Source organism: Hibiscus syriacus, unplaced genomic scaffold (assembly GCF_006381635.1).
Source record: "Hibiscus syriacus cultivar Baekdansim isolate YM2019G1 unplaced genomic scaffold, ASM638163v2 tig00112888_pilon, whole genome shotgun sequence".
Lineage (NCBI taxonomy): Eukaryota > Viridiplantae > Streptophyta > Magnoliopsida > Malvales > Malvaceae > Hibiscus > Hibiscus syriacus.
In genome coordinates this window covers 512,839-584,927 of record NW_024063415.1, presented here as the reverse complement: position 1 = coordinate 584,927, position 72,089 = coordinate 512,839, and the positions used below count along the sequence as shown (strand labels likewise).

General features: G+C 31.9%; 1 protein-coding gene and 1 pseudogene across 1 annotated transcript; one reads left to right on the top strand and one right to left on the bottom strand.

Moving 5' to 3' along the window:
• The first annotated feature begins 20,928 nt into the window (after nucleotides 1-20,928).
• Nucleotides 20,929-52,043, top strand: LOC120184384 (annotated as a pseudogene).
• Nucleotides 52,044-57,945: 5,902 nt separating this feature from the next.
• On the bottom strand, nucleotides 57,946-59,936 carry LOC120184367 (60S ribosomal protein L7-2-like). The gene is made up of 7 exons (XM_039188856.1): nucleotides 59,860-59,936; nucleotides 59,483-59,661; nucleotides 59,286-59,383; nucleotides 59,148-59,205; nucleotides 58,596-58,675; nucleotides 58,403-58,505; nucleotides 57,946-58,335 (listed from the first exon to the last, which is right to left on the bottom strand). Exons 2-7 carry the CDS (start codon nucleotides 59,657-59,659, stop codon nucleotides 58,120-58,122), a joined length of 732 nt encoding a protein of 243 aa, XP_039044787.1. The 5' UTR covers nucleotides 59,660-59,661; nucleotides 59,860-59,936; the 3' UTR covers nucleotides 57,946-58,119.
• Nucleotides 59,937-72,089: the final 12,153 nt, after the last annotated feature.

Below are 72,089 nucleotides of genomic sequence, written 5' to 3'. Positions count from 1 at the left end.
ACACAAAAATTTTCCAAAAATTTTAAATTTTCGAAATTAAAAAAAAAATTATTGTTGTTTTTCAAATCATTGTGTTTTGATTAAATTATGTTATTGTTATGAAAACTATACATATATTGTTTCTCAAAACCATATTTTTTTAAAAGTTTTTCAAAAACTTTGCCCATTAGGATTGATTTAGAGAACCTTGAAATATTGAGGACTCAATTGAGTTTTGGGATTAATTGAATTGCATACATTTGTTTTTAAAATTGCAGGTTATCCAATCTATTCCGATTTCCTTCACCATGTCTAATCCTAAACGTGCTAGGTCTTCATCTAGTCGTTCACACCGACAACCAAATCCACCTCCAAATCCTCCACCTATTCCAATTTCTAATCCTAATCCTATTGATCCTAATTTGACTATCCAAAATTCGTGTTTCAATCATCCTGGTCCTAGAAATCATCGTTTTTGGTATTATCAATATTTTGACTCTTACAAAATCCGGGAAGAACGTATTCTTTCTCGTCAAGCTATGTTAGCTATCAATTTTAAATATCTTCCTCTTTTACAAGAGTGGAAATTTGATAAACTCTTTGACCTTGAACCCATCGTTTACCATCAACTTGTTCGTATTTTCTATTCTAATGCCATTTGTGTTAAAGACCAAACTGAAATCGAAACCATAGGAATTCGTTCCTACCTTCTAGGACAATTCTTATATATTGACTCGTCTTACATAGCCAATACATTCAGATTAGATAATGAAGGGATTTCAAATGAAAAACAGGTTTTAGGATCTCGTTATAAAAGAAGGGATAATGCAAGTGTCCTAGACCTTCATGAACGTTTTCTTCATCTAATGATTTCTTGGTGGTTTCGACCATCTGGAGGTCGTTATTCTACTCTTAGAGCCTTAGATCTTTGGTGGTTACATTGTTTCGAAAACAATATTAAAATCAACCTACCTCAGATTATTTTTGCTGAAATTGTTGAAACCGTAAATATTGTTCCTAATAAAAAACTTTGTTCATCTCTTGTTTACAGTTGTATTTTGAGTAATCTGTTTTCCAAAGCTGGGCTTAGAGTCGGTCTAGATGCCGTTTTTCCTCTTAAGAAACAAATTAACCTTCTTTCCTTAACGAGAGCGGGATGGATTAAGGATAAGGAAACCGGGGAATGGGTTCGAACTTCTGCAACTACTCCGGGAGCTAGTTCTTCACAAGCTCCACCCGAAGCTGACGAAGATCTCGAGCTTGAGCAACTAATGCGAGACATCGATGAAGCTGAAGCTGAACCTGAGCAGGCCGAGGAGCAGCCCGAAGAGCAAGCACAACAATCGACTCAAATGCCTCCATATTTTCAATCTTTTATGGAGACATTTGATTACCGATATGCGACCATGGATTCACGCTTTATTTCTATAGAGTCCCATTTATCCACAATGGGAGCTCAACAATTAGAAATTCTTCAGGAAATGCGTGCAAATAATGAAGCAACCAACGCACGTATTAATGACCTTACTAACGAAATGGCCGCTATGCGAGCTCGTTTTCCTCCTCCTAATCCGGATATATGATTAAATGTTTTACTTTGTTTTTCCAAACTTATTGTTTTAACATTTTGAATATTTTGGGATGTTTGAATTTGAGGATTGTGAATTTTTTTGGATTTATGGATGGTTTGAACTTATATGTTTGGTGTGATTTATTTATTATTGCATCATTTACATCATTATTAGCAATATGACCAATTTTTCCATATCACATTATTTATGAATATTGATTACGGAACTAATGGCTAACGTTTCTCTTAATTGTGATCTTAGCAGCTTATGCATACATATACCTAATCAATTGGCTTAATATTTTTCACGTTTATTTGAATCTTTTTGATTTAACAAAAAGGGGGAGAAGTGTGTTTTAAGTGTGTTTTTAAAATGATAAATGGGAGAAGTGTTAAAGTAAGGGGGAGTAATTTCAAAACTTGATTTCAAAATCTTAAAATTACTAAAATGTTTTGTTATATCAAAAAGGGGGAGTTTGTTGAAAACATTTTGATATTTCGATATAACAAATTAAGTTAAATGAATTTTAAGATTTTCCAAAATGATTTTCTAAGTATATTCGATATAATTATTCGAATATCAAAACATTACTTAAAATATTTCAAAAATCATTTTTAATCCTTACTTAAGTGTAAAATTAAGTTTTAATCTTAAAACAATTTCAAAATAATCTTTCAAAGTATTTCGAACCATTTCAAAGCCAAAAATTCCAGATTGCTCAGAGGGAACCGATTCCCCCCAAGTGGGTACCGATTCCCCCTGAATGGTTTGGCTCCGAGATTTCCAGAATGCTCGGAGGGAACCGATTCCCCCATAGGGGGTACCGATTCCCCCCTGTTCAACAGTCGAAATATTTGAATTTTACACTTAGGGAACCGATTCCCCATAGGGGGTACCGATTCCCCCCACGCTCCAAACTATTTTATTAATTGTTTTCACACTAAAACGGCTATATGATCTTCACTAATCATCCCCAACGTTCAGAAGAGATTCAAGGTGTATTTAAACAAGTTCTGAAGCCCTTGATCAACAAGAAATTATAGAGAAACAAGAGAGAAAGCATCAAACACCAAGTTTGTGCAAATCAAGCCAATTTTCCTTTCAATATTCATTTTGCTTTCAAGAACACCATTTGTGCTCATTTGTAATTATCTTTGAGTGTTCTTTTCTTATTCTAGAATTGTACAAACATCTTACCTTGTGAGGTTTTTCTTGTAAGTTTGCAAATTTGTAATCTTCTCTTTGGGAAAAAGAGTGTTCTCAAGAGTTGGGGTATACTCTTGAGGGATTTTGTAAGGTTATCTCTTTGGCCTCAAAAGAAAGAACAAATTAGTGAATTTGTTGGAAAATCCTTAGTGTGGATAGCTAAGGTAGTGGACGTAGACTTTGTTTGAGAAAGTCGAACCACTGTAAATCGCTGTGCAATTACTTTCAATTTTTCTGCAAAAGCTTCCACGAAATTTTTAATTGCCAATTCACCACCCTCTTGGCCGATTCCGTCGATCGATTAACTCAACAAAATTAAATCGTACAAATGAATGAGGGATCAAATTGAAATAATTATAAAATGTGAAGTTAAAAATAATATAAAAACGAACTAAATTGCATCCATTTAAAAAGTTGGTGAATAAAATTTTATAAGGTTTGTAGATTATGATATAATTTATAGAGATAAAAATAAAGTTTATTATGTGATTATGGGCTCTAGAGTAAATTATAAAAATAAAAATAAGTATGAGTCAATTTCAGATGTAAATATGATTTTAAGGACTAAACTGAACAAATATGAAATTGCAAAATAAATTTAAATAAATTAAAGAACACACAGAAATCAAAATAAATTTAAAAACGCACATGATCAAATATAAATAGTTGTAAAATGTGAAGCATAATAGATTAAATTGCATTTATTTCAAAAGTTGGGAAACAAATATTTATAAGATTTTGGATATTATAATATAATTTTAAAGACTAAATTAAATAAACATAAAATTATAAAATATAATTTAAATAAATTAAACATGTAAGGATCAAGTTGAAATAATTATAATATATATTATATATAATATATCTATGAGGAATGTTATGATGCATGTATATACAATGTATATTATACATACATTATATATATATATGTGTGTGTGTGATGTATGTACGTAAATATATTAAGACTGCTAACTAGGGTAGTAAAAAACTGACTCGACCTGTAAAACTGATTGAAACCGACTCGAGTCAAAACTGTTTTTGACCTGCACTGTGGCGATCCAAAACCGACTCAAGTCGGAACTGGTGTTGACCTGAACCCGATTTGGACCTGGAAATTGTGGATCCGAACTCGACCTGAGAACGACCTGAACCCGAATTGAACCTAAAATATGATACCCGAACTGGAACTGCATCCGACTGATATGAACCCGAACCCGAGATTGACCTGGTAAATAACTGGTATTATCCGACCTGTTTTCAACCTGACCTGTAAATGATCCGACTTGTTAATGTTCTGATATGATATTTATCTCACTTATATATTATCATGGAAATCTTATAAATTATCAGTTTTTAACTTATGATGTAATTAAAATATTAATATGATTACTTTTTAAATGTTATAATAAATATTTATTATGATAATTATATTAATAAATAGACCTATTATATAAAATTATTTAAATGTAAATTAGATAAAACATTATTAATAATGCAAAGGAAAATAAATATAGTTTAATTTATATAAATGATATAGTTTAATTTATATAAAGAAAAAATAATATTAATAATAAAAGTATTTATTATGTAATATATATTAATGGTTTACATTAATAATATAAATAATTTTGGCAATAAAATAATAATTAATTTGATAATAAATGAATATTAGTATTAAATGTGAGTAATTCTCTAAAATATAAATATAAACTATACCGTTTAATTTTTGTACAAAACATTATCTAACAATTATAACATAAATGAAAAATAATATAAATATAAACTATATCGTTTATATAAACTATATACTTTATTACTTTATATAGTTTATGCGTAGTGTTTCTATAAATTGCATCGAATTGAAAATTTAAGAAGATATTTACAATTAAACCATGACTAAAATGAAAGAAATTAAAAATCAAACACAAGTGGAAAAACGATGATTGTTGGAGGAGCATGAGCCTAATTAACCCAAAATGTATTGTTGGACACTATATTTAGCGTCAACTTCCCAAATTTTTCTATTCCCTCTAAATTTTTCAATTTCCCTCTAAATTCCCAATTCCCTATATTCTCAAAACTTCCTAATTTTCCTCTAAATTCCCAAATAAAATCAATATTTTTCACACAAAAATCTTTTTTTTTAAGTTTTCTCGCACCACTCACTTTGAATTATATATATATATATGTATAATTAAACATAAATGACTAAAATAAAAGATTCTAAAACTAACATTAACATTTAATAATTAGCCTACATGTATTACAAATATATACATTTAATAAAAAAAACCGTAAACTACTCCTAGCCGTCGATTTTGTGGTGTATGAGGTAAAAAATTTGACTTTGGTTTTTGAAAGGAGACAAATCACTAAATGTTGGCTTAACTTTTTAGGTAGTGTGATGTCATTGATCTATGACTAAAGGTACCAACAAATTACAACCCTTGGATCAAAAGTAGATCCAATGGCCAAGATATTATCTTCTACAAGAAGACTTCAAGCTTTATTAACGTCCTATATATAAATTCTAATTATTTTTAATTTTCCCTTCTTTCTTTAATGTTCATAATTATTAAATGTTAATGTTAATTTTAGAATCTTTTATTTTAGTCACTTAAGTTTAATTATATATATATATATATATATATATTTATTTATGTCTATACTTATATATATATATATATATATATATATATATATATATATATATATATATATTATTCAAAGTGAGTAGTGGGAGAAAACTTTTTAAAAGAAAGATTTTTGTGTGAAAAATTTTGATTTTATTTGGGAATTTAGAGAGAAATTAGGAAATTTTGAAAATATAAGGGAAATTGAGAATTTAGAGGGAAATTGAGAAATTTAGAGGGAATAGAAAAATTTGGGAAGTTGGCGCCAAATAATATATAGTGTCCAACAAGATATTTTGGGTTAATTAGGCTCATGCTCCAACAATCATCATTTTCCACTTGTATTTGATTTTTAATTTCTTTCATTTTAGTCATGGTTTAATTGTAAATATCTTCTTAAATTTTCAATTCGATGCAATTTATAGAAACACTATGCATAAACTATATAAAGTATATAGTTTATATAAACCTTAAACCCTAAATCATAAACTCTAAACTCTAAACTTTAAACCATAAACAATAAATCCTAAACCATAAACCATAAATCATAAACCCTAAACCATAAACCCTAATATATGTATAAACCATGTATAGTATATATAAACTATATATATATATATATATATATACCTATATATATAAACTATATGAAGTAAATTACTTATATAGTTTATAGAAATACTATGCATAATCTATATAAAGTAATAAAGTATATAGTTTATAGAAACCCTAAACCCTAAATAGACTAATGCATACATATATATACTATATTAATATAAATTATAACATATAAACTATATATTTTATATAGTTTATACATATATAGTTTTTATATATATATATATATATACACTATATTAATATAAATAATATTTTATAAACTATATACTTTTTATAGTTTATACATATATAGTTTATATAAATAGTTTATATATATAATTCAAATAAACATAATTTATATATATAGCTTATAATAATTATATAGCTTATAATATAAATATAGTTTATAATTTTGTATACATAGTTTATATATATAGTTCACATAAATATAATTTATACATATAGTTTATAATAATTATATAGTTTATAGTATAAATATAGTTTATATATAATTTTATATTATATATATATTATATTTTTTCAATTTTTTAAATGAATGCAAGTTAGTATATTTCTTCACATTTTGCATTTATTTCGATTTAATCCTTTTGTGTTTTTTAATTTATTTCAATTTTAAGTCTTTCACTTTTATATGTATTCAATTTAGTCCTTAAATTTATATTTACATATTCCATTGTTAGTTGTTATTTTATTTATATTTTTGTAATTGGCTCATAATTTTTTAAATGTGTTTAATTTAGTCCTTTTTTATATTAATTTAAACTTCACATTTTAAATTTATTTCTATTTAGTCCCTTACCTATGTGTGTTGTTTAATTTATATTTTAAGATTTTATTTGTAATTTTACATTTCTTCAATTTTGTCATTAAATTTATATTTTTTACAAAATTGATCCATGAATATTTATTTTTCTCTTAATTTACTCGAAATCATATACAATTACAACTTGCAATTCAACAATCACGAAAGATGACAAAATAATTAATCCAAAAAATAAAAACGACCCGACCTGAACTCAATCTGTATCTGATAAACATCCGACCTGAATTTTATCTGTTAATAATGTGACCCGATCTGAACGATATCCAACTGAAGTCCTCCCGAACCTGAATTAACCTGGTCTTCATCTTCTTCGGACCAGAACTGTTTTTACTTGAACTGATATCGATCCGAACTGAAAATGATCCGACCTGAACCCGATCTGGATCTGGTGTCAAATCAATCTGAGTTGACTTGTACCCGATTTTACCCGACCTGCCAAGATCCGACTGAAACCTGTCCGATTACCTGATTTTACAGCCCTACTGCTAACGTGGCAATTTATAAATGTCACTAGATTCAAGTTTCATCAATGGCCCCAAAACATTAGTATTTCTTTCTCATGGATTACGAACTTGAAAAAATTGCAACTTTCACAAATGTGATAAAGCAAGGGGCTCAATCCTCTTCACTTTCTCCCCAACCTGACTGCATTAATGGAATCAAATGGTTTTTGAATTCAAACATAATGGGTCATAAATGGGCTCTAAAAATGTAATGAGTATTTGTTATTAGACTTATATAAATGGGCTAAAATAAGTATTTGACTTTATTATTACGTTTTTAAGCCAGAGGAAATGGTTGGAGATTATCTTATTATAGTTAATGATCATTCTCTTTATATTTACTTTTTATGTTAATTTAATTAATATTTGAAATTGTTTATTAATGATTTTATTTTTTGTTTTTGTAGGGTATTTTCCCAATAAGTAAATACATTTTATTTGGTTTGTGAATAATCCTCTCTTCGTTCTTCCTTTTAAAGTAACTTCAAATTTTATATTATATTACTTTTGCTAAAGATGTGAGAGCTTAAATTTTAACATAAATTTGTTTATTTCACTTTATCATAATTTTAGATTATTAAAATGTAAAAAAAATTATGTTATTCAAATTTTCAATCTCAAGTAAATTCATTTTTATACATATTTTAAAATTTTAAGTTAAATTATATTTAAATTATTAATTAATTATTACATAAAACATAAATTAAATTTATAAATATTTAAATTAATTTTATATAATCTAATAAAATCATGTTCAATAAATAAATTAATTAATGAAATTAATTTAATGATTATGATTAAGATTTATAATATAAAGATTATAATTAATATAAAAAATAAATTTATTAAATTTAATTATTATAACTAACCATTCGTTTTTTAAAAAGTAATCACATTAATTATCATTTTATTAGAAATTTAAAATCTCACAATTTCATTAATTTTAATTTATAATTCAGGTGAATATCAAGTCAGGTAAATATCATATCAGTTCAATAACAAGTCAAATCATTTACAGATTGAGTCGTTACACCGGTTAGATTCATAACATGTCAAGTAATACCAGTTATTTACCAGTTAATCTCGGGTTCGGGTTCGGGTTCATATCAGTCGACAAATCGGGTTCAATTATCATATTATCAGTTCAATTCGGGTCTAGGCCATTCTCAGGTCGGGTTTAGATCCATAATTTTCAGGCCGTTCTCAGGTCGGATTTAGATCCATAATTTTCAGGTCCAACTCAGGTTCATGTCAACACTAGTTCGGACTCGAATCAATTTTGGATCACCACCACCTCAAATTAAAAAAAGTTTGGACTCAGGTATGTTTCAGTCAATTTTACATGTTAGATCAGCTTTTTACATCCCTAATAAAACCTTCTTTTTCAGCTGCAAAAGGTGAAGAAACTTGAGCGACCTTCTGCTTCTAGCATGAAGAAAACTGTGAGAAGTTTGAAAGATTAAAAGGTTTTGATTTTTTTCCCGGGGAACGTTTGTTTTTTGCTAATGGTTTGTTAACTTGTTACGTTTTTATTATCTTAGTTCTTTTCTTAATCAGTTTTAAAATTATTAAATATCTTGTTTTTCGAAACAAGTAAAGGAATTAACATGACAGACGTCTTATTTTCATTAGTTACTCCAGCCAAATCAGATTAAAATTAACTGGAATAAGGGAAAGTATCAAATTGTTTATTTTCTTTTATTAAGTTCAAGAGTTTTAAAAAGTTGGCTTAATATAAAAATAAATACTTAAACTATATCCCAAATTTACTTTTGATATTTAAAAAAATCGTTAAAAATAAATGTCTAATATTTTCTACATTACACTTTTAAGTGTGCATTTTTATCTTTTCTATTTTTTAAATATAAAAATATTTCTTAAAATATATATATATATATATATATATATATATATATATATATATATATATATATATATATATATATATATATATATAAAAATCACCCTTTCGTTGCCCTCCTTCTTTATGATCCTCACCTCTAACAACAATGAAGGGCCACCGCATGATGAGTTTTGTTCGGAGAAGGGCGAGGAATTCAATTGTGTAACAGATGAAAAGTTAGAGCAGTCAGGATCGTCGAAAAACAGTAAAGGAAAACTTAAAAATTCGATGACCCTTTGCGACGCTTTTCACAACAATCAGCGTAATTTCATGATGGGTGAAGTAAAGCCCCGTATCCCAGATTAGGAGTTTTGAACTAACCCGAGGTGGACCTTGGTTTAATTCTTTAGTTCATAAGAAGCTTCGACCCAAGTTGAAATGGTTTTGGGCTTGGGCTTAGCCCAATAAAGAGTAAAAAGGGGTAATTTCAAATTGTAGTTAGAATTAGAGGGATCAAGAAAGTGATTATACCATTTTATTTTCAAAAGACTGAAAACCCATTAAGATGGGTGATATCACGTCTGAAGCATGTTTATCTTTTCCTTTACAAACCTTGTCTCTTCTTCTCTTTTTCTCCATTCACTTCTTCATTCACCAAGATTTAGCCAAGGTTAAAGCTTTGTAATTTGCAACCTTAACTCAGCAACCTAAAGGTAAGAATCAAACTCAACACTTGTAGAGATTCCTTTTAAGACCAAGATATCAAGTTTTGACCATGGTTGTCACAAGTGGGTTTTATGGGGGTTTAAGAAACTTTTGAGTTTTAATCTGTTTTTCAGGAAGGGTAGGGCTTAGGAAGTATTTTTAAACCTTTATCAATCCTAGAATGCAATTAGTAATCATAGCATTTTCTTCTTGTTAGTGAGAGAAGTTGGGGAAAGATCTCAAGCAAGGGGAAGAAGAAGCTTACCCGGGGTTAAGTCTTTGACACTTCCAACAGCTTAGATACTTAGGTAACTCATTTCTAACTCAACTATATCACTTGTAGCTCATTTAGATGAGGTTTGGTAAGTTGCATAAGCTTGAAGTATGTCATGGTAGATTGCATCGTTAGGGTGTGGGTGTTTTTAGCATGTTTACAGACTCTTTATGACATTTTATATCAAATAAACACTTAAACATCATTTGGAGACCTCAATGGGGCATTTGAGGTGGAAAGATAGGATTTTTTGTACCAAAACAGGGCACCCCATAGCGATGGTATCGATACTGTAAGAACAGTATCGATACTGTTCATCACCCAGACAAAAAATAGGTAGTTTTAGAAGGGTAGTATCGATACTCATTCATAGAGTATCTATACCAGCGCAGGAGTATCGAAACTCCCCATAGGGGTATCAATACTAGATATTTTTCAAAACATCAAACCTAATTTTTATACTGATACTCAAACAAGTATCGATACTACCTTACCTAAACAGCCTAAATCAGTCACGAGGTATCGATAACAATAGGTGGGTATCGATACCAAAGGGTTTAGTATCGATATTGACGGGTTGTATCAGTACCCACAAATAATTTTGGATAAAATAATCCAAGGATTAAGGGATTAGATCCGAGGTACCCCAAATACACTTGAATAACAACAAATAATACTTCAAGTGAGAACAAAAATCATTAACAGAACAATAGAAACAATAACATCTAGGTTTCATAAAACTAGCCTTGTTTGACGCTTGGGAAACAACCCGGACACCCGAGTTCCTTACTAGTAGAATACAACAGGAAGTGGATATCCAAGTCAGTGCCAAGGCACTTCAATAGCCGACTGGGAACAGATGCCCCAAGACTCGATGGAGTAAGTTGGCTGGTGTACGTTTTTGATGCAGCTTCGAATCTCACCCTAGATACCCGAGGGTATCTCAAAAAGGCTAGAGGGGTGTATGAACTTCGAGAAGCAAAACCCTCAGCAACACCATGATGCCTATGCAGTAGTTAAAATTAGAATCTTTGCATGTTCAGACCTGTGCCACTAGCTAACTCATTTAGTGACTGCATGTAGTATAGTATAGTTATTAGTGAGGTACTAAGCTTGTAATCTCAACATTCGAAATGTGTTTCTGTGCGCAGGTTCTTAGGCCAGTTCGTGGGGAGTTATCATCACCAAACATTCCAGTGTAGCAGTTAAGGCTAGAAAAACCTATCAGAGTACATCTCGAGTCATTCTTAGAGGGCATGTATTATTATGGACCCTTATGTGTATTCAGTCGTAACTTTGATTTGTACTCAATATTTTATTATTTTGTTTATACTCTAGCAGCTCCCCATATTTTCTAAACTCAGATTATCGTTATGTTTTGTCTTGTTTATTATGGATGGATTTACATGTAATTTTAAATTCAGTTTTAAAGAATTTTTTTGGGTCACTACTTTGGTAGTCCTGTGTAACATTGTAATCCATGGATCTTCGAGTCAAATTGAATTAGGGTGTTACAGGTGGGGATTGATTTTTGGTCGCGGTGGCAAGATAGTTTTGATGGTGTCAATTGTGATGTCCACAGATTGACGGTGGTCGACCAGCGGTGGAATTTTAGGGGTTTTTTAATTATATTATTTTATAAATATTTTTTGACATTTTATATATGTGACACATGTCAGATAACGATCAAATTTAATGGCCGTTACGGTCTAGACACCTAAAAGTGTAACGTTGGAAACGTTATACACCTATTTTTAGCAAACAATTCTTTGGGCACCAAAAGTCAATTTGAGGTATAGTTTAAAAACTTATTTTTTTATTAAGCCTAAGGAGTTTAAGTACCTCCAGTTATGTTTAGGGTCAAATTGTGCATTAACTCCTTTTTATATTAATTTGAGTGTAAAAATGTTCTTAGTTTTACTAATTTAAATAGATGTTAAGAGAGTAAGGTGGTGTTTGTTTTTGCAGAGGTAAAAGGTCTGCAGTATGCGGACCACATCTGCAGGCATCTGTAGCAGAAGAGGTGGACCAAAAGTTTGCAGTCTGCAAGAAGAAGACTGTTTGTTTTTTAACGTCTGCAGACTGCTAAAATGAACTGAAATATAAATAAACTGCTTTTTTAAACTTAAAAGAGTTTTGCAATACTGAGATTTAAATAATTTTAGTTTTACAATACTGAAATTTAAATAATCCATACAACTACAATAATAAATTATTTAAAATAAATCAATCCATATTTTTAAAATGAATCCATACTAATAAATTATTTAAAATAAATCAATCCATATTTTTAAAATAAATCCATACTAATAAATTATTTAAAATAAATCAATTCATACAACTACAATAATAAATCAATCCATATTTCAAAATAAATCAATCCATACTAATAAATTATTTAAAATAAATCAATCTATACAACTACAGTAATAAATCAATCCATATTTTAAAATAAATCAATCCATATTAATAAATTATTTAAAATAAATCAATCCATACTAATAAATTATTTAAAATAAATCAATCCATACTAATAAATTATTTAAAATAAATCAATTCATACAACTACAATAATAAATCAATCCATACTAATAAATTATTTAAAATAAATCAATCAATATTTTAAAATAAATCAATCCATACTAATAAATTATTTAAAATAAATCAATCCATACAACTACAATAAATCAATCCATACTAATAAATTATTTAAAATAAATTATTTTAAAATAAATCAATCCATACTAATAAATTATTTAAAATAAATCAATCCATACAACTACAATAATAAATCAATCCATATTTTAAAATAAATCAATTCATACTAATAAATTATTTAAAATAAATCAATCCATATTTTAAAATAAATCAATCCATACTAATAAATTATTTAAAATAAATCAATCCATACTAATAAATTATTTAAAATAAATTATTTTAAAAATAAATCAATCCATATTTTATAATAATTTATTTTAAAATAGATTATTTTATAATAAATTATTTTAAAATAAATTATTTTAAAATAAATAACCTTATTAAATTATTTAAAATTATTTTAATAAATAACCATATTTTATAATTATTCTTGAAGAGGTTTGAAGACTTTTGAAGACAAAAAACCATGTATGCACCAAGAAGAGCTCGCGCAGACGTTAGAAGAGCTTTTATCTTCTAAAAAACAAACGGTTTGTGAAGCCTAATGTCTGCGCGGTGCAGATATAAGAGGTTTGAAGAGGTTGCACAGTGAAAACAAACTAAGCCTAAGTTTCGATGCGTTGACAGTATATAAGTTTTAAAATTTTTAATTTATTAATACTTAATAGTATATATTTATATATAATAATAAATAAGATAATGATATAATATTAAAAATAAATTTTAATTAATTTAATTTTTAGTTTTTTTTATAAAAATATATTATCATATAGTTCATTTTTAATACATAAAATTATATATGATGATACACTTAAATATTAATCTTTTAAAAAATTCTATTTAATATTTTACTGGTAATTTTAATTTTAATATTCAATTATTATTATTATCTGAGATAATGTACTAAACCTTATACAATATAAAGATTTTCATTGGTTTTCCTTTTCTACCATTATAAATGGAGAAAGACCAATTGAAATGCTAGCAAGGGTTTAACTTTCGTTTGCGAATATTTTATATATCATTAAAATAATAAATATAAATATTATTTAAATATATATTTTATTTTATAATATCATTTTTTATTAATATAAGAGTGCTTATAATATAATACATGTTTAAAAGAATTTCAATTTATTTGAAATGAATGCTTAAAAGATAACAATTATTCTTTTAACCATTGAAGTAGTTTTTGATTCATGTTATAATATTATTTTTATAGAGGTAACTAATTTTGTTCAAAATAAGAAATATCTCAAATTACAATAAAGATTTTCAATCACAATTAGTAAATTAAGTACATAATTAAGAAAATTTCCTAATCATTGAAACAAAACCAACTACTTAAGATCACATAAAGACCATACAAGGAAAGATTAAATCTAACCAAGAATATCGAGAAAAAAATAGATATAAACAGATCTGATCGCATCAGCAAACGAACCACAAAAGATGATCAAGTTATTGAAAGACCATCGACAAACATCAGGTGAGACTTGAACGACGTGAAAAACTATCCATAAACGCAAATCATGTATTCAAATCCAATCTGAGAGTCCAAAGCATGGAATATCAACAAGATATCAGATAAACGTCATATTGATCAATCGTAGTGATGTCAAATAAACATTTAGAAAAAAAGATAAATGAAAAAAATGGCCAAAGAACCAAAAAATGTCAAAAGACAGATGAAAACGTGTCATAAAGGCAGACTTGTTGAAGAAAAAGGAAAAAGAAAATAAAATATGATATAGAGAAGTAAAAGACAATAAAGAATACCGGCGATTAGCAATTAATATTAAAATTGGTGTCACCACCGATCAATAAATACGAAAAAGAAAAGAGATAAAAAAAGATATGAACAACACACCAATAAGAGAAAATTAAGTTTTTTCTAATTTTTTATTAGTATAGGTTATAATGTTTATCTCTAAAAACATTTAAGATGTATTTAAAAATATTAAATCAACCCTTAAAAAAGCTATCATTGGACCTTAACATAAAGTTTGAGCCCATACGAAAATACAGTACAAATCCTCATGGATTTGGAAAAACTGGTCAAAGTCAAGCGAGCCGATGTTATATATATATATTATATATATATATGTGTGTGTGTGTGTCTGTGTGTTCCTTGATTGATCCATCTCCAATTTCCACGCTGAAGTTAACTTGGCCTAAGCTCAGGCAGAGATTTCATATTCATGGCATATCCCTGTACATCTCTTTTCTTGTTCTCTACGGCTCTCTTCCTCTCTTGCAATCGAATCAGGTGTTTCAAAATGTTTTCATCATTTGATCCAATTTCTGTCTGAAATGGATCTAATTCAAGAATCTGATATGGTATACAACTCAAAGCGTTTTTGTTTTCTGTGAAATTATTGTTATGTAATTCTTGAATGAAAGAATTTGATAAACGAGTTTGGAATTATATTGGGAAAAATAAAGAAAATTTGATTCAGATTAAAGTTCGAGGATAGACTTTACCCTTAACCCTGTCTACTTTAGTTTTAGTTTTTAACCAAAAAATAAGTCTACAGTTAGTCAAAACCGATTAAAGTGAATGTGCATTTTATTGAACTGTTTGTAAAGTTACAACAACAAATAACAAAACTGTAAAAGCAAGAACAAAACTTAAAGGAAAAAACTTCTGAATTTCATTATCTTCAAGTGAGTGATTACACAAGTCTCAAGGAGAGCATTTATAGTTAGGATTACAACTGTAACTAATGCTGTAACTAACTTAAACAAACTAAAACTTCTCCAACAGCTTAGTTGCAGCATATCAACCCTCAGCTGCATGCGCGACCATCATGCATAGCAGCTCTCAACTGTACGTGTGCTCATGTCCCATGCACAGCTCCATGCACAGCACGCAACTACATTCATTAACACTAACATTCCCCTTGCACCTTCAGCTTCAACAACTCACCTGCATATCAACACTAACATTCCCCTTGCAACTTTCAACTTCAAAACCTCCTTCAAACTCAAACTGAACGAATGTTCATGAACACTAATATTCCCCTTGCAACCTTCAACTTCAAAACCTCCTTCAAAACTCAATTGATTTGCTTTTAAGTTGCACCACCAGCAACCGTTGTCTATGTTTGAAAAATAAAGGTGCTGACAAAGGCTTGGTCAGCACATCAGTAACCTGCTCGACTGTAGGAACTTCATACACTTGTAGCTGCCCCATAACCACTATTTCTCGAAGCAAAAAAAGTCTAACTCAACATGTTTAAACTTGGAATGAAGTACGAGATTAGCACATACTACGACTGCACTCGTATTATCACACCATAACGTTGCCTTGTCATGAGAAACTACATGTAGCTCCCCCAACAGCAATCGAAGCCACACCATTTCAACAGCTGCACAAGCCACACTTCTGTACTCAGCCTCAACAGTTGACCGTGCAACAACTTGTTGCTTTCGAGAGCTCCACGAGGCCAAATTCCCACAAAAATATATGCAGAACCCAGAGGTCGATCGCCTATCATCAACATCCAACCCCCAATTTGTATCTGCAAAACCAATCAAAGCCATTCTCGAGGAGGATGTAAATCGTATCCCAAAGTCAACAGTACCTTGTACGTAACGAAGAATTCTCTTGGTTGCCTGAAAGTGAACATCTAGTGGGGCTTACATGAATTGACACACTCTATTTACAACAAACGCCACATCAGATCGAGTAATCATAATGTATTGTAGGGAACCTACTATGCTCCTGTATCGTGCAACATCTTCAAGTGGAGTTCATTCCTTGGCTGACAACTTGACGTTAGTGACCATGGGGGTGGGAAGGCTTTTCACTTCACCAAATTCATGCTTCTGTAAAAGATCTTGAACATACTTCTGTTGACTCAAAGCAACATTGCCACCTTCATAACCAACTTCCACTCCTAAGAAAAAACTTAAAGGTCCAAGATCCTTCAATGAAATCTGAGTATTCAATTTGTCTATAACCCGTTGAACAACCACTTCTTTATCCCCTGTTAAGATAATGTTATCAAAGTACACCAACAAGTACACCAAACTATCTAAGTTCTTTCAAACATAAAGTGAAGCATCCGACTTAGCTAGGCAAAAACCTTCAGATTCTAGGTATGCATTCAGTCGTTTAAACCAGGCCCTCGGTGCTCGTTTTAGCCCATAAATCGCCTTGTGTAGCTTACATACCAGCTCACCATTGCCTTGCTCATACCCTGGTTGTTGAGTCATATACACCTCTTCAGTGAGCAACCCGTTCAAAAAGGCATTATTAACATCAATTTGTCTCATCTTCCACCTTCGTGACAATGCCAAGGAAATAATTACCCTAATCGTTGCAAGCTTGACCACCGGGCTGAAGACTTCATCAAAATTAATTCCTAGTTTCTGAAGGAAACCTTTTTCCACTAAACGTGCTTTATACCTTGATATTGAACCATTATCATTTCGCTTTATTCAAAATATCCAATTACAATTTATTGCCTTCCTATCTCTAGGAAGAGGAACTAAAGTCCACGTGTCATTCCTTACCATAGCATCAAACTCGGCTTGTGCAGCTTTTTTCCAATGAGGACTCATCAAGGCCTCTGTGATATTCTTTGGCTCTCGATCTGAACTTACAACATTGTAAAGTTTTGGTTTCCAAATTCCATGCTTTCTCCTGGTCATCATAGGATGTACATTAGAACCTGCAAGTGGTACATCATTCTCCTCATTGTGTTGAACTTCAACGCATGTTTCTACTGCACCAGGAGACGTTGACTCACCTTTAGTAGTTGACACTCCTTGTGAAGAAACCACCTCAGTTAGGGCCAAATTTGGTGACTCGTTACCCAAATTATCTTATTTCTCATCTTCAGGTAATCTACTATCACTCGTATCTTCTATTCGAATGCTGCTGCCATCATGACTCTCTTCATGAACTTCATCTGAGTTGCCCCTACTACTTTCATTATTTGTATTCACCATGTGATGTAATTCATCAGCTTGGCCAGCACTTCTGACACCTTCAACGTTCCTTGAAGAGTTTGCTGTGATGCAAACTACAGGCAACTGTCCAGTCGTGACAGTCTCTTCTCTATGGCAACTGCACATATGTTGGTTCTTAACAAAAGGAAAAACTTGCTCATCAAACCTCACATAACGAGACACAAAAATTTTATCATCACTATCTAAACATTTATACCCATGATGTGAGGTACTAAGCCCAAGAAACACACACTGTCTGGATCAAAAATCCAATTTATGTTGATTAAATGGACTAAAAAAAGGAAAGAAAGCACACTCGAATACTCTCATACCCGAGTAGTCAGGAGCTTTTTGATAGAGAACCTCAAATGGAATTTTACTTGATATAGTCTCGGTTGGTAGCCTGTTAATGATGTACACTACCATAGTAAAGGCATGACTCCAGAACTTTGTTGGTAGTGATGCTTGAGCCAACATGGCTAGTCCCATTTCAACAATGTGTCGATGTTAATGCTCAGCCTTCCCATTTTGCTCTGATATGCTGGGACAGGAAACTCGATGTTGAACACCATTAGTAAAAAACCAATTCTTTAGAGCTTGGTTCACCTCCTCTATCGCTCTGCTGAGCCTTGATTTTCTTCCCAAACTTAACCTCATCTATTTTAATGAGATTAAGAAAGCATTGGCTGACTTCATACTTCTTTCTTATTAGATACACCCAGGTGTGTATGCTAAAAACATTAATAAATGAAACATAATACAAGTAGCCTTCAGTTGAAACCACAGGTGCAGGCCCCTACACATCTGATACAACCAGTTGAATTTTTTTTTATATTCAGTCAACGAATTAAAAAAAAGGCAGCTTATGAGTCTTTCCTTGCAAACATACAGAACAAACATTATTCAATTTTTTTTCACTAGAAGAAACATTACACGTCTTCATAACATCTTTTACAATTTTTACACAAGAGTTCCCTAAACGCCTATGCCACAGTTCCAAATCACTCGAATCCTTTGACACATTGTTCACCATACAACTTGACTTCTTCTCTTCATATGGTAGCAGCTGGTACAACCCTTCATGTGTGTGCTTCCCTTTCAATAGAACGATCTGAGTCTGTGCATCCTTTACAAGGCATTCAAAAGGATGAAACTCAATAAACACATTGTTATCACGAGTGAATTGAGATACTGACAATAATTTCTTCTTAATATGTGGAGCATGTAGCATGTTTTGTAACACCAGAGGTTTAAGACTAGAAGGCAGAAAACCTTGGCCAACATGGCCAATCTTAATCTCTTCACCATTTCCCATTAAAAGTGTGTTGTTACCTTTGTATACCATACCTGAATTGAATGGTACAAGGTCATTTGAAACATAATGAGTGGCACTTGTATCTGGATACTACAATGCATTGGAATGTTTTGATGCATTATGAACTCCTGCCATACTAGGCACAGTGGATACAAAGGTTGTAAGTGCAGTTTGGCCAAATGATTATTGTCCTTATGTTGGTGCAGGATAAGCTACACACTCCCCATGAAACATGTACATTACTTGATTCGAGGAATAGGGCAATCCTTGATGAGTCGATGCATAAGGCATAACATGTATATAACTGGATGGATAGGGATTGAAAACATGAGAACTCATTGTTTGATTATACGCATGCCCATTCACAGGAACAACTTGCTCAACTGGCTTCTTCCATTGCTCAGCAGGCTGATCTTCACTAGCAACTCTAGTGAAATCTCGGTCAAAACAACGATAACACCACTGAACAATGTGCCCAAACTTTTCACATAACTGGCACTGTGGTCGATTCGAGTTATTAAACCTTCCTCGCCCTCGACCAAGATAGCCTCCCTATTGATCTCTCACGGGATAAAACTGTTTTTCAGTTAATCTGTTTCAGTGGCATTCTGATCCTTCAACCCATTCTCATCTCTTGAACGAACAACCATATTCGCAGAAATACCATCACTTAAAAAAACTTTCTGCCTTGCCTTACAATCCAGGAGCATTTCAATGAGAATATCCAGTGAAACTATCTCACGAGATGTTATAGCAATTATATACTCAAACTCCATTGATAACCCAGTAAGAATCACACTTACTTGTTCTTGCTCAGGCACAACACAACCAGCAGCATTCAACAAATCACAGATTGTCTTGATTTTGGCTAGATAATCACTCACAGTCAAGCCAGATTTCCTCTAAGAGTGCAAACTGTGTCGTAGAGAAGAAATTTTGGCACTAGAACGTACTCCAAACAATCTTGATGCCGCATTCCAGATTGTACGAGATGATGTGAGCCCCGTAAAATGTGGCAAAACCTTCATGCTAACCGTTGTCAACAACCATGAAGCAAGCAACTTGTCTTGTTTCCTATGCACAGTAAAGATTGGATTTTCCTCAAGCTGACCTGACTCATTTGTAATAAACTGAGATGGAACATGATTATCACCCGAGATATAAGCCAACAAACCATAACCATCAATTATAAGAGTCACTTGTTGCTTCTAAAGAAGATAGGTTAACTCAGTAAGTTTTATAACATCCTGTTTCGGTATGTGCTGTACACTAGACTGAACCGAAGAACCATACGATGAATTTACTATGGTATTCACCAGAGACTGAACACCAGCTTGTTGTAGATCCACCATTTTCCAAAGAACCTTCATAAAGAACCTTCAAGAATCCTCAAGAAGCAATCACTAAAGCGAGAAATAACAAGAAAAAACCAAGAAGCGCAGGACCGTTTTTGGCGACTGATACCATGTAAAGTTACAACAACAAATAACAAAACTAAAAGCAAGAACAAAACTAAAAGGAAGAAACTTCTGAATTTCATTATCTTCAAGTGAGTGATTACACAAATCTCAAGGAGAGCAATTATAGTTAGGATTACAGTTGTAACTAATGTTGTAACTAACTTCAACAAACTGAAACGTCTCCAACTGCTTAGCTGCAGTGTATCAACCCTCAATTACATGAGCGACCATTATGCACATCAGCTCTCAACTGTACGTGCGCTCATGTCCCATGCACAACACACAACTATATTCATTTACATTCATTAACACTAACACTGTTTGCAGTTTTGAGATGTTGGGGTTGGATATCATGAGTTAACGTGTGGGTTTTCATACATGTCGTCGTCGTCAAAGCTGTTGATTAAGGGAGGAACATTAGTGAATGCTCACAATCAGGAAGTAGCTGATGTTTATGTCGAAGATGGCATTATTTTAGCCGTCGGGCCTAATATCAAGGTAAGGTGTTACCAATATCTGAAATACCCAAAGCCAAGCTTTGTTCGTTAGTTATAAATTGGACCTCTTCTTTTGAAATATTTCCAAGGGACAAATCCAGTCGTTGTGATTTTTGTTGTTTTAAGTTGTAACATCTTATATAGGATTCTCAAACCACTTGGAATTTCGTGATATCAAACCCTTCTTTTTCATGGTATAAATATGTGAAAAACTAGGTTTTATCTTTGCAGCAGTGTAGATATGTTCTTACTTTAGTTTAAGGTGTTGCTTGGTCTTGATATTCGATATTATGATTTTAATTTAGTATTTGTGTTACATGATTCTATAAACATGCTCAACTGTATTAGCAGGTTGATGAAGATGTCACCTTGCTTGATGCCACCGGAAAATATGTCATGCCAGGTTGTTTTCTCATCTATGAGTATATGATAGATTTTGGAATTTTAACTTTGAATATCAGGGCAATTAGCTAGAATCATGCTCTTAAAATCTTTAAGTGGATTAATTGAAAAGAGTAACTAAGTATGTCCTACATTTTATGCCATTAAGTTGTTACATTTCATCGAGTTTTTTAGAGTCTAAATGCAAGGGTGTATTAACTCAAAAGTAACAAGATATATATACAAATTAAGTAAACCTAAAGAAATAATAATCTGTCCGATAAATAAAATCTTTAATATTAAGCAAGTAACATCCCAAATAATCAGCTCATTAAATAACATTGTCAAATTATTTCCATTTTCCTGAAACCTAGTAGCTAAATATGGCTTATTTGTTTCACCAGTTTACTAGCTCTCTAAACATTGACAGGAGGAATTGATCCTCACACGCACCTAGCTATGGGGTTTATGGGTACCGAGACAATTGATGACTTCTTTAGCGGTCAGGCTTCAGCGTTAGCAGGTGGAACAACAATGCATATTGACTTTGTCATACCTGTTAACGGTAGCTTGGTAGCAGGTTTTGAAGCCTATAAAAAGAAAGCAAAGAAGTCTTGTATGAATTATGGCTTCCATATGGCAATCACAAAATGGGATGAATCAGTTTCTAGGGAAATGGAAATTATGGTTAAAGAGAAAGGAAAGCTTCTTCATCTTTGAGATGATTCGTTGTACTACCTGTGATGCAAACTTCTTTGACATTCCAGACTTCATAATCTGTATTTATTACCTAATTTGAATTATATACTTGAGTGAAACTCATGGAATTTCATAAATTTATAGGTATTAACTCTTTCAAGTTTTTCATGGCATTCAAGGGGTCTCTTATGATAAGTGATGAGCTTCTACTACAAGGATTCAAGAGGTGTAAGTCTCTTGGTGCCCTGCCCATGGTCCATGCTGAAAATGGAGGTGCTGTATTTGAAGGACAAAGCAGAATGATTGATCTTGGTATTACGGGTTCAGAAGGACATGCCCTTTCCAGGCCTCCAGTGGTAAATTTTCAAACAAGGTTTTGTATTCTATGTTACAAATAATTTCACCTTTACACTTTTTGTTTGTTTGTTCTTTGTGATTGATTATCCTCTTTCTATAAGTCAGTGTCTCTTTTTTTGTTATTTTTTTGTCAGTTATATTGCTATTTTTTCTGAATCTCAATATAATTTCTAATTACAAGCAGGGAAAGTTGCTTTTTTCCCTCTACCTTAATCACTGATGCAAAGATCAACTGATACTGTGGAAGTTTCTTAGTGTTCACTATTTTAGTAGATTGCATCAAACTGTGTTTATAGTCAGCAAAACTATTACCCAATAGATATATTTCTGTCTTCATGTTTTTTTTCCTTTACATTTTTTTGGGGTGTAGTCAACCATATTTTCTAGTCATGATTTGGCTTCCACTTGAGTTTCCAATTCCATGCAGCTAGAAGGTGAGGCAACTGCACGGGCAATTCATTTGGAGAAGTTTGTGAATACGCCTCTATATGTTGTCCATGCGATGAGCATTGATGCCAGGGTTTCAAATAGTGGGACGCAAATGCAATAGTGGCCATTATTTCGTGATCGCGCCGTAGTCCGAAATCGATATTGAAGAATTTAATGGTGGACAGCGGATTCACATGGATAGCGGTTCGTCGAGCTCGCAATTTAACGGGTAACAATAAATAGCCCGATAACGGGGTGCTATTACAGTTTTTCAACCTTTACTACAAAAAAAAAAAGCTTAAAAGAGTTGGAATTCTCGCCCACAAAGCATCTAGAATTTTCACCCAAAAAGCAACTGGAAAAAAATTTGGACGACCGTGTTTTTTGTCGCATAGTGACAGTGGACGGTCGATGAAATTCTGTGAAAATGAAAGGTTGAGAATAGGGAGATTTGGACTTGGAGAGAATTCACAGGAAGGTTGAGAATGAGGAGATTTGGACTTGGAGAGAATTAGACTATGGAGAGAATTAGAGAGAAGAGCTTTGGATTTTTCTTTTAACATGTTATGTTTGAGTTTTAACTCAAAAAACAAAAGTTAATAGTTTGTGCCGTCCACTCCCATTTCCTCCCTTTTTTATTTTTAAAATAAATTCTAAAATATATTTTTAAGGAACATGTTAATTTGTTATAATTATCTTTTAGAATTTATAATTTAATCCTTACTTTATAATGTAAACTTTTGTTTATGCAGTTATTATTTCGAAGTAAACACGAGATATTCGGTACTCCACAAGCACAAAGAGCTTGGAATCAAATAAATCCGAGTAAATAGGTAATTAAATGATTTACTTTATATTATTTAATTATATTATACATCTTATTTCTTTTAAATAATAATGTATTCACAATGTCATCACACATTTAAAACTTTATATTTGATTAAACTATATTATATATATGTCATTTTCGCTTAAAAAACATTCTAAAAATCATTAAAAATGACTCATTATAATTATAATTATTATGCTTGCGGCATCTACAGTAACCGCGATGGTATCCGTTATGTCCGCAACCGCGATAAACGCGACCGCGAACGTTATTTAAATCCTTGATTGATGCCATGGAAGAAATAGCTAAAGCTAAAAAACCAGGTTTTGAAGTTCTTCAATATCTTAATTTATTTTCATTTTTTATGAATACATCTCTCTGTATTATCAATATTAGCAATTTGTTTCTCCTGTACATGAACTTTTGATGCATGTTGGCAATTGCATAGTAGTAGGGTTCATGCATGCATTATTGTTACGGGTCAAATCTATATTAGGAAAGACCTTTAATTTGGGTTATTTAACTAATGATTGGGTTTATTGATTAGTTTTTAATTTCAGTTTAATTTGATTTGTTTTCTTTTAGGAATAGGTTGTGAGAAATGGAGGGAAGGGAAAAGAAATTTTCCTGATCGAAAATTCTTACTGGAAAGAGAAAACAACCTGTTCAAATAGGTTGTGGATTACAGTCCTACTAGGTTTCTCTTCTTCCAACTTTTATTATTTTATCTCCTAAAACTTATCTCCTAAGAAAATAAAGCCTAATCATAAAACAAAGATACATTACAAATAATTAAACTACTAAGAGAAATTAAAGTCCTAATTATCCTTATCATACTCAAATAGAGGTATTTAGGAGACGTCAACGTGGGAGGAGTTTTCCCCAGTACAAATTTGAAAAGTTTTATCTGTTGAAAGCTGTCATTTTCTTTTATTTAGTTGACATGCTATACTGCAACACATTATTTCATTGAGAATGACATGTTGACACCCAAAAAATATTTATTGCGATATATAGTAACATTTAATAATTTAGGATGGTCATAGGAGATCATAACCTTTATATGATAGGCTTTAACTGTGTATCAACACTGCATATGCTAGTCATTGAAAGAACGGAATAGTTGTATCCATGGTAAGGGATGTTGCTAGATGTTCTTCTGGAAATCTCTGTCTTCTCTGGGTTTAGCAAATTATTTAGTAAAAAATGGATTGAGTTGTTTCACTGCTATTTAATATTTCCTTCCTGCAGAAGCTCCAGTTAAAAAACTGACCATTTATTTCAACACAGGTATATCCCCTTAAATGTTTGGAATCACTTTGTGTTGATATTGTAACTTGTCTGGATAATCTTATCTAGATGAGCATCAAACTGTATTATGGCCTATATCTTCTGATTGAAATTTATTAAAGTCACTCCAAGTTTGCTTGCTGTAGAAAATCTTGTAAAGAAGAATGGTTCTCATTGTATGAATTTTCTCTCAAGTTTCAATCATTGAGGTGGCCACTTTTGGGAAGTAAATAGGACCATCGCTGTTTACACCTCAGGATCATATTTTTCTGGTGACATAGATGTGTAATAGCTCTTATGGGAGGTACATTTCTGGACTGAAATGGTTTATAACTTGGTGTCTTACAGGGCAGAAAGTTGTTGGAGAGCCAGTGGTTTCTGGATTAGTCCTCAATAATTCTGGGCTTTGGGATCCCCGACTTCGTCACTGCAGCAAAGTAAGAATCTTCCCTCATCATTTTCTCTTTAATCACATTGTATCAATCATACATGTATATTGAGATATAACTTCATTACACATTTCAGGTATGTCAGGAGTCCTCCTATCAGGGAAGCAGGACATGACAAGGCTCTGCAAGCTGCCCTTTCAACTGGTGTTTTGCAGGTTTTATTTCATCGTTGATTTATTCAGTTAAAAAATAAGCACCAGAACTTAGGGACACTAGAAGGTTTGCGAAGCTTGCTCATATGAGCTGTAGTATTTATTGAGCAACTATAAGTTCTGCAAGATGACATTTAAATTATCTTTTCCTATTTAAAGAGACATAAGAACTGCTATTAAAAATGGTGGAATAGATTTTCTGAATGTTTTTCTTTCGCTAAATGCAGTTGGTAGGAACTGATCATTGTACTTTTAATTCTACACAAAAACTTTTGGCATTGATGATTTCCGGAAAATTCCCAATGGTGTCAAATGTCAATGGTAATGTTAAATGTTCCTTGGCATTTTTTAATTTCCATTCTTGCATTGATGTTATTTAAACCATCATATCTTGTGGTACCTTTGGCTTTGGGAAATCGGGGATTGAGGATACTATGGTAGTAAGCTTTAGTAGACTTCTACCTTATTAAAACAACATCATCGGTAGCAGCAATAGCAGCTGGATTTAGATTCATATTATATAAATGATTTGTTTTCTCTATATGACTGCATTTTTCAGATACCTGGCCAAATTTCTCACTGATTTTGTGCAGATTACAAGCACTGAATGGTATGATTTCATTGGGTCATTTTTGTTTATTGTAACCTTTGTCTGCTTTGAAACTCACTGCATTTGAAATGATATGTGTTGCTACTTTCAATAACTTGTTCTTTACACATAAGGAAAGAAGAAAACCTTGGTCCTTGCCTGCATAAAAGCATATAAAACCAATTTTAATAGCCGAGATTTTTCAGTGCCAGGATCTTCAATATCTAGCCAAGAAAAGGAGCAATTCTTGTCGGATCAGATGCAGATATTATTATATTTAATCCCAACTCTAGCTTTGAAATAAGTACCAGCACACACCACTCTAGGACGGACACAAATGTCTATGACGGTAGGAAAGGAAAGATAATCTCAATCCTTTTATTTGTTTCATTTGCTGAGGCTAGTAACTCATGATTCTTTGGAAAATAAGCGCCTTGTTTAGGCTAGTTCAATGGGATTTATTCTTACACTTTGAAGACAAAAATGGTTAATTTATGGGTTGTGGATTAATTTATGCTTCATGTCCTTCTTGTGTTCAGTCTTTTGTGCATATGGTTTTTAAAGTTCCAAGAAAAGTCAATTCTTTCAATATTTGCTATGCCTCGTGTTCTGTAGATTGCAATTTAAAAATAAAATAGTAATTCATGCTATTTTCAGGTTTAGATTAAATTAGATACTCTCATTCGAAGTTCATAAAATTGCATTACGTGTTCTTATGATGTAGGGCAACTAGAACGGGTTCTATTAGATGAAGTCATGAACTATAAACCAGGAGATTAAGATGTAGAGAAGAAAAATGCATGACAGTAATTTTTTTCTTTTGGTATTATTACATAAAATCTGGAGATGGAGATATTCAGATTTTATGGATAAAAGACATAAGCTGCTCCTTGGGGCGTGAACAGTACCCATTGAATGCTAATTTTGAAGGTCATTATGTGTTATGCCAGTGCTTTGATAGTTGAGTTTCCCATGGTTGAAAGTGAATTATCAATGACCTATTTCCCATTTGTAATGGTTATGGAGTGATTTATACAAAAAGAAAAGTTAGGAAAGAACGTATAGGAGTAATACCTAACCCCAATCGTAAGGGCGTATAATATAATCCTAAAGAAAGTTTGATTGCTGAATAAACTCTTTTAGGTTTTCTTCATTAATTGAAATAATTTTACAGCTTAAAAATAGAATTCCAGTAACTATAATTTTCACAAGACCTGGGATTGAAAATATGAAAAATAGGGGACTTAAACTAAGGTTAATAAGTTAATAAACTTAAACAACTCATTAAGTTTTCTAAGCAATATAAGTGGTCCTATCTGTAAGCTTTCAGTTCCTGTTAAACTTTGCTATCTCCGTGTCTTCAATTTCCATCATACATATAACTTTCTGATCATTAAATATGCATATCCTCTGTGTACTTAAATGTGTAGACGCACACATTAATGTGTGTGTGCTCTGAACCATGTCATCCTTGTTGAATGATTTTGATATGGTTTCCCAGGGAAAGGTTGAAGTAACAATAGTTGGAGGAAGAGTAGTTTGGCAAGATGGTGAGCTAAAAGTAGCCCCTGGTTCTGGAAAGTATATAGAAATGCCTCCCTTCAGCTACCTTTTCAATGGAATCAACAAGGCTGATGCTAAGTACTTATCTTCCCTCCAAGCTCCAGTGCTTTTCTGCATCTTAATTGGTAGGCTCAAGAAATTTATTGTATTTATAAAGAAACTTGGATTGAAAATTACTCAACAAAGAAAATCAATAAGAGCAGACTGATTAGTCCATGTAAAATCTGCATGGGAAAGAAAAATGAACTCAGACCATTTACATGTTAATCAAACTTAAATATTAAAGCCTTTTCTAGTTCAGAGTATAAATTTATCAGTTTAAGAGCCTTGTAGCTTTAAAATGTTTAATGGTTAGGTATTACTGATAAATGGTGAAGCAATGTTAACTTACTGTTTTGATGGTTATAATGCAGCTGCTGCCATGGTGTGTTATGCTACTTGTAATTGTGTTTTTATTAAGTGATTAAAAAGTTTGATCTCTTGTTGTGGTTCTTATGCCGTAAGAGTCAGATCTATTCGTATTTATCTTTTGTTCAAGTCTTTTGGATGTGTTTTAAAAAAATTTCTTGTATGATCTCATTTGGCTAATTTCTTGTCAATGGTTATAAGAATATATCTTAATGGGACAAAATCCAATTTAACTATGTAGAACTCTTTTAGTTTTACACATTTTTTGGATCATTGGATGAAAGAAACTAAAAGTTGAGATTAACAGTAAAAAATAATAAATTCACTGTGAGAAAAAAGAGTTAATTTTAGCTTTTGATTTCTACAAATCCAACGATTCTATAAAGATGTAAAATTAAAAGAGTTTTACATGAATTCTAACCCTATCTTAATTTTGTGTTTACTTTACGCTTATAATTATAAATCATTGTAATTTTAGATATTTCCTTTCTAGGAAACTAACATTTCTATTTGCATTAAAAAAAAAGAAGATACAAAGTTAAAATTTGTCATGTATAAAATAATTATAATTAATAAAAAATAAATACTTGAAATCGTTTTCGATTAAAGTCATTAATTCTTTAAAATTGTTAAAATTTGTTATGCAATGAAAATCCGATGAAAACTACCGCTATAGGATGAACACAAAAGGATTTTTCAAAACTTACTTTTATATAAATATATGGAGATACATATTATGTTTAAAACAAATAAAAATGAATACTTGAAATATATATAAAAAAAAGGAAAAAAACAAAACTTGAAATATTTTCAAGTTAAAAAATTAGAAACCACTTTTTTAAATTAATAAAGATTATATTTCTACTATTTTAATCAAATTCATTTTAAGTTAATATCCATTTAAAAAATTAGTGTCAATTAATTTTTATTTATCTTAATATTCAATTTAAAGTGAATAAAGCTAAACTAGTTAAAATCTCTTCACTCTTCTTTTTATATAGTGAAAGGGATATTCTCTATCTTGTTATTTTTTATATAATTTTTTATTCATATAAAATAATTCATTTTTCTCTTAATAATAAATTAGTTTACTCAATCTCTGTCTCTTCACTTGTTATCATAATTCCAAATCTTTTAAAATCTTCAATATCACCTTTTATTTTAGTTGTTTGTTTTATCCATTTTTGATGGAGAAATAAAGAAGACAATTTATTTTTTAACCAAAAAAAAAAAAGATTAGATTAAAGCTGACACACCTCTTATTAAGAAAGTGTCTTGGATGGAACATCTAATCCTTTAAAGATATTTCGTCTTAGCAACTTGGACGAGGCTTTAAGTCAAGATATATGAACTATTAATATTCTAAAGATGTTTTACCTTGACAACTTAAATGGTGGGAAAAATGCCTTAATATGTCACAACACTACTAGATTTTAGCTTTTCGAAGCAAGAATAAGATAAAAATCTTGAATAAAGAAATAATTCTCTCCCAAGAGAATCTTAAAGAGAACTTTTATTGATTTATAAAGGATTAAATATACAAAAGGTGCCCAACGTATGTCTTTCGTTCAAGTTTAGTGTTATATGTTTATTTCGTTCCATCTTGGTTCCTAACATTTCATTCTGTTACTCAAAATGGGTCAGGCAGTGACGGATTGTTAAGTTTGACTATTAACCCATAAAAATGGCAATCCTGTAATACCCTAGACTGGTTCGACACACAGTCGACCCATCTGAGTGCCACACGAAACCACTAGAGTAGCTAACCAAAATTTTTCTAATTACTCTTAATTTAAAACGACCATTTTACTAACCTTTTTCGAAATAAAATCAACCATAAATATAATTGAAAACTTTATATCGGGGGAGTTCCTAAAATAAATATTTACATTCAAAACATATACATACCAACTCTTAAATAAGCTAACGACTCAACCTTACAACAGGGTTTATAAATATACATGCCTTTCAAAAACTTGAGACGTACTAAGATGCTCCACCTAATCTACGTAAGGAAACAAATTCCAAATGCTTAGCTGAGTAGCTTAGTGCCACACTAACAACTATAACATAATAAAAGTGGATCACTGAAAGGCTCAAGCTATCAAGTCTAATGTATTAGTGAGTATACTTGTATATTCACTCTCTACTCTATGGTAAACATCATGGTGCGACTGATGGTTTTACATCTCGGAGCTCCACACACCTCTCTAGTTTATCGAGGATGACTACTCGAAATCTCTGCATCGGTCAACACCCTCGACTAACCCACCCCTTGCGAGTGTCGGGCCTTGGCCCTAGTTAGTCAGCTTAAAGTGTCTTGCACTCCCTTAGGATATCTGCACTGATCCTATACTTTTGATCTGCTAGTTTTTCTAAAGGAACTCGGGTGTCCTGATCGTTTCCCGGGCATTCAAATAAGGCTAGTCTTATTTCACCCTACTCTATCTCATTTCTATATTTAAATAAAGCATCATTATTGTTCTCACTTGTAGTCTTATTTGGGGAAATTATAAGCTTTTTTGGAAAACATCATCTCTTCTTAAAACTCTCTTGAACTCACTTCCTTAAAAACATAACCTTGGTATCGATATTGGCCTTATAGTATCAATACCTTCTCATCAGTATCGATACTCTACCCAAGGTATCGATACCCAGTGCTGAAATACACATAAGTATTGTTACTTGGACCCTGTGTATTGATACTCTCTAAAATACTGATACCAAAATAGTGTTATGAAATTATGGTTTCAATACTGAGCTCTTCGGTTTTGATATCGAACCTTCAGTGTCAATACTCCTTTAAGGGTATCGATATTGCTCTTTAAAAACTCTTGAGATAAGCTTTTCATATGAACAATATCGATACCGACCCTTTAAAATGCCCTATTTGGGCATGAAATTGCCCCCTAAACTCCCTAAATTTCCTACCTTAAAGTTTCCCAATTGTTATTGAAGTTTTATGTGATCATAAGGGTCATAAATAAGGCACTTGAACATGCTATAAACATCAAACATTAAATCTACCATGAAAATACATCTTTAAGCTTTATAATTAACTCTCAAGCTAGAACTCATTTCTAATAACCCACAATTGATATGAAGAAGTCGTGAGTGTGTTACCTTATTCTTTTCTGTTTCTAAACCACTCTAAATCAACTAGGAGGTACATTTTCCTTACCCCTTTCCTTTGAACTTTCTCCCTCCCACCTCCTTGACTAATCAAAGGTAAGAAAAGAATTACTAGCTTATCTAAGGCTTGAAACTAAGTTAAGAAAACTCTAAACTTGTTAATTTTACTAGAAACAAGCTTAAATCTATTAACTCCTTTTTACCTTTTAAAAACCCATTTTGAACACTTAACCAAAACCTAAGATTTAAGGCTTGAATTGAAGGTTAAAGGATAAAAATCAAGGTTCTTACCTTTGTTTATTTAAACTAAACTTGAAACTCTTAAAGCTTTCACTTTTAAGCTTTCTCTCGGGAAGGAAAGGAAGAGATAAAAGAAGAGGAAATAGGAAGATATTTTGGGTGGGTATGGTTTCATATGAATAACACTTGGGTTAAAGGGTTTCTATCCTTTAATTTAAGAAATGGGTAAACTATACTTTTGGTCCCTCACATTTATTACCCATCTAAAACCACCACTTCCCTTAACTCTTAGGCCAAACTTGAGCCCAATACTCTCAAATACTGGTCTAAACTAGTTTAGAAGATCTAATGGGCTTAACTTATGGGTCTCATGTTAACCTGAACTATTGACCCGAAATTCAGGGTATTATAACTCTCTCCTCCTAACAAGAAATTTTGCCCTCGAAATTTCGACTGGGCATCTACAATATATCTAAACCACTAGAACATATAAACTTAGAGGGTTGAATACTAGGTCTACTAAGACAGTAACTGGAATAGAAAATTGTAACACCCCCAACTCGTATCCGACCCAGATACGAATTCGAGGTGTCACATTGAGTTTTCAAAATATTTACTTTTAAAAGATAGTTGAAATGTTTTTCACATTAAAATAAAATTGAATAATTTACATTAATTACAATCAAACATTTAATTAAATGGCAACAATATTTAATACAACAAAAGAACCTACAGTTTAAATCGCTTCTAATCTGATCCTTGGTAGAGATATGTTGTCCTGACTTCCTATCTTTGCTCCTCTGGCTTCTTTGATCCTACGTGTGAAACACTCACAAGCTAAGTCTTTGACGTGGTGAGGCATATCATGCATAAATGAAACATTGAAACATGTAATCATAAACTTTCATAATGTACAAAATACATCATATATTTCATAAAACAATAACATGTAACATCACACACTTTGACAAACAAGAACATGTAATAATATATATTGGTTATTCATGTTATTTCTTTTAATAGCCCATGTACATTCTTGAGAACTTAAGGTATTTGAGTGCATTGAGGTTGTGCTCAAATGCTATCACCAAAACTCGTATAAATTACACCGAAGTGCCACGTAGAAATTTGCACCGAAGTGCCACATAGAAATGTCTCGAATGACCACATAGTATTATCCCGAAGTACCGCATAGAAATGTTCTGAAGGACCACATATAATTGTCCTGAAGGACTGCGTAGAACCCTCGACTCTTTGCATACTAATTATACCCTCAACTCTCATATCACATACTTATGGGCTTTACCTTCTATACCATTTCACATAACTTATCACATAGGCATGTATTCACATAGACCATTTTCACATAACTTATATCTTATTCTCATATATCCACATAGATCATGGTCACATAGGATAACATGTAATAACTCGATGTTAAGACGGCGTTCCTACATGGCGATCTAGAGGAAAAAATCTACATAGAGCACCCTGAGGGATTCAAAGTTCCCAAAAAAAAAAATCTAGTGAGCCGTCTGACTAAGAGTATATACAAGCTTAAGTAAGCACCAAGGAAAAGATACAAAAAGTTTGAATCTTTCATGACAAAACATGATTTTAAAAAGATGGAAATCGATCATTGTTTCTTCACAAAAACGTTAGCAAGTATCGACTCTCTCATACTTCTGCTCTATGTTGACGATATGTTAATTATTGGAAAATATCGCATGAAGATAGTTACGTTAAAGAAATAACTATGCAAGAGTTTTTCCATGAAATATTTGAGACCGGCTAAACAATTCTTTGGGATGTGAATAACTCATGATAGATAAAAGAGATTGTTATGGCTATCCCAAAAGAGATACATTGAGAAGGTGTTGGTAAGATTCAACATGCACAAATCAAAGCCGATTAACATACCATTTATTGAACACTTCAAGATGAGTTCGAAGCAGAGTCCCACAAGTGAGAAGAAAATAGAGGAAATGAAGAAAATTCCATACTCATATATAGTAGGCAGTCTCATGTATGCAATGATATGCACAAGACCAGATATCGCCTATGTAGTTGGAGTCGTGAGTGCTTATTGGTTAACCAAATGAACATTAGGTTGCAGCCAAACGGATCCCCTGATATCTACGTGGAACTTCCAAAAGGTGTTTATGCTTTGGAAAAGGAAAACCTGTGTTGGAAGGATACACAAATGCAGACTTGGCTAGTGATATTGATTCAAGAAAATCAACATCGGGATATCTAACTACTTTTGCAGGGGGTTGTCTCATGGTAATCAAAGCTGCAAAAGTGCGTTTCATTATTCACTACTGAGGTAGAGTACATCGCAACTACTGAAGCTTGCAAAGAGATGTTGTGGATGAAAAATCTGTTGCTGAAGCTGGGAATAGATCAAGAAATGTATATCCTAAAGTGCGATAATCAAAGTGTAATTTATCTGGAAAAGAATTCAATATTTCATTCCCGCACAAAACACATAGACACTAGATATCATTGGATCCGAGAAGTTCTCGAAGAAAAGAAAATACATCTTGACAAGGTTCACACAAATGAAAATTGGCCAGACATGATGACTAAGGTAATACCGACAAAGAAGTTCAAAGATTATTGTCAAGGTGTCGGCTTACTACTACCTCCCAATTAAGTCGAGAGGGGGAGATTTGTTGGATCCCTCCTTAATTGGAGAGGTTCTAGAAAATTCTAGAGCTTTATAGAGAAGTGTAGAATTTTCTAGAACATTCTTGAGAACTCTAGAGAAGTGTAAAACTCTATATAAGTTTGTGAAAGAGTGTGGAATCCTCTGGAATATTTTGGAGATGTGTGGAACCTTGTGAAAGAGTATGGAAGAGAGTGTAAGAGTGTAGAGCTTCTTAGAGTGTGTGGAGTATTCTAGATAATTAATCTCCACCCTTGGATGTAAGTAATCTCCACCATTCATTGTGGAGGTGGAGTAGTATAAATAGGGGTGAGAGACTTCATTCCTAACTATAAAATTTCAAAAAATAAAAAAATACTAAGAGAGTCCACTTCTTAGAGTAAGAAACTAGAGAGTTAGAAAACCTTTTTAAGAGAGAAAAGAGATAGCTTGGGAAGTCTTTATCATCAAGCTTGAGTGAGCCACCAAGTGTAACATCCCAAACTACGGGTTAGTGACTAAATTGTAAAATTTCATAATTTAATGATTAAGTGGAAAAGTTGAATAATTTAATGACTTATTTAAAAATAATTCCTGAAGGGTTATTAGTAATTATTAAAAGAATGAGAGGGCAAAATGGTCATTTGACTTTGAAATAAAAAAATGATGATATATATGTATGAGGGGATAAGATGAAGGAGATATTTTCTCCACTTCTCTTCTTCATCTTCTTTCTTCTTCTTCCTCCACGTGAGAGCTCAAGCAAAAGGTAAGATTTCTGCGTTGTTGATTATTATCTGAAATTTAAGTTGGATTTTGATCCTTAGATAATAATTAAGCTTAAGGAAAGCTTAATTTGTCTTAAAATCAATAGATGAAGAAGTTATGAAAGATTAAAGAAAATGGGTTTTTAAGTGAAATTTTGAATAAGAAGATTTAAATGAATTTGGAGGATGAATTTTACTTTTCATCTATGAGAATAAGAAGTTAGAAGTGTTAGAATTAAGTTTGGATAACATGAAAAATTTGGTATGATTCTTAACCTTTAGAATTTGGATAAAATATGGGAGATTATGAAGTGTTGGAATGATATAAATTGATTAAAGTTGTTATAGATGAGTTTAGTAGCATGATAAGGATTTTATAGATAAAAATTTGGGTAAAGTGTTGATGATTTTTGGATGAAATAACCTATTCTGGGCAGGTGCATCGATGTACTATGAATGTGTACCGATGCACTAAGACAAAATTTGAAGGTGTATCGATGCAATAAGGGGTGCATCGATGCAATAAGGGGTGCATCGATGCATTAAGGGGTGCATTGATGCATGGGAGTTTCGAAGCTATTTTGTGTACCGATGCACCCATAATGCATCGATACACCCCTAAAGGAAAAATGGAATTTTGGTTCATTAAATTAGCCTAAGTTATTAATACCAAGTTATAAGGTTTAGGCTTTTGATGATTGTTTCAAAAATTATGTTTATGTAGATATTGAGCCTAAACAAGTTTCGTAACAATCAAAGAATTATGATCGAATCAAAGCAAGGCTAAGGTGAGTGCAATTTAAATTGTACTTATGGTATTGAACGAACATTGGATTGCGATGAGCCAATGATGGAGTTACTATGGTAAGAAGTGACTCTTAAAATGTTATTTGATATATGATTCTTATGTGTGCATTAGTATATAGAAATGGGTGTATGTTATTATAGGTTACATGATCTACATGCTTACATGAATATGCAATATGTGATATATGATGTAACACATGTGATATATGTTATATAATACGGATCTATGTGACTACGTGAGAAAGAATATATGTCTATGAGAAGACATAAGAACAAGGTATAATCTATGTGACATATGAATATGAATCATATGAAAAATAATACCCATGTTATGTGTCATGAGATCTAGAGGTATAGTTGGCATGCCAAGAGTCGAGGGTCTACGCGGTCCTTTGGGAAAATTTTACATGGTCCTTCAGGACATATATATAATTATGTGGAACATGTATGTGATACTTTGATATACTTATTTGATCCATTGTATTATGTATATGGTTCTTAAGGAGTGGTCCTTCGGGACATATCAAGACATAGTGGTCCTTCGGGACATTTCTACGCAGTCCTTTGGGACAAATATTCAGTGCCCCTAGTGGGAATTTATACGAGCTGTGGTGACAGCATTTTTGTACAACCTCTATGTACTCACATACCTTAAGTTCTCAAAAGTATATATGGGCTAATAAAGCAATAATATAAATATATTGTATACAATAAGTGTATGTTTGATATGTTATGAAAATGGATTATAACGATTATAGGATGTTATGTGTAATTCTTTGTGAAATAATATGTTTATGGTTTAATTAAGAATGACTAAGAGATATAAATGATAATGACATGAGTTAAGGATGGAAATGATCAGTTAGGTACGTGAATACATTTAATTATATGAAATGTTTTATGGTTTTATTATATGTTTTATATACCTCACTAAGTCTATGACTTAGCGTGTGATTGTTTCACTCGTAGGTTTGGAAAGCGAAAAGAGAAGTAAAGAGGAACAAGACATGTCAGTTCTCCTTACCAAAGATCAGATTAGAAATATAGATCGAATTACATGTATTTTGTTAAATAGAATTTTAGTTGGCATGTAATAAAAAGGATTTTTATTGGATACGCTCTGATTGAATTTTGGAATGTTTTAAATGTATAAATGTAAATATAAATTCATAGAAATGAACGGTTAAATTTTTACGAGTTTTATGTACATTTTACGAAAATCGTTGTAGTAGTACTATAGCAATGCATCGTATTTCACTGTTCATAAATATGTTTTTGCCTCAAAATTTTATAATAAATACAATTCAACAATATATGACTTTATTTTCTTAATATAAGTTCAAATGTTCTGTTATTTTGCAAGAATTAAGGTTTTGAAATGTCAATGTGATATCTCGGACTCGTATCCAGGTCGGATACGGGTTGGGGTGTTACATTTAATGGTATCAGAGCTACGGTTTAGCCGATTATAGGCAAAAAACGAAGTCAAAAGTGTTTTAAAAAGTATACATGCCAACACAAAGTGAAAAAAAAACTGATCTGATAGTGTAAGGAGTGTATTGTCTTGTTAATATACTTAAATTGTTATATTATATTAGATGTATGATTATGAGAGCTTTTAAAGTGAAGCACAAGGCGATAGACCTGAAGGTAATAGCATTCACCTACCCTGACCAGGAAGGGAGAAGAGCGAAAACCTCAGGGAGTGCCTGTACAAGATTAGAGAATGTTTTATGATGTTGAATGATATTATGATGTGTTTTCAATTTTATACTTCTATAATTCATAGAATGAATGTATCGAAAAGAGTTAAGAACACCCGAGTTCAAGGGTGAATTTGAGAAATGTTCCATTGTTATGGACATTTGATTAAATGATAGGAATATAATGTTAGAAGGTTTTCATTTCTCCAAATTGGAGAAGTTAAATTGAGTAGTTTCGTTACTACGTGGGCAAGCTAGAAGTATGGTGGAAAAATGTCACCATGAGAATGTTAAAAGACTCAGTGATGTGGGTATTATTTGTAGAAGAATTCAAGAATAAGTACATGGATGACCAGTTAATAAGACAAATGAAGCTCGAATACATGAGCTTGAAGCAAGGGAATTACACATGTATTTGTATGAGTATAAGTTTAATAAGTTAAATAGATTTATTGTTAAGTTGATTCTGATTAAGAATGATAAGAAGGAATATGTGATTGGTTGTTTAGGGCTTGCGCCTTAAATTAAAAGAGTGTTATTGGTTTTGAAATTATTCTCATTTTAAGAAATGGTTAATCGTTCTAAATCTCTAGAGAGAGCTCATAATGAAAGGATTGGAGAACAAAAATCTCAGATGATTAAGAAAATTAGTGCTTCATAAAGTTAAGAACCATCACAGAAAGATAGAGATTCTGGTTTTCAATTTTAAACCAGATATAAATTAATTGTATTATCCGTTAGAGAATCAAATCAGATGAGAGCCAGACAGACTCAAGCAGTAGGGTCTGATATTGGAAGATTAAACAAGGAGTTAATTGATAATAAGTCAGGGTTAAAGATAACCTTTGTGAATTGGGTTAAAAGCTCTGTTAGAAGTTTATGAAAATTGAAGCAGGAAAAGTATTTTAAAGGGATGAGATGAGTATTAAGATCTGGTAATTGTTGAAACAAGTGGAGGAGATGGATGTTAATTGGAGAATATTAAAAGACCAAGGAATGGTTTAAGAATATGTATATCAGTGATCAGTTATAAGACAAAGGTAAATGGAATGGTTGAATTCGAACCAAATGAATTGAATTATGAACAAGTGAGAATAAAGGTTTGATAAATAAAGGAAATAGAGGATGAATTATTTTGACTGGAATATATATATATATGGATAGTTTGATGAAGGTTTACGTTTTGATTGAAAGAAATAAGTTGAATAATAAAGTAGTGTGATAGTGAATGTATTAAAGTTAAAGGATTTGTATGTTTGACGGAAACTAAGGATTGATCGAAAAGTTAAAAAGGATAAAGAAGGAAAAGTATAAATGATATGAAAGGGATGTAAAAGCATAAGGGAAAATGTAATGAAAGAATTAAAGTAATGAAGTGAAGTTTATGATAGCACGAAAGATTTATTGAAAAGGTGATATGTAAAAAGGAATAGTAGAAGTGTAAATAGTATTGTGTATAAGCAAGAGTGTGGATAGGATAAGGGGTTTGCATTATAGATGGCAAGAGTTAGCAATGGCTAACAAAATTATATGATAGAAATGTATTGGAATTATAAAATGTATTGGAATTATAAGATATTGTTAAGTTATGATAACCAAATATGAAGTGGATCTGGATACAGTTGTATATCTTGATTATGTAATGTGATGTGGTGAAGGAAATAAGGATTTATATGTTTAAGAGAAGATAAAGAGTAATAAAAGAGTTTAAGAATAAGTATATTAGTGAACAGTTTATAAAACAAAGAAAGTTATATCGTTTGATTCTGAAACAGAAGAATAGTACTATGTGTAAGTAAAAATTTGAGTTTAAAAAAAAGTTGAGTAAGATACCATTGTGAAAAATTTCGACGGAAAAAAAAGGTATGTGATCGGGTTGGATACGGTGATCAATTGTGAAAGGTTAAGGATTGTGTTCAGAAAATTGAATGTACAACAGAACAATGTTAAAGAATCTCCACTGTTCTAAAGTGGAAAATTTAGATGAAGTAAATTAGTTTCTATGCGGTTGGGTTAAAGTATGGTAAACAAATGTTATAATGGGAATAATAGAAGATTCATTTATGTGAATACTATTTTGGAAGAGTTTAAAGAAATAAGTACATCGGTGATTATTTTATAAGATAGAAGATGTTGAATGATGAGTGTGAACAAAGAAAAATTTCATGGTGCATGAGAATGATTGTGGATTTGATAAGTTAAGTAAATTATTGTTGAGATAATTATGATTGGAATAAAAGGGTATAATTAATTGATTAGGGTCGGTGCCCTAGATTAAGCAGTTATTATTGACTAGTTGTAAAAGTAAAAGTGATAGAGTTATAAGATTGGAAGAAAAGATAAAGTGAGTTAATCAAGTATGATATGGATATGGATATGATTATGTATTTTAATCATAAAGATATGATGAAGGCAAGGATATGAATATTTATATGTTTTAAAGGGAGCTTTGGGGAAGAAAAATACAAAGTACAAGAAATGATAAAGAATGAGGTTCTGTATAAGTGAAGTTGCTTATCAACGTTATAAAGATGGGATAATGATCAGTAATTAGAGATGAATATAAGTGATAGGAAATGAGTATGTGAACATGAATTAAAAGATATGATCTATGTATAATGAGATTTTGATTTTAAAAGAATAATAGAATAAGGAAATGAAAAGATGAAGTATAAAGGATCAGATATGATAAAGGTTATGTTTCTTGGCCAAGTATATGTAGCCAAAGAAATGAAGAATGATTTATATGTATTAAAGAAGTTTTAGAGGCAATCAAGTAAGGATGGAATAAAAGTTTGGTTATTGTTGCAAGGCAATAAAAAAATTTATGAGGAATTTGATTGAATTATGTTGTTAAATAATGAAAATGAATGTTACTGTCTGCATGATGAGTGACATTATATGAATTTTAGAAAGATCAAAGGAAAATACAGAATCAAAGGAGAGAAAAGATAGAAATGGATGAGGTTACTGTTTATATGATAAGCGACAGTAGATAGAAAAAAATAGTTGAAGAACTAAATGAAGGAAAGATTAAATAAAGGAAACAACATGAGAATATTAGAAGATATGTTCTTATCAATGTGTGCAATGAAAATTCGAGGACTAATTTTCTTAAAAGAATGGGAGATTTGTAACATCCCAAACTACGGGTTAGTGACTAAACTGTAAAATTTCAGAATTTGGTGATTAAGTGGAAAAGTTGAATAGTTTAATGACTTATTTAAAAATAATTCCTGAAGGGTTATTAGTAATTATTAAAAGAATAAGAGGGCAAAATGGTTATTTGACTTTGAAATAAAAAAATGATGATATATATGTATGAGGGGATAAGATGAAGGAGATATTTTCTCCACTTCTCTTCTTCATCTTCTTTCTTCCTCCTCCTCCACGTGAGAGCTCAAGCAAAAGGTAAGATTTCTTCGTTGTTGATTATTAGCTGAAATTTAAGTTGGGTTTTGATCCTTAGATAATAATTAAGCTTAAGGAAAACTTAATTTGTCTTAAATCAAAAGATGAAGAAGTTATGAAAGATTAAAGAAAATGAGGTTTTAAGTGAAATTTTGAATAAGAAGGTTTAAATGAATTTGGAGGATGAATTTGACTTGTCATCTATGAGAATAAGAAGTTAGAAGTGTTAGAATTAAGTTTGGATAACATGGAAAATTTGGTATGATTCTTAACCTTTAGAATTTGGATGAAATATGAGAGATTATGAAGTGTTGGAATGATAGAAATTGATTAAAGTTGTTATAGATGAGTTTAGTAGCATGATAAGGATTTTATAGATAAAATTTTGGGTGAAGTGTTGATGATTTTCGAATGAAATAACCTATTCTGGGCAGGTACATCGATGAACTATGAGTGTGTACCGATGCACTAAGACAAAATTTGAAGGTGCATCGATGCATTAAGGGGTGCATCGATGCATGGGAGTTTTGAAGCTATTTTGTGTACCGATGCACCCATAATGCATCGATACACCCCTAAAGGAAAAATGGAATTTTGGTTCATTAAATTAGCCTAAGTTATAAATACCAAGTTATGAGGTTTAGTCTTTTGATAATTGTTTCAAAAATTATGTTTATGTAGATATTGAGCCTAAACAAGTTCCGGAACAATCAAAGAATTATAATCGAATCAAAGCATGGCTAAGGTGAGTGCAATTTAAATTGTACTTATGGTATTGAACGAACATTGGCTTGCGATGAGCCAGTGATGGAGTTACTATAGTAAGAAGTGACTCTTAAAATGTTATTTGATATGTGATTCTTATGTGTGCATTAGTATATGGAAATGGGTGTATGTTATTATAGGTTACATGTTCTACATGCTTACATGAATATGCAATATGTGATATATGATGTATATATGAACACATGTGATATATGTTATATGATACATATCTATGTGACTACGTGAGAAAGAATATATGTCTATGAGAAGACATAAGAACAAGGTATAAGCTATGTGACATATGAATATGAATCATATGAAAACTAATGCCCATGTTATGTGTCATGAGATCTAGAGGTATAGTTGGCATGCTAAGAGTCGAGGGTCTACGCGGTCCTTTGGGATAATTCTACGTGGTCCTTCGGGACATATATGTAATTCTATGGAACATGTATGTGATACTTCGGTATACTTATTTAGTCCATTGTATTATGTATATGGTTCTTAAGGAGTGGTCTTTCGGGACATATGTGATATGTGGTCCTTTGGGACATATTGGTCATTCGGGACATTTTTTATGCGGTTCTTTGGGACAAATATTCAGTGCCCCTAGTGGGAATTTATACGAGTTGTGGTGACAGCATTTGTGCGCAACCTCAATGTACTCACATACCTTAAGTTCTCAAAAGTATACATGGGCTAATAAAGCAATAATATAAATATATTGTATACAATATGTGTATGTATGATATGTTATGAAAATGGATTACAACGATTATAGGATGTTATGTGTGATTCTTTGTGAAATAATATGTGTATGGTTTAATTAAGAATGACTAAGAGATATAAATGATAATGGAATGAGTTAAGATCAGTTAGGTATACGAATACATTTAATTATATGAAATATTTTATGGTTTTATTATATGTTTTATATACCTCACTAAGTTTATGACTTAGCGTGTGATTGTTTCACAGTAGGTTTGGAAAGCAAAAAGAGAAGTAAAGAGGAACAAGACAGGTCAGTTCTCCTTACCAAAGATCAGATCAGAAATATAGATCGAATTACATGTATTTTGTTAAATAGAATTTTAGTTGGCATGTAATAAAAATGATTTTTATTGGAAACGCTCTGATTGAATTTTGGAATGTTTTAAACGTATAAATGTAAATGCATATAAATGTAAATGCATATAAATGAATGGTTAAATTTTTACGAGTTTTATGTACATTTTACAAAAATCACTATAGCAGTATTCATTAATGTTCACGGTACAGTTCATATCGTACTTTACTGTTCATAAATACGTTTTTGCCTCAAAATTTTATAACAAATACAATTCAACAATATATGAACGTATTTTCTTAATATAAGTTCAAATGTTCTGTTATTTTGCAAGAATAAAGGTTTTGAAATGTCAATGTGACATCTCGGACTCGTATCCGAGTTGGATACGGGTTGGGGTGTTACACCAAGTGTGAGTCAAATTTTGAGAACACATTCTTGTAATCATACTATTCTTTTGTATAGTGGAAGAACCTCCAAATTAGAGAATTATACTCTTGTGCTCTCTTTATTATCCTTAATCTCTAAGTGCATGTCTTAACTTCACGAAGCAAGAAAGATCGTGATTCCCAACATATTTGTTGTTGTTCTTGTTTATTATGAAATAAAAAATCATGTGTTTATTATTGTTCTTGTTTTACATATATAATATATTTAGGGATCATAATGCAGCTCGGTAGAGATTGATTTCTCCACCTTTGTCTTGGGCTATATAGATTTTTTATTACATTCATCGTCTGTGATGCTTAGCTAATGAATTCTCAATTTATATTATCTGATTATTATAAAAATCGTTTCAAAATTCAAATAAGAATTCTAAAATTTAGGATGGGTTTGGGAAGTCACCCTATAGTTAGATTTGGATATAATTATATAATTTTTGTGTGTTTGTAATCTTTAAATATATTTTTTGGTTTTTAAGAGAGATTTGAATTGATTTAATTATATATGTAATTATATTCTTTAATTATTATTTTTATTAGAATCTTATAATAAATATAAGTAATTTTATGCTTGTATACTTTTTATAATATAATTTTTTATATGTAACATTTTTAACTTATTTATTTATTTATGCATGTGTTTTTGTATTATTTATTTGTTTCTACTTATGACATCAATCTATAATTTATTATTATTTCTAAATTAGGGTTTTATAATATAATATACATAACATCTTTTTTTCAACTTTAATAATTTTATTTTGAGTATTTACAGATTTATAAAAATATATTTTAGGTTTTTTTAATAGAAGCCGCTAGTATTATTAAAAAAAATAAAATATCTAAAATTGCAATAAGAGTTTACAACTATAATCGTAAACTAAATACATGAAAAATGTTATTGTAACTAGCCACTATAGATCATATAAAGACCATACATGGAAAATGTTGAAAACCCAAGAGACTAAAATAGATATGAATAAATCTGATTGCATCGGCAAACGAACCATAAAAGGGAATTAAGCTATTGAAAGACCACCGAAAATTGCAGATCAGAGCCATGCGTTGTGAGAAACTATTCACAAACGCAAAATCACGCATCCAAATTCAATCCAAAGGTCCATAGCAGGGAAGATCAACAAGATTCCGAATAAACGCCATCTTGATCAGTCCTGTCGTCGTCAAATCCAACCTTAAGAAAATATAAATAAAAGAACGGATAACGACCGAGAAAAAAATTGAAAAACTTGTCACAAAGGTAGAGATAAACGTGTCACAAAGACAAAGATAAACATGCAACACATACAGAGATAAATGTACAACACATGCATAATTACTTTTATTAAAAAACAGAAGAAAAAAAAAAGAAAAAAGAGAACCGGTGGTCATTAACCAACATCAAAACCGGTATAACTGATGGCTAAAGAAAAATTGATATGATATATAGAAAACGATATAAACTCAAAGGGGAAAAAAAGAAGACAAAGGAGTGAGAGAGCGGCTAAGGAAAAAGATATATAGTTATATATTGTTTAAAGTCTCTCATATTAGTCTACGGTATTATTTAAAAGAATAAATCGACTAAAATATTTTAGTTATTTGATTTTGTACGTTTATTTTTCAAATTGATTTTCATGTTTTTACTATCGTGCAACCGTTACTGAGGCTTTTGCTTCTGTTCAATACATAACGACTGAAGCTAACTTTGGTTGGTTAATCCGATCAGTTCATCGATGGTCGGAATTTTATATTCACCAATAATTGATAATCAAATTTTAAAAAATTCTTAACTATTAATCGATATGATATTTAATCAAATGGTCGATTAATCAAATTAAATTGATTTGATTGATTAATTTAAAAATCGAACAACGAACTCCCATAACGCTTACAAATCTTCATCCAAAGATGTCAAGATACCTCCTCGTAAATCATACCAGGAGGAATTGCCTCATGCTCTAAGGGTGTCAGATGCCTTCGTTAGGCAACATGAACACAGGGTCGACCTTGGGACAGGGGCGCTTATCAGGACCCATAAATTAAAAAAAATAGTATAATATATATATTTTTCTTTTTTGATAATTTTTTTTAAAAAAATGTAAAATAAAATAATGGGGTCCATGAGTTTATTAAAGTGTCAATTATTATCATTGAGTTTTTATATCAATATTATTAAATTGTTAAACTTCTCATACAACTCTAATTTAATATTTCTTTCTAAAAATAAAAAAAAAATCAATTGAATCTTTTTAATTTGGGTCTTTCTGAATTTCCACATCAATTTGCCAAATATATTTCTCGATTTTCTATATCGATCGAAAATTTTATTAACATTACTTTTTTTCTCTTTATAACTCAATGGGAGGAAAAATTAAGTATAATTAGCATGCTTATTTTCTCTTTCATATTTCACAATTCCTGAAAATTACTACTCATGTTTCAATTTCTCACAAACACGAAGTCACAATTGTTTATCATCAATTGTGTTGTTTGAATTATATTGAAGATTGTTCTTAAAATTTTAGGTAGATCATGTTTTCAAATTCTTTCTTTTAATTTTTATATATTTCCAAATTCTAGATAATATCGTTCTTTTATTTTCAAATGATATGTTTTGATAAAAATATGTTGGAAAATATTGATGTTGACACTATCATCAATGATTTTACATCAAGAAATACTCGAAGGTAATGTTTTTTATATGTATTTATATGCTTAAATATATTTTATATATTTTTGATATTGTAATGAATTACTATTTGTCTAATTTAATAAAAAAATATAATAGAAATTTTATATTACACATTTATTAAATTTCTTTTTAAATTAGAGGCTCATTTTTCATTTTCGCCCCTAATCAAAAAAAAAAATTAAGACCGACCCTGCATGAACAAACCTACTCCCCCAATTGCTCATACACGATAAAGATGCCTCCACCTATCAGCCAAATTTCTTTGGGAGTGTCGAGTTGCTTTTTCTGTCGATTAGGAATATTAAAATAAAATTCACCTCTCCTTTTTGTCACTCTAAAAACCGGCCAAAATAGTTAAGATACATTCGTTATAGTAATAAGAATTATTTCATTACAGTGTATAAGAATTTAAGGACAAAATAACACAAAAGGAAAGAAAATAAATAAAAAAAGAAAAATAACAAATAATATAATATAATATAATATAATGTAATGTAATGTAATGTAATGTAATGTAATGTAATATAATATAATATAATATAATATAATATAATATAATATAATATAATATAATATAATATAATATAATATAATATAATATAATATAATATAATATAATATAATATAATATAATATAATATAATATAATATAATATAATTCAAAAACTATATAATATATATATTTTCAAAATGTTTTCAAAAATTATATATAAAATGTTTTAAAAAACTATATATTATATATATTTTTAAAATATTTTTCAAAAACTATATATTATATAAATTTTCAAATTGTTTTCAAAAACTATATTATATATATATATATTCAAAATATTTTCAGAAACTATATATTATATATATTTTTTAAAAAATTATATATATATTATATATTAAATAGAATTTCAGACAAAAATGATTGACTACAATTACCATCTCACATGAGGTAGAGACGCATTCCTCCCCAAAAAGAAAAAAGAGTTAAGTTACCTACGCAGGTATAATATTGGGAAGTAGTAGGCGTATAATTCTTGGAATTTTCAAAGAATACGAGATGCTTATTTTTAGTTAAAAGAAAATTTCACGTGGTTTCTATACATGTCTTTACCACTGCAAAGGGGATAAAAGTCCTCCTGCTTGCGGCAAAGAAGTCTCCGCCCAATATTCAAACTCCGGTTACGACAAAAAAGTCAATTCCCAAAATCCTTTGCACCTTTTGGAGATGAACCTCTACTTATGGAAATAAGTCTCCTCTTGGAAGTTTTCTAATCTTTAATTAAAAACAAAAAACCCCATATTTATAGCTTTAAATTTTGTTTCTCCTTCCGTGGCATTGGCAATATACTGCAAAAGTCTTCAAATCCAAACTCACTACCCACTCAATTACTCAAATTCAAAATTTTTGAAAAAGAAAATCATAATACTTCCTTTAACTATTTAGATCTGTTGATGAAACTCGAAAATCCTTTACAGTTTTTTTGGTAACAAGATAAAGAGAAGAACTTGGTAAAGAACGAGATTTCTGCTTCGAGCCTGCTTATCAGCTTGGATGAACGAAAGGAGGTCAGCAGGTGGGTTGTTCAAAACAGCAACACCCACAGGCAATGTATAGCTTTTACAAGCAAGTGCATCAGCCGTGGTATTAGCTTCTTGACGAATAAAAGTGAGATTGACAGTCTAACAACGTTTTAGAAGGCTACACATTCTCCGGATTAGTGTTGATTCGTTCCCATGGTTGTGGGATGAAAGTATACTTATAGCTTCAGCACTGTCCATTTCGGCAATGATAGACCTTGCCCCAATATCCCAGGCTAGGCGTAAACCGACAAAGAAGTTCGAAGATTGTTGTCAAGGTGTCTACTTGCTACTACCTCCCATTTAAGTTGAGAGGGGGAGATTTGTTGGATCCCTCCTTAATTGGAGAGGTTCTACAAAATTCTAGAGCTTTCTATAGAAGTATATAATTTTCTAGAACATTTCGGAGAACTCTAAAGAAATATAGAATTCTCTAGAAGCTTCTGGAAGAGCGTAGAATCCTCTCGAATATTTTGGAGATGTGCATAACCTTATGGAAGAGTATGAAAGAATATAGAAGGGAGTAAAAGAGTGTAAAGCTTCTTAGAGTGTGTGGAGCATTCTAGAAAATTAATCTCCACCCTTGGATGTAAGTAATCTCCACCATTTATTGTGGAAGTGGAGTAGTATAAATAGGGGTGAGAAACTTCATTCCTAACTATCCAAAAAAATCCAAAAATACTGAGAGAGTCCACTTCTTAGAGTGAGAAACTAGAGAGTTAGAAAGCCTCTTTGAGAGAGAAGAGATATAGCTTGGGAAGTCTTTATCATCAAGCTTGATTGAATCAAGTGTGAGTTAAATTTTGTGAACACATCCTTGTAATCCTACTATTCTTTTGTATAGTAGAAAAACCACCAAAATTTGAGAATTATACTCTTGTGCTCTCTTTACTATCCTTAATCTCTAAGGGGGTGTTTGGTTTAAGGATTGTGGGATTCCCATGGGTTGGGAATCCCACATTCCCATGTTTGGTTGATCGAGAATCTCATTCCCGGTAATGTTTTATTACCAATAGTAGATTTTTTGGGGTATATAACTGGGAATGCTATTACCTTCCTTCTCTTAGGTATTGTAACATTACCGATGTTTTGGACTAAAATGCCCTTAAATTTTTATTTTTTTCAAAAATATCCTTCTTCTGTCATTGAATAATAAAAATTCTACGAAAGTTAAATTACAAATTTATCCTTAAATTATTTTAGATTTACAAAAAAAAACTATAATTAAAATTTTATATGAAGTTCAAGGGTTAAAAATTTTTTTTACCCTTTCATTAAATATTTTTTATATTTTTTATTTTGTAAAAAAAATTATATAAATATTATGAATTTAATTTTTTAAAGAAAATATATAAATATTTTACAATTTGTAATATTATACAAATATATAATAAGGACAATTTGGTCAAATATACATTCTAATAATCTTTTATTCCATTAATCAAACATGGTAATCTTACATTCCTGCTAAACCAACCATACACAAAATACAACATTCCCAGTAATCCTATTCCCTGGTAATCTTTTATTCCCACTGGTAATCTTACATTCCGTGAACCAAACGTATCCTAAGTGTATGTCTTAACTTCATGAAGCGGGAAAGACCGTGATTCCCAACATATTTATTATTGTTCTTGTTTATTATGAAATAAAAAATTATGTGTTTATTATTGTTCTTGTTTTGTATATCCAATATATTTAGGGATCACAATGCATTTCTGTAGATATTGATTTCTCCACCTTTGTCTTGGGCTCAATAGATTTTTGTTACATTCATCGCCTGTGATGCTTAGCTAATGAATTCTCTATTTAACTGTGTATAAAAATATATTTATAATATAATTTTAATAAATTTTATCAGATTATTATAAAAATCGTTTCAAATTTTAAATAAGAATTCTAAAATTTAGGATGGGTTTGGGAAGTCACCCTATAGTAGATTTGGATATAATTATATAATTTTTGTGTGTTTGTAATCTTTAAATATTTTTTTTTGTTTTTAAGAGAGATTTAAATTGATGTAATTACATATGTAATTATATTCTTTAATTATTATTTTTATTAGAGTCTTATAATAAATATAAGTAATTTTATGTTTGTATACTTTTTATAATATCATTTTTATATTTAACATTTTTAACTTATTTATCTATTTATATATGCATGTGTTTTTGTATTATTTATTCGTTTCTACTTATGACTTCAATCTATAATTTATTATTATTTCTATAATTAGGGTTTTATAATATTATATACATAACATCTTTTTTCAATTTTAATAATTTTATGTTGAGTATTTACATATTTATAAAAATATATTTTATGTTTTTTTAATAGAAGCCGTTAGTATTATTAAAAAAATAAAAATATCTGAAATTACAATAAGAGTTTACAACTATTATCGTAAACTAAATACATAATTTGGACTTTTCCTATAACATTGAAACTAGCCACTACCATACATGGAAAATGTTAAAAACCCGAACAATAGACTAAAATAGATACGAATAAATATGATTGTATCAGAAAACGAACCATAAAAGGGAATTAAATTATTGAAAGACCATCGAGAACTAAAGATCAGAGCCGAGCGTCGTGAGAAACTATCCACAAACGCAAAATCACATATCCAAATTCAATCCAAAAGTCCATAACAGGGAAGATCAACAAGATTCCGAATAAGCGTCATCTTGATCAATCATTTCGTCGTCAAATCTAACCCTGAGAAAAATATAAATAAAAGAACGGACAAACAATTGAGAAAAAATTAAAAAACGTGCCACAAAGACAAAGATAAACCTACAACATATGCAGAGATAAATGTGCAACACATGCAGAATTACTTTTATTAAAAAACAGAAGAAAAAAGAAAAAAAAGAACTAGTGGACGCCTACTAACATCAAAGCCGGTGCCGCTGACGGCTAAAGAAAATTGATTTAATTGATTAATTTGAAAATCGAATAACGAGCCCCATAACGCTTTGAAATCTTCATTCAAAGATGTCAAGATACCTCCTCATAAATCATACCAGGAGGAATTGCCCCATGCTCTAGCTGTTACAGCTTTGTAAGTTCTCTTAAGGGTGTCTGATGGCTTCGCTAGGCAACATGAACACATGGTCAGCCCTGGGCCAGAACAGGAGGGTGCCTGTCCAGGACCCATAAATTAAAAAAATAGTATAATATTTTTTTAAAAAACTGTAAAATAAAATAATGGGGTCCATGAGTTTATTAAAGTGTCAATTATTATCATTGAGTTTTTATATCAATATTATTAAATTGTTCAACTTCTCATACAACTCTAATTTAATATTTTTCTCAAAAAAAATTCAATTGAATCTTTTTAATTTGGGTCTTTCTGAATTTCCACCATCAATTCGCCAAATATGTTTCCCGATTTTCTATATCGATCGAAAATTTTATTAACATTACTTTTTTCTCTTCAGAACTCAATGGGAGGAAAAATTAAATATGATTAGCATGTTTCTTTTCTCTTCCATATTTCACAATTCTTGAAAATTGCTACTCATGTTTCAATTTCTCACAAACACGAAGTCATAATTGTTTATCATCAATTGTGTTGCTTGAATCATATTGAAGATTGTTCTTAAAATTTTAGGTAGATCATGTTTTCAAATTCTTTCTTTTAATTTTTATATATTTCCAAATTCTAGATAATATCGTTCTTTTACTTTCAAATGATATGTTATGTTTTGATAAAAATATGTTAGAAAACATTGATGATGACACTATCATCAATGATTTTACATCAAGAAATGCTTGAAGGTAATGTTTTTTTTATAAGTATTTATATGCATAAATATATTTTTTATATTTTTGATATTGTAATGAATTACTATTTATTTAATTTAATAAAAAATTCTAATGAAAATTTTATATTACACATTTATTAAATTTCTTTTTAAATTAGAGGCTCATTTTTCATTTTCATCCCGAACCAAAAAAAAATAGTCAGGACCAGCAACATACCTACTTTTATTAAGAGTATCGATATGCCTTTATCCCAATAAGGGGGGAGAAATGTCCTCCCCCCAATTACTCATACACGATAAAGATGCCTCCACACCTATCAGCCAAATTTCTTTGGGAGTGTCGAGTTGCTTTTTCTGTCGATTAGGAATATTAAAAAAAAATTCACCTCCCTTTTGCCACTTTAAAAACCGGCCAAAATAGTTAAGATACATTCGTTGTTGTAATAAGAATTATTTCATTACCATCTCACATGATGTAGAGACGCATTCCTCCCCAAAAAGAAAAAAGAGTTAAGTTACCTACGCAGGTATAATATTGGGAAGTAGTAGGCGTATAATTCTTGGAATTTTTAAAGAATACGAGATGCTTATTTTTAGTTAAAAGAAAATTTCACGTGGTTGCTATACATGTAACGATGTCTTTACCACTTCCTTTAACTATTTAGATCAGTTGATAAAACTCAAAAATCCTTTACATGTTTTTTGGTTATAGCAAGATAAAGAGAAGAACTTGGTAAAGAACGAGATTCCTGCTTCGAGCCTGCTTATCAGCTTGGATGAACGAAAGGAGGTCAGCAGGTGGGTTGTTCAAAATAGCAATACCCACAATCTATAGCTTTTACAAGCAAGTGCATCAGCCGTGGTATTAGCTTCTCGACGAATACAAGTGAGATTGACAGTCCAACAACGTTTAAGAAGGCTATAAATTCTCCGGATTAGTGATTATTCGTTCCAATGGTTGTGGGATGAAAGTATACTTATAGCTTCAGCACTGTCCATTTCGGCAATGATAGACCTTGCCCCAATATCCCAGGCTAGGCGTAAACCGTCCAGGAGGGCCCACAGCTCGACGTGAAGAACCGAACAACGTCCGATATTACGTCCATACCCCACAATCCGATCTCCTTTATGATTTCGAATTAAGCCTCCTCTAGTCGTATCCTTCGAGATAGGATTCATCGCCCCATCCGTGTTGAGCTTGATCATACCCACGTTAGGTGGGTTCCATCTTTGGTTCATAGTGCTTCGGGTAGCAGTGGAGGAATGGGAGAGTTTCCTGTTGGAGATCGAATGAGCCCACTCCTGCGTTGCTTGTATAGTAACCAAAGGCGAGCAGCTAACACCATTGAAGATGAGGTTGCACCGATTCTTCCAGAGTCTCCACATCACAATTCCAAAGAGGTTGTTCCAGCGGTAGCCATTTCCAATGGTCCCTACAAGATTTTTATGGTTAGTGTTTAACCAATCAAGAAGGGAGAAGGAAAAGAAACTCCCTGCATCATGAGATGGAAGGATCTGAAGCCAGGTGATCTTGGCATCTGGGCAATCACAGACTACGTGGAGGATATTCTCGACACTCTCTCCGCAAGATGGGCAACTCGGGTCAGAGGTTAAGCCTCGTCTCGCTCTCTCCATGTTGGTGAGCAGCCTATTTCTCAAGGTTAGCCAGATGAAATTATGAATCCGTTGTGGGCCATCAAAGTTCCACGCAATAGTCCAAATATTGTCTTTCGCTTCCCAACTAACATGACGCAGTTCACGATAAGATGACTTAATTATGTAGGTTCTCGAGTCCTCCCAAAGCCAAATCGGAAGATCTGCACCGTCATCCCTATAAGGCGGGGGAACAACAGTGATTTTCCGAGCAATGTCTTCATCAACAAAGCTATTAATATTCTCCAAGTCCCAATTACCATCATTTCTAATGAAATCGCTAACAGTATCCTCGGGGTTGCTTTGAACATTGTTACACATCCGACTCACGATCGAACGTGTACTTTATCTAGTGAAGCTAAAAGGGTAAGGCTTCAGCAATTCCTAAAAAATCTCCAACTGTCCCTCACGTTTCCAGGAAACAATCTAACCTTGGAGTCAAACTTGAAAAGCCACATGCATTAATTAAAAATCCCATGCAAGGATCATGTACTTTATCTAGTGAAGCTTCTTCCTCTAAACTGTCACGCACAAAATCAGGTGAGAATCTTGACCTTAACAAACATCACGCTATGCAGTTATCGGATGGAGATAATCCCCCGTATCCCAATTGAAGCTTTAGTTCCTTCTGTAACTAGAAATGGCCCCGAGGCCATGATGGAATAATTGGCTTCTCTTCCTTTTTTCTTCTCCATTTTTTATTCATGTATTTTAACATTTTTATATGGAACGCTCAAGGCTTTGGTCACCGTAACTTCAACCGTGTTGCTCGCCAATACCTACGTGATCATTCTCCGGATGTTGTGGGTTTTGTTGAAACCCGTATAAGCAATCACAATGCTGATAGAGTTATTGCTCAACTCAAGTTTTCGAATTCTTTCAGAGTTGAAGCTGATGGTTTGTCCGGCGGTATTTGGATCTGTTGGTATGATCATATTCATGTTGATGTTCTCTTCAGTCATTTTCAATTCGTTCATTGTCGGGTCCACTGTCTGTCCAAAAATAATTCTGCCCTTGCTACTTTCGTCTACGCAAGCCCAAATCCCACAAAGAGAAAGGCTCTCTGGTCGTATCTTCACTTCCTCTCCAATTATATTATTGAGCCTTGAGTTTTTCTTGGCGATTTCAATGTTGCATTGTCTCCTAGTGATCGAAAAGGTTGCATAAACACTCACTCCTCAGATCAAGATTTCATCAATGTTGTTTTTGAATCGGGTCTCCATGATCTTGGGTACCAAGGGCCTGACTTCACTTGGTATAGAAGGCATTGTGCAGTCCATCTTGATCGTTGCTTATGTAATGAACAATGGCTTGAAGCTTATCCTGACACGTTTGCTTACCATCTTCTTCGGATGAAGTCTGATCATCGACCTCTCTTATTATCTATTGGTCATCACCCTAATAAGTCACAGCAACACCATTTTTGCTACTTTGCTGGTTGGACCCTCCATAAAGATTTTCATAAATTTGTTCTAGATAATTGCGACTCTTCCCTCCCAATAACTGGTACTATTTCTAAGTTCAGTGCTGTTACTGCTGCTGCTTGGAATTGCTCTATTTTTGGTCAACTTTCTCATCGTAAACGTAATGTTATGTCTCATCTTTGGGGTATTCAACATTTTTAGATAAAAAACGAGGCTCTTACCTCTCTCGTCTTGAGACTTAACTTCAACCTGAACTGGAATTAATTCTCGATCAAGAAGAGATTTTATGGAAGCAAAAATCTCGTACGGATTGGATTAACTTCGGTGATAGGAACACAACTTATTTTCACACAAAAAAAAAAGCGATAATAGGAGGATTAATCAGATTTATTCTCTTCAAATTACTACCAGAGATTGGTGTTCAGACCCTACTGTTCTTCGGCAAGAAGCTAACATCTATTTTCAGAAGCTTTTTTCTCTTGATGGTGATGTTAATGGCAGTTTCCCCATTTCTGGTTTTTTCCAGCTATGCTTCATGAAGGCATGCAACATCTTGACAATTTGCTTAATCCCATGGAAATAAAAGAAGACTTATTTAATATGGCTCCATTTAAATCCCCGAGAGTGGATGGTTTACACGCTGATTTCTACCAAAAGTATTGAGACATTGTTGGTGCTTCGATTTGTTCTATGATTCAAAATATTTTCTCAGGAAGTGATATTGATCCTTTATTGAACAAAACAATCCTAGATCTCATCCCCAAAGTTCCAAGTCCTTCTAGTTTCAAAGACTTTCGACCCATCAGTCTTTGTACGGTCTTATACAAGCTTATTACTAAGATCCTTGTGTGACGTCTCCAGCACGTTATGCCTCGTCTTGTTGCTCCTAAGCAATCAAACTTTATTCATGGTAGAAGCATCTCGGAGAATATTATTATCAATCAAGAGGTCATCCATTCTATGAAATCTAAGAAAGATAAAGATGGTTGGATGGCGATTAAGGTGGACTTGGAAAAAGCATTTGATCGCCTGTGCTAGGACCTCATAGCTGATACACTTTATGAAGCTGGATTCCCCCCAACTATTACTCGTCTTATTTTGCATTGTATTTCCTCATCTTCCATGCAGATTCAGTTTAATGGAGTCTTAGTAAGGAATTTAAACCCCATTGTGGAGTTTGGTAAGGTGATCCAATCTCTCCTTATCTTTTTGTTCTTATCGATGGAAAGGCTTGGACACCATATCAAGCTTGCTTCCGAGGATGGTGCCTGGAAACCGTTTAATTTGGTACGAGGGGGTCTTCCTATCAGTCATCTTTTCTTTGCAGATGACTTAATTTTGTATGATAAGGCAACTGTTTAACAAGCTACCTTAATTGATAATATCCTTGCTGAGTTTGGCCACTATTCTGGTCACAAAGTCAACAAGCTTAAATCTCATGTGTATTTCTCGCCCAATATGAGCATTGAGACTGCAAACATAGTTTGTTCTCGCCTTGGCATTAAGCAAGTCTCTAACTTTAGTTTAGGGTTTAGGGTTTAGGACGAGTTTTATAACTTTATTATTAATAAAATTAAAAAGAAACTCCAGGGGTGGTCGGCACGGTTCTTCTCTTTTACTGGACGGATTACTCTAGCTAACTCTGTTCTTATGGCCATCTGCACTTATTTCATGCAGACTAGTCGCTTCCCTTCTCGAGTCTGTCATGACATTGAAAAATTGGTTAGATAATTTAATTGGGATTCTACTAATCAAACTCGAGGCATTCCTCTTGTTAATTGGGCTACCTTTTCTCAACCTAGAAATAATAGAGATCTCGGCTTTCGAAAGTTGCAGCAGCACAATTCTGCTTTCCTTTTGCTTCGGATACGGAGAGCTACTATATAAAGTTTCGTCGGCAAAAATACTAGGTGCTCTCTACTTGCCCCTCTTCCATCTTCCGGCCGAATTGCTCTCATCTATGGAAAGCCTTATCAAAAGTCTGGTCTAGCTTCTATGATTTCATCTCTTAGTCTGCAGGCGATGGCTCTATTATCATATTCTGGCACGATACTTGGCTGCCGAAACTTGGTCAGTCTCTCTGATTGGAAAAAAGAGGATACTACCATCGACGATAACCTTTTGGTTTGTGATCTCGTTTTGTCGAACAGTAGTTGGAATTGGGATTTACTTCGACAGTTTCTTCACCCCTCTACGCTTCAACATTTTTTGAATGTTCAGCCTCCCAACCCCAATGTCGGTTATGATCGTTGTATTTGGTCTCATGGAAAGCATGGTAATTTCTCTGTGAAATCTGCTTATAATCTCTTTTCCAAAGATTCTTGGGATATCAAAGATGTTAAATCGTCCAAGCTTTGGCGTCTGCCTATCCCGGAGCGCATTAAGCATTTTCTTTGGCTCTCCTATAAAGACCACTTACTCACAAACCTTAATCGCTGCTCAAGGAATCTCACCAATGATCCACTCTGTCAAATCTGTGGCTCTACTGATGAATCTACTATGCACATTCTGCGTGATTGCAGTAACACTGATGCTCTATGGCAGTCGGTTATTCCCCGGCAACACCTCTCGAATTTCTTTACTCTTGATGCTAATGACTGGTTTCTGATGAATCTTGAGTCTAATAGGTTATTTGCTGGCACAAATATTCCCTGGAAAATTATTTTCTCTTCTATAACTTGGTAGATCTGGAAGCGAAGGAACTCCATCATCTTTGCTGGCGTGAACCTCTCCAATGACCAATTAATCTGTCCAAGTAAGAATTGGTCTCAATATTTCATTACAGCAACGCCTTCTTTTTCAATCGGTGCTGACTTTTCCTGTCCTGAGCTAGTCCAATGGCGACCTGCACCTGGTGGTTGATGCACCCTCAACACTGACGGTGCGGTTTATAATATTTCTTCTCTTGGTTCGGTAGGTGGTCTCAATCAAAATAATGATGGAGATTGGATTGTTGGGTTCAATAAACCGGTCGGGATTTCGTCTCCTTTGCAAGTTGAACTATGGGGTATTTTTGAAGGGCTTCAACTAGCGTGATCCCATGGAATTGAGAATCTTCAATGCCAAACGGACTGTGCGGAAGCTTTTAATCTAGTGTCTTCACCAACGACTAACATTAACCCCATATCATTTGTTCGCTTTATTGCAAGCCTCATTTCTAAACTATAGATGCTTGACTTTCTTCTCATTCGTCGTGAAGCTAATGTTGCTACTGATTCCCTTGCCAAATCCACTATTAATATTGATGGTCAATCATGCATATATTTGGAAGCCCCCATGAGATCATCCCTCATCTCACTTGTAACCTTCATGGTCCTGCTTTTGTTTTTAGTTAATATTCTACTGTAGTGGTCTTCATTCTTATTAAAAAAAAGAGAGTATTTGAATGAGTCGTGGAGTAATAAATAGTTGGTTATTCTTTTTTTAAGATTTAAATTTTATTTTTTAAAAATTGAGTAAATTTTATAAAATCCACTTGCTTAACCCAAACTTCGTACAAAGTAAATGATAACTTATTTCATACCAGCTAGAATTATAATTTTAAAAACAAAAATGATATATAATTTTAACAATTGTAAAGATTGTCATTCGTTTTGTTGGTTCATAAGTGCATTATAACGGCATCTGCTCATCAAAGAACCCGAGTACTATATCTCATAATGAAAGCAACAAATCTTTGGGAAAGTTATTTTAGAAAATATAATAATGGTAAAACACCAAGAGTTAATGGTTTTAAACAAAACTGTATCTAAATGCCAAAAGAAATAAAGATCAGTATCCTTCAGAACAAACCAAAAATGCTTCATCCACTGAATTAACCATCTCCCCCCGAGTCTAATTCATTCTCCGAATTAGCTCATTGATGTAATTCTCACGGTTTCCTGCATCTCCTCCTTCGACATAGTGGTTTCTCTTCTTCTTCAGACCACCTAACGGTGCCTTGAGCTGAAAGGGCCAAAGGAAATTGTTGGCCTCCTTAAAATTAGGTCCTACAGTCATGATCTCATGGATGAGATCTTCAACACAGATGATGCCGAACTTGCCAAGGGCCTGTCAACAGTATAGATTAGTAAATGTTCAGGACTTTAAAATTTGGTAAATGCAATAAGATACAGACCTGCTCCACGATTGAGTTGTCCGTCAACGCAATTCTCTGTTTGTTCAACTTCCCGTAACCTCTTTTGTAAATCAATTCCCTCACACTCTTGAGATTAGGGTATCTAAAATCATACATCATGAGAAATAAGATATCAAAAGCGTATAACATGGCTAAAAAGAGATAGCAGGTAGTAGGAAGACAGAAAAAATACCCATAAGTCACATATGGCTCAACAAGGTGAAGCATGTTCATTGTTGCCTTGTTCACTTTAAGAAAAACACCATTGAAAATCTGCAAATGATATGAACAAACAAAACAATTTAGAATCAGATTTGATTCATTTATTGAAAGAAACATTATATAGTTTCCTATACATAAAACAACCATCAGTTTGTGGCGATGTTAGAAAGAAAAACCCAGAGTTACAATGACAAAGTGAGCATCGTATGGAACTAGTTAATTTAACAAAAAGCTAGTACTCAATTTCGAGTTACACTAACCAAATGGCAAACTCCAGAGTTCCAACAACTTCAAACTATATATAAACAATCTGGTACAACTTAATTTTAGACAAAATCTAAAAAAAACGCTAAGAAGTCACCAACATTAAAGCGTCAAAGAGAAAGGCTATTTCAACTAGATATCTGTCTCCATCAAAGGAAGATTCACTACACACATACACACAATTCAGGCAAGGAAAAAGTGGGGTATTAGTTCTCACAATCTGTATCGACTTAGTACCAGAAAAAAATTGGTAAACTACCTGTCTCAAACGCAAGAGCTGCAAGATCTTTCTCGTCCTAGGGTGCATGGCATTGATACTGAAACCAAAAAATTCACAGCTCGATACAGTTCATAATTTAGATCCATATATAAATGTACTGTAAAAATAATCACATACCCACGGATTCGGATGATGAACAAGAGTTTAGCTTCTGGATCTACATAGAATCCTCCTTTCAACTTTGCCTCCCGCTTCAATTGAATCAGCTCTTTTTCCTGTCGATTATAGACCATAAATATTATGGCTCTGAAGCTTTAAAGATTGCAAAAAAAAAAAAAAAAAAAGAAAGAAAAAAAAACAGATTTTTTTTTTACCTGAGCCTCATACTCCTTCGCATATTGCTTAGCTCTAGTGAAAATCAGCTTGCGGTTCTCGACTTTTTTCTTCTTTGCAACTTCAATCTCCTGCTTTTTGACAAGCTTCCATTCTTCATTCCTCTTCTGCTTCTTCAAAAGTGACTCCGGAACCACAGCCTTAACCTCCTCACCCATTTCTAGTCCACATTATTATCAAATCCAAATCAATCAGAAAAACTAGAACATATTTCAAATATCTATCAGTTCAAAAAGGAAAACGAAGTCTACCAGACAAACAAAAAATAGAAAAACTGAAATGTGTTATCTAAATCAATTCATAAAAATTCAAACAAAAAATACAGATTACTGCAAAGAAATTGTTGTTCTTTTATTACAGTTCTTAAAGGTTTGCCAGAAAGCGCAGCAGATGGTTACGTGAACAGTGGACGGTATCGGATGCGGCAGAAAAAAAGGATTGCGGAACTTCTACAGTCTAATTATAATGATTGATTGATTTCGGGTCTCTAGGGTTTTTAGGAGAATGGAATTGGGCTTTTGTTAGTTTGAACAAAAATGGATTGTTACTATGATACAACCCAAAATGCCCTTTTTATAGCCCAATCCTTTTGAACAAACCTTAAATCAAAGAAATATATATATATTATATATATATATTGTTTTTCCTTAAATTTTGTTTAATTTACCACCCTAGATTTTAATTTATCAAAAATCATATTTAAAAACGAATTAAAAAATTGAATAATTGGTATTCTATTTATTAATGCCTTCTAATTATAATTTATTTTAGATTTTAGGTTTTACAATATATTTTTAAGGGTATATAAAGCCTTGATTTAAAAAAAAACAACTAAATCATTTATGAATTTAATTGTGTTTTCAAACTTGAAAATTATATTAAGTAAATGTTTTGACAAATAAAACCCATTATTAATGTGTCGATGTGATCATTAAATTTGTTAATATAATAATTCACATTTGACAATGGCATGATAAGGTGATTGAATTCACCATTAAAAGTGTTGAGATGGATTTGAATGTAGAGATGGTTTTGCCCTATAACTGTAGAATTGTTGAGTAACCTTTGTACCTATAGAATCGTGAGTTGTCTCTGAGGGCGTTGAGTTCCCCTTTACTCGAACTTAGGGCTGCGAATCTACTTGAAGGATTGAGATACCTCCAATATGGCGTCTAGATGCCTTTGTTTTGTTTCTACCATGGAAAAGATGCCTCAGTTATGCCTGTCATGAATGATACGCGTTGAGATGCCTCTGCACTTACTGCAATACGTTGCTGCAGACTTAGTAGCCTTCTCTACCCATTCGAAAAGTATTGAGATACCTCACACTTTTTCTCAAACTATAAGGTTACGTCCTAAAATAGACCAAAAGAGTTTAGAGCCTTCACTCTAACACGTGTCAAGATGTCTTTACTCCGAAACTATTGAGACACCTCCAAAAACCCGACTAATAGAAGGACACATTTCACTCTTACTAATACAACTAGGAGTTGCCTCCAAAAAAATGCTAAGATACCTCTATTATGACATCAAGATGCCTTTGTCCTGACCAGAGGAGATTTGACATTCCCCTTTGTTTTTGCACGACAAAGATGCCTCTACTCGATAACTAGATCTCTTTAAGGGCGACGAGATGTCTCCTCTCTGGTCGAGGGCTTTGGGAAACCTATGCCCTACCTATTGCTACAGAAGTTCTACCTTTACCACTAATGATAAGAAAAAAATCAAGAAGTCTCTACTGTCCCTCAGCAGTATCGAGATATGGATACGTTCTCCTTCATCCCCCAAAGGAGATATTACATAGTGCATTTAGATAACATAAAGAGATTATGCATTCTCTTGTAGTGTTCCTCTCGTTATACGATTAATACATTTGCATCTAGTGTCAAGAACCTTTATGCGGATAAACCTCTGTACCAGTACGTGACACAGATTTCTCCATTCATTCTTAGCATCAAGGTCCTCCGCTAAGTAGGATAACATGGAAAGGCTTCCGCTTACATTTGTACTTGAATACTAAAACACCTCTGATTACATCTCTGCCTCAAGTGCCAAGATTCTTTACTTTAATATTTATGGAATATGGAGATGCCTCTACATATAGTAAAATCACTCTTTCAAGCATGAATAGCTTCCACCAATAACATAAAGCAAATAAAATTTTGCTTTACATACCATAGAACGTTAAAACTAACTTTGCGTTAAATGGTGAGATCTTCTTCTACCAAAATGGCAATAAATAATTTCCAGACAACATTTTGTGAAGCGTTAAATTTTTTTATGTTAAGCAATTGAAACGCCTCTACATAGCACGTTTTGAATGACTAAAAACTCCTCCACAATCAAGCGACGAGGACTTTTTGCATAGAGAAGCCTCCGCATCATGATATCCCCACTAAAGTTATAAAGAATCTCTCTAGAAGGGTTGAAACAACATCAGTCTTTCCAGTATACCATTTAAGCGTTGAGAATCCTCCGCGAGGTATATCTAAGGCCTATATATAACTCATTCCAAATCTAAAATTTAAATATGAGTCTATAAGGACATAGAAATTGTAACCTCCATACTCGACCTAGATGTTACAATCGAATCTCGAAGATCACAATGATTTGAATTAACATAAATCATGTAATTTTCAAATTATAATATGCATCGTTAGAATACCTATGTAAATTTGTAAACAGAAATAAGAGTTCATAAAATAAAACATGGTTCGAGATTAAAGTTTAAAACAAGTAAAAATATAATATCCCAAATCCCAATAAAAATATATAAAATGTTAAACAAAAAATGAAATATATTATAGTCTGAAAATGTCCATACAATGTATAGATAAAGAAAACGTGCTAAGAGTCAATCCTCCAAGTACCAACCAGAATCCTAAAGGACAGAAGGATCTAAAAAGACAAAACTAAAAGAATGAGATATAGAGCCCGATGTGTCCTCTAAATACAACTAGTGATAATAAATTTAAATACTTCAAACAATACATGATGTGCAAATCAAAACACATGCAACAGTAAATTAATAGTCCATTATAAGAATATTGTAACATAAAATTCCACACAACATTACCTTTTACCTCAGGTAAATAGGATAAGGATGTTATCCTCTGAAGATGTGCCCAAATCATAATATGAATATCAGTTAGAAATAGAAATCAAAATGGGGATATGGATCCCAATCATAAACAAAAATCAAAATGGGGATATAGCCCTTCGAAGAGGATTCCAACCATAAACAAGACAAGAATATTACCCTCCGTATAGGATCTCATGCAAATGATAGAAATGCATCTATGCACAAATTAAAAATGATGCAACAACAATCAAGTATATTACTGAAAATATAACCATAATACATACATTCTTACAAATGGCATCATATAGTATAATAGAATAAAATTATTAAATAAATCATATGGTTCAAGGGGACATAACTATAACAGATAACTAATACTGGCTAAGCCTTACGCTTCGGTTGTACTAGGTCTTGTAGCCTACGAACCTAATAATAACATAATACTATGTAAATATTGAAATATTATATCTAAAAATAGACTATTAAATTACTAATTAACACTACACATAACTCGAGACAAATGTGCGAAATCGAACCGAGTTGAGCAAGGCTAGTTATAACCTACTAGAGAGTAATGCGAAGACTCGTGATCACCTTTAGAACATAACACCAAAATGTGAGTCCAAAATCTCATAATTTGCTCAATATAATTATGAATTAAAGTGATAAATGATGTAAAACGAGGCTTTCGAGTTAGAATTTGAAAAAAATGAACTGTGAAAATGGACTTAAGATATCGAAAAACATGAATGTATGAATCAACAGAAAAATCAATGGTCAAAGTCAACAATCCATAGTCAACGATCAATGGTCAACAGTCAACAATTCGGTTTGGGCAAACTAGTTTGATTCATGCAGACTGGTTTAGCCAGTTTAGGGTTAGATTGGTTTAATTACATTAATCAAGAGTCAGTTAAACAAGTTGATTGCATAAAACAATCCAACACGCACATGGCGGCACCTAAGACACGCTATGGTGGCTAGAAAAATATGGAAAATTCCAGAAATTTGTTTTAAAACATGGGGAATCACTTATGAATGTTAGTTTCTAGAAAAGAATTTTGTAGATGAGGTTTTAACAATACTCAAATGTTTGACTTTTTCTTGATTGCAAATGACAACAACGAATGATGAACCAAGGGCACCAGATAAATGGGGTCGACGAGACGAACACAATGGTACCAAAGGTGCCAAGCACGACAGTCCGGATGATGATGAAAAGGCAAAAGAAAAAACAATATGGGTAGAGAGAGAGAGAGAGAGAGAGAAAGGTGACAATTTAACACTAAAGTAGGAAAAAAAGGAGAAAGTTAGTTTTGTTACCCAAAAATAAAATTTAGGTAAATCATGCAAGAGGTCCTTAAACTCTCCCAAGTTTGCAACCTTACTACAAAAGTTGTAATCATTTTAATTTAGCCCAAAAAATTTAAAGTTTGACAACTATCCCTCTTAAGAAAACTTTGACCTCAAAATTTTACTTAACGAAAAAAGATGAGAGAACTTCTCTTCCATGAACTTTTTAGTCTCCTAGATACCCTTTGCAAGGCTATAGTTACTGTATAGTACCTTCACCATCGATATACGCCAGCTTCATAGAACTTGATCCTCATAAGTAAGAATTTGAATAGGCTCCTCCTCATAACTAAGATCAGGTCTCAACTCAAGATCCTTAACAAAAATGTTATGAGATGGATCAGAACGATAGCGCCTAAACATAGAAACATGAAAACATAATCAATGCACTCAAGCCCACGTAGTAACTCAAGATGATATGCAACTGGTCATACTCGTTGCAGAATCTAGGGGTAAGTATTCAATCGTGTTGAGTCGAGTCAAAACGTTTTGAGCTATTCGAGTTGATGAGTCATATTTTATAACTCAAACTTAACTTGATTTTTTTTAGTCGAATTGAGTTTAAGAAATTCGAGTCAAGTTTTTCGAGTTTCTCTACAAAATAATCTTTTTTCATTAAAAATGATCCTTATTAAAACCAAATTATTATCCAAATCATGCCAAAGTAAAACCAAAGAAACGGAAAAAGGAAAAAGAGTAGCCTAAAATATATTAATAACTAAATTTAACAATTACATAATAAAGTTTAGAAAATCCAACATCATAAGATGATACGAAAAAAACAAAGCGATAATAATCTAAAAAGTCAATTACAACAAACTTCTTCTTTAGTTCTTGAATTATATGTCAAAAACATTATACTTCCTCTATCTTTAGGCATTGTGGGTAATTTTAAAATGGCGTATTCTTTAAATTCTATTCCTAATAAATCTAAAAAAAATAAAAACAAATATGTTATTTAAATTATAAATAAATTTATAATATAAATGATGTAAAAAATTAACATTATGATTCAAAACTAAATATTATCATATTTCATGTCTTGAAGTTCTACAACATACTTGTCAAGATTGATGGGATCCTTATACATACGAAGTTAATCCTGAGTGCAAATCAAAGGTTCAACCATTTTTGGAGTTAATGAATTTCTAAAACCATATAGAACACGTCCATCCTTGTTGAATACACTTTCTGAGGCAATTGTCGAAATCAAAATTGAGAAAATATCTCAAGCCAATTTTGCAAGAACATGGTAGCTTGGAATATTCACTTTCCACCTCAATAATAAATCAAATAACTCGAGTTGTTTTCATCTTTCTCCTTAGCTAAATAATTATTCAACTTAGATTTTTGTTCCAAAACAACTCATTGCTTTTTCAACAGATATTGTTGCATGGCTAAACTCGCCTTTGATTGATGTCATTCCATAGACATGAAAACTTTTGTCAGAATACTTGATTGAACTTCATGGTTCACAATTCTCCCGATAATAGAAGAGTATCCATAAAAAACAATGCAAATTTTTATCAATTATCTTCATAACCTCGCTAGCAACATTAGGAAAAAGTAAGTATACCTCAAAATTCACAAAGCCCATTTTATGTCAGAGATCTAAGATAACGGCTAAGTAAACTAATAAGTTTATATTCTTGACATCAACCCAATACTTGTTGTACATCTCCCTCGTTTTTGAAGCCATGGAGATTATTTCTAAGTCCTCACAATTTATCCATCCACTATGTAAACAATGCATGTCTATCAATGCTTTCCAAAAGAAATGAGAGATTGGATGCAAGGATTCAGACAACATCAATGTAAGATCATAAAAAGGCTTTAGAATTTTTGGAATTTTTCGAACATTTTCCTAATCATTAAATGTAGGGACTCCATCTCAAACTGTGAGGTTGAGAAAAAAGCTATTGTCATCACGAGCATATGAATCAAATGTATTCTCATATTTTTGAATTACCTTCAATATCACATATGTTGAATTCCAACTAGTAGGTACATCTAAACACAAATGAGCTTTAGTATCTATCATTTCTTCTTCTTCTCGATCATAGAATTTTTCATCATTGATGGCGATGCTTTTATGTACCTCACAACAACTTTAACTTAATCAATAGGAAAAGAAACATACTTAACACATTCTTGTACAATGAGATTAATAACGCGTGTAACATATCTCATATGTATACATTTCCCATTTGTAACACAAATATTGTGATGAGTCAATTTCTTTATCAAATATTCAATACCAATATCATTAGCATATGTATTATCAACCGTAATAGTGAAGACCCTCTCAACCCCTAATCTCAAATGCCCTTTTCAAGGGCTTGACTTATGCTTTCACCTCTACGAGCAGATATAGGACATAAGTTTATGATTCTCTTTTTGCAACATCCATTCATCACCTATGTAATGTGTCATTAGAACCATGTAAGTTAACCTTTGCAGTGAAATCCATGCGTCAATTGTCAAACAAATTCTACTAGTATCTTTTTTAAAAGCATTCTTAATTAACCTCTTCATGGAGTTGAATAAGTCGAGACAAACCCTTCTAATTATATAATGAGAAGGGGGATGAAACCTTGGCCATATCAGAGAAAAAAATGACTTAAACTCTTCTCCCTACACAATTTGAAAAGTTAGTTCATCCACGATTATCATATGAATCACTGTCTTTCTAATAACATCTTCTTTAAACTTCCAAGTTGAAAGTTTTGTCGTTTCACTGTCAAGGTCAATCCAAAGTACTACTATTTTTGATTATTTAGAATCTGAAGTATTGCCTCAAGTTTTTTTAAGCATATCTTCAAATGATTTGTAGAACCCCCGATTTCTATATAGTAAGTCATGTCACAATAATTGTATCTTGCCTCTTTTTCTTCATCTTCATTTACATATTTTTGAAAATTCTTATAACATGTTGCTCTTGGTTTTTTTTTCTTTCGAGCACTTTAACTACTCATTGATAATAGCTAGTCCAGAAAGAAGTTGATAGTAACTTCCGATAATCGATGCACAAGAGAAATGTTCAATCTTTATTCTTAAAAAAAATTAATAGAGCTCTCCACGAAGAAGGTACTAGGCTGAATAAAACCCTGATCCGACAAATCCTATAATTGAACCTTCGGCTCTCTCAATTTCTTAGGTGTCATGTGATAAGGTGCCATGGACACTAGTGCAATACCCAGATACAATTCAATTTCAAAATCTATTTCCTTGTCATGCAATACAATATACAAATCTTATAGAAAGGCATCCAGAAAATCTTTTTATAGTATGAATCTATTCAATTCCAAAAGTAGACTTCCTTGAATCCATAATATAAGAAAGGTACACTACGACACCCTTTCGAATTATGTTCTCAGCTATCAAGGCTGATATTACATTAGATAAATACCCTATTGCTCACCGATCATAAGAACCTCCCTATCATTAAAAGTCTTCAGAATCACTATTTTACACTCATAGTGTAACACCTCATACATAGTTACAAAGGATAACTGGTATACCTGAGCGCACATTAGATTCTAATCTTGCCGAATAGAATAAAAAACCTAAACAAGCGTACTAAATAGAAACAATTAAAAATAAAACATTCATCATGCAATACATGATAATGACATATAGCATAATCATGCTTACGACATTCATACAATCATGCATCACGAAATAAATGTTATTAACTAAATAGGGGTAAAATAGATATTTCAATGTCATTATTAAATTCATGGAAAAAGTAGAATTTAAACTTGCCAATATGAATTATTAACCTTTAATTAGTCACGTGCAAAATTTTTCTCAATCGAACATCGTTTAGGGACCTAATTAAACATGCTAAGCTTAAGGACAAAAATGTAAACTTTTTCAATATGAAAATAAACAAAAAAACTATGAAATTGAAAGTTCCATTATGAAATTATTATTATTATTATAAATTCATAGAACAAATTTCAACCAAATCATACTTAAAATCCGTCTTTAATTAAGAAATCAATATCTGGACAAAATTGAATACATTTTAAAGTTTAGGGATCATCGTAGGACTTAAGGAACACTTTAGGCCTTTAATGAATGCAATTTTACCTATTTTTATCGAGCACACAACAAAGTGATAGGGGATCGATCCTTTGTAAAACATTAGCTAATCTTTTAAAAGGGATGAATCATTTTTCCAAGGGGTTATTTTTTTCAAAAGGGATCGATCCTTTTCTTTTGGAAAATACAGAAAATTCATATGAACATGCAAGAGCAAGCCGTCAAACTTCCATGCAATAGATTCTATGATCTTTTTTTAGTTACTAATAGATTCTATGGTCTATGAACATGCTTGGACATGCTTGTATCAATTAAAACATGTCAAAAACAGATATGTAGTATGCTTCATAACATTAATTAACATATAGTTCAAACATTTGGCATTCAAAGTAAATATTTGCATAAAAAGTAAAATTAAACACAAGTCACTTAACCATTTTGTACATTACTGGTAAATTCATGCTACCTATGAGTCTAACATATGATGACATCCTATTATTAACTTGTCTAGGTGATCAAATCATGTATTTAAGGCATAAATCATAGTTTGAGCAACTTAGGCATATTTAATAATATTGTATAACATGTAATCTAACATCAACATTCAATATTCCATTATTCGTTCAAGAATCAAAGTATAACATAGGTCATTAGATGGTCACTTATGCATTAGCAAGTGTCACAAGAACAAATCAGCTTAAAGTTTAATCAAGAATCCCATATTGCCTCAAAATAAAATCAATGCTCAAAATAACTCTACGAATACCTCATTTATTTGATCACCATCAAGTGTCTTGTCCCTCAAGCTCCTGAATCGACCAATCAAGATCTGAAAAATGTTAAACAATGAGTGGGAACTATAAAGCTCAGTGAACGCCTACACATTCAAATATGATGTGCTTGCTAACGCTAAAATAAATCATACTTAAATGCCATGAAACCTTACTTGTTTTTACCTCAATGATCATACCATAATGTCATGCTTCAATGTTCACTTAATGCATCATAAATGCACACAAAATCAAGATTATACACACATTTTATATCATCATATACCTTGCACCAAATTATATACACACATGCATAATTACCTTTTCGACAAAGACACATATACAATGCACATATTGTTTTCATTTATGATCAATGGCCTTTTTTTTCAAAAACACAACTCACTCATTGGATAAACGAACTCCATAAAACTCCACTTTATTTGTGAACTCACTTAGGTCCAAAGCCACATATATCATAGCAAATCTTAACACACCAACCTTTCCCGTATAACCCTTTGTTCACACATATAGAAAACATAGAGTACTATTTCCTAGGCATGTCTTTCATATCCAAAGATATGATTAAGAATAAATAGTCAATTAATCCAAGTTCACCAAGAGTGGTTATGAAATGATGCATAGATTATACATATATACACTTTGAAATACATTTTAAAACACTTATCAAAAATGGTTGTCATGATCAATCTTATATGAACAACAAGTTGCTAACTCATCCATGGATAGTGAAGTTGTCCCACTCATTCTTAACACATTCATATATATACACTTTCAAAACCACTATGCATAACTTGTAACACATATTCAATACACATGTCAAAGTACACATTTCATATCACATTCCATATTAATTGCACATTTCCAATTCACATTCCAGGAAACACATTCTTCCAATGCATCATTATTCATAGCCATCATGTCATGTTATATATGCACTACCAATGATCACATACTTTCATTACATCATAATTCATATTCAACATGCTTGCAAATATCACTTACTTCAAATACATCACAAATTATAATTCACGTGCTTATCTTAATCATATTCTTTAAATATATCTTAACTCATAATCAACATACTTTATACACATGCTCATAACGATCACTCACTTATAATGTTCCATAAATCATGTCATAAGATATATGCTCACTTTGTTTACATACTTTAATATACACATCGTGAATTCACACAATCAATTATCAACAACAAGTCTACCAACACTAGAACCTAATATTCATAGTTCACACATAACTAAACTCTCATTCAACATTGAACACGTTCACCATAGGTGAATGGACAACCACTCACCTCAATGGCGTAACCACACGATTCAACCCAAAACGCTAACCAAATGACTACCAACAATTGATGCACCATTTTTACTCAATCATACACACCTTAGGCACCATAGAAAGCAATTCAACATGTCACAAAAACATCTAAAACATAGCAAAAAATTTTGTTTCTAAAACAGAACGAAAATCATCTAAACGATCGAAAATCTTATCGTTCTTGCAATCAAAACCTTCTACAACCTTAGAACCATTTTCCTCAAACTAAATCTAATCAATAAAAACTTAAATAAACTACTAATCACCACTATATGATCCAAAAATAGCATCAAACAAAGTGATTTTTGGATTTTCGAAAAATGTCAAAATTAAGCTTATTTTAATGAAATCGATCCAAATTATTTCCAATTGAAAAAAATGATTTAATAAGATCATAATCATCATTAAAACAACTTAGATTCATCAAGAATCATAAAAACCAGATCAAGAAATTACCTCAACCAATTATATCAAAAATCACATTTTCTTGCAAAATCATTACATCAAAACATATGATCTTCAAGTCAGTTAAAGAAATGATATTTTATCCTTAGAGATTCAAAATAAAGATCAATACAAGATGAAAATAAGAACATTACCTTGGTATAAAAAATGAAGATGAAAAAGTTTGATGAGAATTTGAAATCAAGAAGGAAAAAAACTTGAAAACCAACGGATGATGCTTGTGGAAATAGACAATGGAGATGAATAATTCAAGAATGAAATCAAGGAGTATTTTGAGAAAAAAGGACCAAGGTAATGAGGATTTGGAAGAGAATTTTCAGTTTCTAAAGATGAACAAAGGAGAGAAAATCAAGATTGTTTGGTTAAATGAATTAGAATGAAAAAGTAAGTTAAAACTAATTTTAATTTAATAATTAAAATGTATTATAAATGAAATATAAATGAATTAAAAATAATGAGAGGTGAAGAAGAACCAACGACAAAACAAGTTAAAAAGAGAGAGAAATTGATCTTAGATAAATTGTTTTGTGGATTTATTAATCTTGATCCATTTACAATTTAAACAATAAAATTTCAATTTTGATAGAATTCAATTTAGTCACTTAATTAAAATCAAATTAAACCTTATTAAAACAATACTTAATATTCCAAAACTAATTTTTAATACTTCCAAAATATTTTCAAAAATATGATTTTATTAGAAATCACAAAAATTACCCAATTACCGACCCGAAACTACTAACCCTAGATTTTGGGTTGTTACACATAGTTCAGGTTAACTCGATGCTCTTTCCGTCAATCAATACCAATAATAAGATCGAACTCATCCAGTAAGAGTTCTGTAAGATTTTCTAGAAAGGTCTTTCCATAAAGCTCAAGAGGACAACTTTGGTAAATTTTGTTGACCACTACAGATTAAACGATAAGAGATTGAACAATAACATGGCATGTTGTTGGCTCAACCAAAATTTCAATATTGTGTGCAATAAAACTCACAATGTATGAATGTGTAGACTGACCATCAAGCAATTCAAAATAATGAACAAAATTAATGGTAAAAGTATCTGCAATTATGTCTGGCTAATCACGATTCTCACGATGTCTCGTAGCAAAAATAAGGGAAAACTATCTAGCCTCTGTACTTATCGAACATCTACCCTGAATAGATCACCTCCTTCTTGAAGAACTCGATGCAAAACTGGATGATGCAGGTCTACTCTAACTATGACCCCTTAGTGTCTGAGATGATAATTATGAACGAACAAAAGTCTGATATATTGGAGTAGGCTGTGAAAAGTCCCTAAAAATTCTTAGTAGAACCACATATGAAACTTGCCCTAACTTCTTGCGACACTCTCCATCATGTTGCCTACTGCAGAAGAAATACCCCTACTCTTTGACCATTCAGGAGAATCAACAAGTCTAGTAGAGGTATGCATTTTCGATTACGAATATTATCTAATCCAAAATTTTAGATATTTGAAAATTATATATCACTAAAATTGTTAATCTTAT

Excerpts from the sequence above, each read along its gene's own strand:
- LOC120184367 (XM_039188856.1), bottom strand. The coding sequence starts at position 59,659 with ATGGGTGAGGAGGTTAAGGCTGTGGTTCCGGAGTCACTTTTGAAGAAG. Across the intron at positions 58,506-58,595 it reads GAGCCATATGTGACTTATGG|ATACCCTAATCTCAAGAGTG; the intron begins GTATTTTTTCTG and ends GTATGATTTTAG. Across the intron at positions 58,336-58,402 it reads ACAACTCAATCGTGGAGCAG|GCCCTTGGCAAGTTCGGCAT; the intron begins GTCTGTATCTTA and ends TACTGTTGACAG.